The 72,089-nt window shown below is 34.5% G+C and overlaps 3 protein-coding genes across 3 annotated transcripts; 2 read left to right on the top strand and 1 right to left on the bottom strand.

Moving 5' to 3' along the window:
* Positions 1-16,625: 16,625 nt before the first annotated feature.
* Positions 16,626-18,577, top strand: LOC128216273 (uncharacterized). Its single transcript, XM_052922840.1, has 5 exons — positions 16,626-16,662; positions 17,114-17,403; positions 17,539-17,616; positions 17,677-17,814; positions 17,854-18,577. The coding sequence occupies exons 1-5, from the start codon at positions 16,626-16,628 to the stop codon at positions 18,277-18,279; spliced, it is 969 nt and encodes a 322-aa protein (XP_052778800.1). The 3' UTR covers positions 18,280-18,577.
* Positions 18,578-19,384: 807 nt separating this feature from the next.
* LOC128217348 (uncharacterized) lies at positions 19,385-41,817 on the bottom strand. Its single transcript, XM_052924451.1, has 10 exons — positions 41,621-41,817; positions 39,899-40,067; positions 38,152-38,297; positions 37,587-37,704; positions 29,717-29,775; positions 28,093-28,209; positions 27,203-27,289; positions 24,747-24,813; positions 24,257-24,343; positions 19,385-22,580 (listed from the first exon to the last, which is right to left on the bottom strand). Exons 1-10 carry the CDS (start codon positions 41,708-41,710, stop codon positions 22,525-22,527), a joined length of 996 nt encoding a protein of 331 aa, XP_052780411.1. The 5' UTR covers positions 41,711-41,817; the 3' UTR covers positions 19,385-22,524.
* Positions 41,818-41,847: 30 nt separating this feature from the next.
* Positions 41,848-56,616, top strand: LOC128217374 (uncharacterized). The gene is made up of 3 exons (XM_052924499.1): positions 41,848-41,889; positions 47,992-50,350; positions 50,785-56,616. Exons 2-3 carry the CDS (start codon positions 49,405-49,407, stop codon positions 50,943-50,945), a joined length of 1,107 nt encoding a protein of 368 aa, XP_052780459.1. The 5' UTR covers positions 41,848-41,889; positions 47,992-49,404; the 3' UTR covers positions 50,946-56,616.
* Positions 56,617-72,089: the final 15,473 nt, after the last annotated feature.

Raw genomic sequence — 72,089 nt, 5'->3', positions numbered from 1 at the left:
GGTTTCCAGATCTGTTTTACACTCCCTGGCAATATGTCCTTGTTGTCCGCATCTTCAAATTATAACACACATATTTCATGGCTCAATTTCTCACACCATCCTAAGTCTCTCATTATATATATACCGGGAACCCTGCCACAAAAAACAACCAATTTTCCATAATCAGTAACTTTTTAAAATCCACTAAATTCAAGTCAAAAACATAAAATATTGACCATTAGCTGCTGCATTATAGTTGTATACATACCCTGCTGTGTCAATCAATAAAATGGTCCAATGACCACATGGCTTCAACATATGAGCCGAATCGCACGATTTTGGGCCTTCGAACATATAATTGTTGTTATAATGTTTTAAGGTATTTAAATGAAATGATATTTCAGAAAGTAATTCTGAAAATTTCATGATGATATCACTTAAATTGCGCATAATACGTATTTACAAGTGAGACCATGTATTGCGCATTTCGAATTCTAAATTTCACGTCATGTTTGTCGTTACGAAAGCACAATCCTTCAAATGACGTATTAGTATTACAACTAGCTTAATATTTTAACTATTTCTTAACACATAATCTTTGAGGAACATGAATTAAGATAAAAATGATGAATAATTTTTGTATTTTTTAATTCATTCGGCTGTTTTAAGACAGTTATTAATGCAGTCAAAATAATTAGGGACGAAAGGATGAAATCCATGGTTGCTATGGAAACATAAGTGAACCAATGGTCATAAATCGTCGAGAAAATGATGCTTCAATAACAAACCTTTAAAAAAAAAGCCTGGAAGAAATTGATATACATAGAAAATTCATAATTTTTGGCATTTTTTATCAATGATTATTTCATTTGTAATAATTATGTCCGAAGGCCCAAAATCCCGCAATGCGGCTCGTATCGTATGCATAAAAACTTTAGGAACTCTATCGCGCTGTCATTGTTTACAATAGGGCAAGGTTTGATCATATATGCATGACATTAGAAGGCGCCCTGAGTCTGTTAGGGCATGCACGTTTAATAGCACATTGGCAGTATACATGTATGTCTGAAATTCATAATCTATCATAGTCTGGAGAGCTTTTTACAAGCACAGGGCCAGTTAACGTCTTAGTTAAAAGTTGATTTGCTTAAAAAAAAATGGTCAAATTTTAAGTGTTCTATCATAAATACTTGTACATAACATTAAATTAAAAAAAAAAGCAAATTCGTTGAATTGATATCCCCCGCCTGATTGGTCTAAGTCAAGGAATGGAAATCAATTGTTGGTGAAATATATATATATGAGTTTAAGTTTGATTGCAACTGTTTGAAATAAAAAAAATATTGTAAATAATGTAGCATTTAGAATTGATCAAGAAACCTAATTTATGACTCCATGTTACCCAGTTCCAAACTAATTTAAGATTTCATCAAGCCAAACATTCTAATCAAGTTTCATGTAGATTGGTCCAGATATATTGCAAAAAATATAGCCTCTTAAGTGTCCATAAGGATTTTTTGAAGATTTGACCCAGTGACCACATTTTTGACCCCACATGACCTATTAGTTTCAAACTTTTCCAAGATTTCATCGAGGCAAACAATCTGATTAAGTTTCATGGAAGTGAGAGCAGATGTATTGCCTCTATAGTGTTCCCAAGATTTCTGTAAGATATGACCTAGTGACCTAGTTTTTGACCCCATGTGACTCTTGTAAGATTAAGGCAAACATTCAGACCGAATTTGAACAAAACTGACTATTCAATACCAATGATTCGTTCGAGACACAATTTTTCAAAGATTTCATCTACTGACCTGGTTTCTGACCCCATGTGACCCAGTTTCGAACTATTCAACAACAATCAAGGAAAGCAGTCTGATTAAGTTTCATGAATATTAGATTGCCTCTAGTGAGTTCCCAATATTTTTTCTAAGATTTGACCTATTGACCTTGTTTTTGACCCATATGACCCACTTTTAAAAAGCAGTGGAAATTTAATCCAAGAGAACTTTCGGACCATGTTTGAACATAATCTGACCAATCACCACCATAAAATAGTTTCGGACAAGATTTTTGAAAGATGACTTAGTGACCTATTTTTCAACACATGTGACCCAGTTTAAAACATGTCCAAGAGTTCATCAAGGAAAACATTCTGATCAAGTTTCATGAATATTAGACCATACATTATGCCTCTAAAAGATTTTTCTAAGATTTGACCTAGTTTTTGACCCCATGTGCCACACAATTACAAGTGGTCCATATTTATTAAGGGGAACATCATGATTGAATTTGAACATAATCTGACCAATCATTTCCATTCCGGACAAATAATTTCTAAGATTTGACCTAGTGACCTAGTTTTTGACCCCATGTGACCCACTTCTATTGTGGTCCATATTTCCTCAAAGGGAACATTCTGACCAAGTTTGAACATTTTTTGATCAATGCCTACCAAGATATGGTACCGGACAGACGTACAGACAGACGAAATGATGGACAACGCCAAAACAATATCCCCCTCCCGAAACCTTCGATTCGACGGTGGATAATAAAGTATTCATGATATTATTAAGTTTTCATATCATATGATTGATCAGTGAGATACTCAACTTAGGAAAATGAAAAGGAATTTTATGAAAAACGGCCCAAGGGTAATCCTTCTTTCGACCACAATGAGTGAAATACATTTTGAGCTATGGTTCCTGTGCAATGCCTTTCTCTGCAAAATGATCTATTGAGCCAGATGTATAACAATTTCCTTTGTCATGTTAAAGAGTGGGTTTGTCTAGGATACAACCTACATTTTAAGCCAATGAAATTGCAGATAGGAAATCACAAAGTACTAAACTTAATCATTAACGATTTCATCCTTACAGGTGATTAAAGGGCCTCCTACTGCCACTCATCTTATACACAATCTCACGTCAGATTTTGCCTTGTCAATGTATCAGCCAATAGGTTGTATATATTCTAAGTCAGTTTAATGACCTGAAGTAATTTCTTAATGATTAAGAAGGACTTGTTAACTCTGCTCACTGTGCCCATTCTTCTTCATTAAAAATTTACTTCAGGTCAGCAAACTATTACTTAGAGGGCTTGTTTAAAATTGTTGTTTATTTAAAAAGACTATAACAGTTAAGAAAGATTAAAACAGCACAACTAAAAGCGCTCAGTATGCAAGCACTATTTTAATAGGATGTACATATTGAAGTATATAAAATGAAAATCCACTGCTAAACGTAATATTAGGTAGCACTAGATAATTAATATTAAGATTAAAACGTGAGTTTTTCATACCGCTTGCAGAGAACTGGTTCTTCACAATCTTTAGCAATATGTCCCTCTTGACCGCAGTTATAACACTTTTCTGAAATAATAGGTTGTCCACAGGTAATTCTTTGGTTTATTTATGGATGAAAATAATTTCATAGTCTATTAATCAATAGTAATTTCAGTAACACTGCATGAGGAAATATTCCGTGTTGTCAAAGACGTTACGTGTATAGGTAAATATTATCCAATCAGAAAATAACAAAACTTCATGCGCCTTAAAGGGGCTGTACTCCATATGATGAAATAGCGAAAAAAAAGAAAAAATTGTCGAAAACTGACATAAACTTGGTATCGATGTGTACAATGCATTGAAAGTTACTAACTGAAGTACCACATAGTTTACAATTAATTTATTTTTCGCAGTTTTTCCATTATTTTTTTTTACTAGGTATGTCTAGAATTCATTCCTTATGAGTGATTGGCTAGTCGATGTTATCACGTGATATTACCAAGTTAGGTATATAGCTTAAATATTCTAACTGTTTAGAGTAAGCCTTCATAGCTCAGTGGATACAACACTGGACTGCAATTTTGGCGACACCGCTTCGAACCTGGTCCTCGACTTGATTTTTTTTACACATTTGGTATTTTTTTTACAATTATGATATCAAAGAGTAAAACATTTTGTCCTGAGATTTGATACAGAAAAAACTTTTTTGGGTGCCAATATGGTGTACAGTCCATTTAACCATGGTTTAAGATTTAACTACACATCTGCAAAATATTGGTAAAGTGGACTATTTCATGTGAATTTGGTTGAAAGGTTTTAGTTATTTCAAAGACTGAAGTTCTTTCATGATGATTTGAACAACCACACTTAGGCTACGACTTCCTTTTCGATACAGACGCTGTCACTGAACATGACAAATGCCACCGATACAGACGCTGTCACTGAACATGACAAATGCCACCGATACAGACGCTGTCACTGAACATGACAAATGCCACCGATACAGACGCTGTCACTGAACATGACAAATGCCACCGATACAGACGCTGTCACTGAACATGACAAATGCCACCGATACAGACGCTGTCACTGAACATGACAGATACAGACGCTGTCACTGAACATGACAAATGCCACCGATACAGACGCTGTCACTGAACATGACAAATGCCACCGATACAGACGCTGTCACTGAACATGACAAATGCCACCGATACAGACGCTGTCACTGAACATGACAAATGCCACCGATAAGGTCTTGTCCGAATTAGTTGTCAAAAGAATAAGGAAAAAGATTAAGAATGATAAGAAGAATAAAATACAAATACGAATAAAATTAGAAAAATATGAATAAGAAGAATACAATTAAAAGAAAAAGAATATGAATCAGAAAAATACGAATTAAGAAGAATATGACTAAGAATATGAATAAGAAGAATATGAATAAAAATACAAATAAGAAGAATATGAATAAGAAGAATAGGAATAAGAAGAATATGAATAAGAAGAATAAAATAAGAATACAAATAAGAAGAATATAAATAAGAATATGAATTAGAAGAATATGAATAAGAATATAAATAAAAAGAATAAAATAAGAATACAAATAAGAAGAATATAAATAAGAAGTATATGAATAAGAAGATGAATGTGAATAAGAAGAAAAATAAGAAATGTTTTGTTTTGGATCTGTAAACTTGCTAAATCAGAGGATTACTTTTGTAATAAATAATTTCAAAAGGTTCAAGAGATATGGAGCAGACACAAACTGTAGTCATAATAATATGACCTTTTACCTCTAAGTGTGACCTTGACCTTACCCAAGCTGACTGAAACATTCGCTCCGCACATTGGTGTTTATTTGTGGTGAGTTATTTCAATATCCTTCCAGCGGTTCATGAACTATATTGAGCTGACACAATTGGTGACAGACAGACAGACGGACAACATGAGCAAAAACAATATGCCCCCCTATTAATGGAGAAGACATAATTCCCCTTTCTCAGGGCCATGGCCCCATTTCCTATTTGAAGAATGACAGCTCTGATGTAGTAAGAATCAATTTTTACATACTGTAACTATTTCTCCTAACATTCTGATCCAGTGTATTTCTGAGTCGACATGAAGTACTTAAAGACCCAACACGCACAAGCTGTGGTTGAACTGAAAAAGAAATATCATGTAATCAATCAGATAAATACTAGTCAATTGAGAAAAAAAACTGGGAGATATAACAATTATACAGCCCTGGTAAAATGCCTTCTGTGCTTGCTAAAAATCCCAGGGCTTGTTAAAAAATTTGATGCCCGGCAATAGTAAAGGTGTCCTATCATAATATTTCGTTTATATTCTGACTTTTTTGACTAATTCCATATTTCAATGCCCTTTTTGCGGTTTAAACCCAAGAAACTGCTAATGTGCTTGTTCAACGTTTCCTACAATTTCCATTCAAGAAATACATGTAACATCAAAAGTCAATCGCAAAAATAATTCAGTGAATTCTTTTTTTAAACACAATTCAGCACGCTCTTCCATTCAAAAACAGCTGTGGGTCATTTTCTTCTGTAATATCTGGGACCAATAACAAGAGCTGTCACAGAGACAGGGCGCTCGACTATTCCGCTGCTTTTCAGTGTAAGGATTGAAAAGTTTTGGCGAAACATGCATGGATCACTGTTAGATTTGATTTCAATGCAATTCATGATGTAGTGAGATCCTACATAAATGTGGTTACATGGTAAATTTCCACTAGAATTTTTAAGTCTAATAATAAAGGGCAATTATTTGCAAAATACAGTTATATATCTTGGTTATTAAATTACGTTGAGTGGTTGAATACCATTCTATAAAGTCTCGATGAAATACATCGAGTAGTTGCTGAGAATTTAACCTATGTGTGCTTACATGCAAAACCTTACCCAGAATTTCTATGTTGAATAATAAAGGGCAATTATTTGCATTAAATGAAACTAGAGTTATCTTACATGGTTAATTAAGTAGGTTGGATGGTTGAGTACCATTGTATCGAGTCTCAATGCAATACATCAAGTAGTTGCTTTGATATATAAATAATGTGTGCTTGCACACAAAACCTTAACCAGAATTTCAAAGTTGAATAATAAAGGGCCATTATTTGCATTAAATGCAAACTAGAGTTATCTAACTTGGTAAATTAAGTAGGTTGGATGGTTGAGTACCATTGTATCAAGTCTCAATGCAATACATCAAGTAGTTGCTGAGGTATTAACCTATGTGTGCTTACACGCAAAACCTTAACCAGAATTTCAAAGTAGAATAATAAAGTCCTATTATTTTAATCAAACCCAAACTAGAGTTATCAAACTTGGTCAATTAATTAGATTGAATGGTTGAGTACCATTGTATCAAGCCTCAATGCAATTACTCAAGTGGTTGCTGAGATATTAACCTATGTGTGCTTGCACGCAAAACCTTAACCAGAATTTCTAAGTCGAATAATAAAGTCCTATTAGTTGAATTAAATGCAAACTGGAGTTATCTAACTTGGTCAATTAAGTAGGTTGGATGGTTCAGTACCATTGTATCAAGTCTCAATGCAATACCTTAAGTAGTTGCTGAGATATTAACCTATGTGTGCTTGCACGCAAAACTTTAACCAGTATTTCTAAGTTGAATAATAAAGACCTATTATTTGCATTAAATGCAAAGTAGAGTTATCTAACTTGGTTAATTAAGTAGGTTGGATGGTTGAGTACCATTGTATAAAGTCTCAATGCAATACCTCAACTTGTAACTTGCACGCAAAACCTTAACAAAGGTGTCAGTGACGCCTACGCCAACGCTTGGGTGAGTAGGATAGCTCCCCATATTCTTCTAATATTCGAGCTAAAAATGCAATACCAGACAATATTTAAGAAATATAACACACCACTGCGGGTCATATGACAATATAAGGACCGGCCAGTCAGCCACAGAAGGTGTATATGGACTGAGGCGTTTGCCTTAAGTTGAGCTCTTTTGTCAGCTTTCTTATATTAATGGTTTCCAGACATTTACACAAAAGTTGGCTTATTCAAAGACAATAAAAAATCCAAAACAATAAATCCGTGAGAGTACACCACTGTTTCGAGCACTACCCTTTAAATGCCAAGCCCCAGGCAAGGGAGCTACTTGTACCAACTTTTAACGTCTTTTGGTATGACGCGGCCAGGGATCGAACCCACGACCTACCGCACTGTAGGCGGACGCTTATCCACTAGGCCACGGATATGGTATACATTATGTTTTTACTGAGATAATGACTTAAAGGTGCTTGCATGCAAAACCTTAACCAAGGTATGACACCGACCCTGCTACCGTTGCTTGGGTGAGTAGTATAGCTCTACTTATTCTTTAAATAGTCAAGCTAAAAAGGATCGATCAAATAATTGTTATCACAATATCATTGTTATTCGCCTCAAATAAATTATCAATTTGTTAAATTTTAACATATATTCAAACAGAACAGACCTGTCTTCAATACTGTTTTTAGCTGTGTACTTCCGCATCTTAGGACCATCAACCCTCTTTGGAGTAATATTCCGCTCATTTTACCTAAAATTATATTAATTATTTCAAAAACAAAATGAACACAATTAAAACAATTCATACTGAACCTTAGCGTAACTCATAACTTATAATTTCAATAACTCCACAAATGGCCTGAATTGGCCAAGAAACTTATAAATACTGTGATGATATTATTTTAGGCTTTAGATTGAGTTACTTCCCTTTTTTATTATATTGTCATTGCCAATAATCAGAATATTAAAACCATTGTTTCTTCATTACAAGGCAAGTAATCATTGATCTTATCTGGACTTGAGATAAATTAAAATAATAAATAAATTATTTAACTTGATCAAGTTAGGAGTTTTAGTATTATGATATTTGCTTAACAATACTGACACCATATGGGCTAAGATGGGAGGCAACCAAGAGATTTAGTTCCACAAACTTTATGTTAGAAAATGAAATGTTATCTACATGGTTGTTATCATTCAACTGATGTTTGAATACACAAAGATGGAAGATTCTTGCATACCGGACGTGTGTTTCTGGTCATGTGACCAGTGCTGGAAAAACTCATCTTATACCCCCAATGTAAGATGAGTCATGGGCAACAACGCGCCACTTCTTATTTCTTTTATGGTATAGTTTATGAAAAGTATATCATGCAATTTCAATAAAGCGCAAACAAAAATATAAGTATACAATACTTTTAATTCCAATTGAAAATAAATAATCGTTAAAGCCCGATTTTTAAAGGAACTATTTGACGTCGATAGTAATTTAAAATTACTGCGCTTTATGACGTCAGTACACAATGTCACACACTCCTTTAGGTGTAATGTACAAAAATGCGTTTTCAACATGATCTTTTTCCACAAATTCCTAATTTTCAGTATGCAAGAAAAAATATCAATCAAGTTATGCCGGTCCATATTAAAAAATCCGACCCTCTGGCACGCTGTGTGAAAGGTAACTCGGCAAGCCTTTTTACCAGGTTACGCGCGTGCCCTCAGGTCAGATTTTTCTATCCATACCAGAAACACATGATACATACTTATAATGTTATCTACATGGTTTCAACTAGTTACTCGTTTTCTGCGAAGGGTTTTATTATCAGTAGCCCTGGTGATGGCCAGACTGTATTATTTTATAAATATCGAAGCAGAACTTTGCTTTATATGCATTGCTACTCCATTGCTACTGTTATATTAAACAATTAAATGTGAAGTTATTTTGTGAATAAAATTTAAGTCAATCATTCTCACATTACATTTTCAATGTAAAAAAGAAAGAAAACATATTCCATAAAAGTTCATCTATATCTATATACCTTTGAGTAACGCGGCATTCATAAGTATCGGTCCACTGACAGGTACACAGTGGGTGTAATGCAAATAATTGGACATAATTTTTTATTGCTTATTTGTAAGAACCAGCTCATTTTGGCATCAGGCCTTTTGTTCTAACATCAGTCATATAAGATATCTCACAATAGAACAGATCTCAATTGTATGGCAAACTGCCGAAAATTTCAATTATCCTTTAGCTTAATGCACCAGTCAATTGTAGCCACGGCCCCCCCAGGTAAGGGGAATAGCGGGGACTTTAGGTCCAGCCAACCTTGGATAAAATCCACGCCCTGCACAGACAAACTGATGGTCAAATCCCCGCCGAATGCCCCCGCACCCCAGGGAGTCTAGATAAGGCCCATTCCCCGCTATATTTTGCGCAAAGACAAAAAGCACCACATACACCCGGCACTGCGGGGCCACCTGAAAGGTAAAAACACGGCCCATTTCCCCGGTATACCGGGGGGGGGGGGCGTGGTTACAATTGACTGGTGCATAAGTCACTCTAAACCATATTTACATTAATTTTCAAACGTAAATATGAAAATTGCGATCTGCTCTATTGTCAGCTTACTTATATTAATGATTTCCAGACATTAAAACAAAAGTTGGCTTATTCAAAGACAAAAAAAAATCCAAAACAATTAATCAGTGAGAATGCAGCTTTAACAATTGCTTTATTAAGCAAATAATAGGGATTAGAAGAATGCTCTGTTGATCATCTATTACATCAGACTAGCGTGGGTGAAAGTGAAAATGCAAAAGCTGATATTGTGAAATTTCATTTCATGTCTGTGATGCTGAAAAGCTGCGAGGAAAACAAAATGTGGAAGTTTTGTACTGTAGGAGTGAACTGTAGTTTTTGTTTTATCCTCTGACATCTATCCATCTGGACATTATACCAGAACACTACAAGCCAACATTATACCCAAATCCTACTAAGTTTTAGTTTATTTCTTGATGATTTCAGGGAGAGGGGGGAGGGTTCTTACCTTAAGTTTAGTTTTACATAACGTTTCAATTCTTAGCCGGTTGACAGATTCATTAGTACTAAGATCGATAATAAAAGCACTGGAAACAAGCCGTTATTGCTAAAAATGCTGTTCCACGCAAAACTCTAATCCCAGATCAGTATGATCATGTTAATAGTTAAAAACACTGCTGACCTTGTGACACAGGTGCTTGCCTGTGATAGCAGATGTGGTCGCGAAATTATATGACTTTTACAATTCTATTGATTTTCCTTCATGTTTTCGCATGACACACCAAATCAATATTTAATGTAACATGTCTCAATTGGTTAGAGAGCATTGTCTTGGCTTTTTACTTACGTTTGTGCTTTCCCTTCTTACTAAGACTTTAAAGTCGTGTTCGACAAGTTTTTCTTTTGATGAGTGATGGTTTAGTGTCCGGCATTCGGTTCACGGTGCAGCAGGGTTCCGCGAATATCGGTCCCTAGACTTACCGAAATACGATTATTTACCGAAAGACGCATGAAAGTTACCGAAAGACGCCTTCTAATGCATTTATTTTATTGTTTTTATATTAATATTATACAAATACATTATCAAACCAAATTTTAGAGAAAAATATTAAAATATAATGATGTAATAGGCAGTTGAAATTTCAGTGTTCGAGATCGAATTCCGCGTGCCGACTCGCCAACCGAAAGACAGATAAAAGCTTCCAAAATAATCAATTATTCCAATTAATGATGATCTCATAATATTCATATAACTAAAACACACTCATAAAAATGAAAAAGTTCATGAAAATATTTACTTATTGTTCAATAGAATAAAGACAATATGTCAGTGAAATAGTTGTCTCCCTTCGCCAACCGAAATACGATTTAACGCAGGTAAAAATAACTTATGAGTTGTTGTATTATGAAAATGATTATGAATTTGGATTCAAATAATAGCATTTACATTCTTATGGAAATGTTAGATCAATAAACAGCATTTGAAAGTATTTTGGAATATACTTGAAACATTGCCTTTGAAAAAGGTCGAAAATGTCGCTAAAATCATTTTCTTTTAAACTAACTTGGATCTACTGTACAGTATAATACAGGGCTTTCAAATTTTTGTTTATATAAAAATTGAAAAAAGAAGTTTTTAAACAGCGAAGTTCTCATCTTCAGATAAATTAGCTTACTTATGGACAATAATAACCAGACCACACCAAATACACAAAATCAGGGGATGTTTAAAACAACATAATTATCACCCGGTATATGACACCCCACAAAGTAGCGGCACGTTTTTTGGGGGACAGTTTGGTATTATTGAAAGTGTGTTAATTTGGGTAAACCCTTTTCGGCTCTGTGACACGTGTTGAGTAAATACCATAATAATTACGCATTACGTGTACATTTATAATTGCGGGTGATTTTCACACAAATTGACGGCTTTATTTGAAGGTTCATAAATAACAATCGCGAGTAAAAAGGTAAGTTATTGCTGTAAGTATTAAAGAAGTCCAAATTAATAGAACTTTACACTCTGAAATCATTAATGATGGATGAGTTTCCTTGTGCTATATGTGCTGTTGACTGTAGTAGTGATCAATGCATACATTGTTCTAATTGTAGGAATTGGGTTCATGCTAAATGTTCGGAATTGTCCGAGAAAGACCTCAAGTCATGGAGTGCCAAAAACCTCAATTTGTTTGTAAATCGTGTGCATATAGTGGATTATCATATGATGCCGGAGCTGCACTTGCAAGGTAAGTACCTGCTATATTGAAGGAGTAGACATATCTTATTCCTAATAGAAATATATCAAGGCCGAAATATGAACAGTGTTTTAACATGAAATAATTTGGAAATATTTCATGTAATTTTATTATGTGTATGGCTTAGTTTTATGAAGCCTCCCATGTTCGATGTTAATCAAATGTATATGTCATGTATGTAGAGAAATGATGAAAAATAAAAATTTAGTATTAAGTTAACTGTATATATTTGTCATGTTCTTACTTCACCTTAAACATATCAATAAATCGTATTTCGGTTGAGAACAGGGGAATACTCTTATTGGCAAAATAAAGGAAATTCTTTTGTCAAAAAACTCATTATTTCTAAATATTATTTTTGGCTACAATGTGTAAAATCATCAAATATATACGAATATTAAAAATAAATACAATAGCAAGCGTCTTTCGGTAAATTTCTATCATGTTTACTCCAGTTTAACCATATCCACAAATCGTATTTCGGTTGACGACGGGAGATAACTCTATTTGACTAAAAAAGGGAAATTCTTTTGTCAATAAAGTCATTATTTCTAAATATTTTTTTATAATTTTTCGCTACAATGCGTATAATCATTATATATACAAGATTATTTAAAAATAAATGCATTAGAATGCGTCTTTCGGTAACTTTCATGCGTATTTCGGTAATTTTATCCGTCTTTCGGTAAATAATCGTATTTCGGTAAGTCTAGGGACCCCGCGAATATTACTTTAAGATTGGGTCACATGTGTGTCTCGCTATTCGTTTAATACAGACATTTGTTTTTAATAATGGTACACAAAATACTTGTATTTTTATAAATAAAATAAACCACACAAACACGTAAAGTTTATTATCTTAAACGATTCGGCGTAACGCCTGAAGATAATATAAACAAACATTATAAACAGGCAGTTACGTCAACGTCATATACCTGCCGCACGTCGTTGGGCGGCAAAATAAGTGACGTTGCTAAATATATAATAATAATAGATTCTATATAAATCATGATAAAGAAACATACAAATAAAAATTATATTATTATGGATCACTTAATTAAGTGATACAATAGACTATTAGAAATAGTGTACTGTAGTACTTAAAAATCGCAATAATAGGCAAACATAATAAATTATGACAACCATGTAGTTTTGTTAAATTTAATATAGACGTTTATTACTTAGACCGATGGGAAATATCGTTTTAAGTTTATGAATCCAGAATTTTTCCTTATATACATGTAGTTGGTCTTGAAAATGGATAGTGCTCAACTTTTGAAATAGCGTTGATAAAACAATTTTTGATATCAAATCTATGTGAATTCATTCTGCGAGACACAAATTGATTTGTTTGTCCAGCATATTAAATATTACATTTTTTTACATGTTATAAGATATATTACATCGCTTGAAGTACAATTCGAATCAAAGTGTAAATCATTATTAAACCTGTGACGCTGCTATGAAATTGTGAACTAACATTGAAAGTGTTACAATGTGTACATCTACGTCTTAAACTTTTATTGGACGAACACGGTTTAGTATTTAGAGTACTATTTATGAGACAATATCCTGCATATTTTTAGGGCGTCTATAAGCCAAAATAGGCTTAAATTTGTGTAGAGATTTGACACTTTCTTTATCAGACAATTTCAAAAGGTCCCAATACTTATGTCTAATATCACCAATATTTGGTAAAGATGTATTCAAACATATTAGAAATGGTATGACTGATTCATCATTAGTTTTTGTTTGTGTACAGTATAACGCATCATCCTGTGTCGTATTTCTAACTAGCGTACATTTGTACATCCATCATCTATAACATCTTTAGGGCAATTTCTTTCTTCGAAATAGCTCTGCAAACTAGTTAAAGACCTACTGAACACATTATCATTTGAGATAATACGTCTGTAGCGTTTACCCTGGCTAAATCGAATGCCACGTTTGCATGACATAGGGTGAGAAGAGGAAAACTCTTAAGTATCAATGCATGCTAGTTAGTTTCATGTTGACTTTCGTCCACCTTTATATAGTTTGTATCGTTGTTCAGTTGCCGCTTGACTTCTTCTTTGTATTTGTGCATGTCCATGACATCGATGGTATTAGATTTATCAGCCTTTTTATAAAGATGCTTTTTTTGCCAAACTTTGAAGACATTGTATCTGTACTCTCGAAATGTTAGGACGAAAACGTTTTTGTAAATGTTGATGATGTCTTGTTAAAGAATTTTAATTTTATGTTTTCGTCAGTCTGCAGAGTTTTACCGTCACCATTTTTTTATATAAATCAGCGAAATATTCATTTAATCGTAGACCTCGTACGTATATATCGAAATACTTCTTCAGCAAGTTTTACTTTATCATGCGATTTAATTCTAGAACAGAAACCAAGCCCTTTGCCTAGTAATATGTATTCATTGTCTGTAAGTTTACGCCATGATAAATTTAGAACTGTTTTTTTACCTTGAAAAAATTGTTTTTGAAATGTCTTGTTTTGAATCGTTTGAAGCGCCTTAATTGCTTTTGCTTGGCTGAAAATGTTGTCAGATTCTCCACAGTTTTTTTCAATGTATCGAGCGTTTGTATCAGCGATGATTCTTTTTGTTGTTGATTTTGGGTACCCCGTTGATTAAGGCCTCCTTGTATGATTTCACGGTGCCCGGGGTTTGCCATTTTTTTTTTACTTCGTTTGAGTTTCTTCTAAAGAAGAGTTCTCTGAAATATTTCCGTTATATGCTGATTGTTTTGGGACGGCCGTTATTTTTTATTGTCTCGGTCTTTTAGTAACCCTATTTCAATCATCGTCATCATTCTTTGGCCTCGATTTATCTGTGTTTTTATTTGTAGTTTTGCTTTTCCCTTTGCACCGTTTCCTCCCCGTTGAAGCTGCTTTCGTCTTTTTGTGGGTCACGGACATTACGTACGGACCCTGGACAGGGTATGTATAAAATCCGGCCCTATTAGATCTCTACAGAGGTATTGCGTAGCTTATAAAGGTAGGAATTTTAAACCAAAAACATTTTCTGAAAGCTGGTTGTTCCTTCTTTACAATGGTACCAATGTTTTTTTTAAAGTATAAATAATTAAAAAAGTTAGACCCTACAGTAGGGTCGTGTTTTTTATACCTGTTTCTCTGTGTGAAAATACGCGACTTTCATCGATGACTTTAAGATAATATTAGCATAATTTTTTAAACTAGTAATTAAGAACCAAAACCATTTTCTGAAAGCTGGTTGTTTCTTCTTTTATGATCTTTTCGCAGCAATGTAAATTTCATTTCATGTCTGTCCATGACAATTAATGTTCTTCTTTTCTTCTGTTTCGTTGAATATATCATTTTCGAACGACGAGAAATCGGAGTATGACAGTTGATCTTTCAAAGCTGTACTCTCACAGATTGAACGTTTTGACAACTTTTTTATGTTTTGTCTTGGAAATAGCCAATTTTTGCGAAAATCCATGGAAATGAGTTATACAAGACTGCTGACAAAAATTAGATCGTAGACTTTTATATTTATGTTAAAAAAGAAAAATGTTTTATGCATTTTTCTTAAACCGTTAGTAACGGCACGGACCTATAACGGTTTAAAAGCCATATAACATGTTTTGTCTTGGAAATAGCCAATTTTTGCGAAAATCCATGGAAATGAGTTATACAAGACTGCTGACAAAAATTAGATCGTAGACTTTTATATTTATGTTAAAAAAGAAAAATGTTTTATGCATTTTTCTTAAACCGTTAGTAACGGCACGGACCTATAACGGTTTAAAAGCCATATAACATTAATTTTCGAACAAAAATATATAACATTAATTTTCGAACAAAAATATAAAAATCTGCGATCTGATCTTTAGTCAGCAGTCTTATATCAGTGGATTGCAGATATTTACGCAAACAATTGCTCATTCCAAGACAAAAAAATAAGAGTTGTCAAAACGGTATATTTGTGGGAGTGCAGCTTTCTATGTCTGTCTTGTTTCATCAATGATGCCGTGAAAGCGACGAATGTGGTCTGTCCGAATTCGTTCACATATTTCAATGCTTACTTCATGAAGTAAGCTATCGATGTCATTCTGAAGCTCCTTAGCGTCGGATTTTTTTTTGTATTTTTATAACATTCTTTTGGATGGAAATATACCAAGGAAAACAGCAAAAACAACAATTTCTTTTTGAAATGACAAAGTTTAAAATGCGGGCGTCAGGTACCCACAGGGGATAATGCATTAATTAACAAAGGCTGAATTGAGGTGTTTATTTACATTTAAAGGGGAACATCAATTTTGAGGCAACAATGGTAAAACATAAATGAAAAGGAATTTAAAATAATAATAACATTGATTATAATTATATTATCATACATGAATCTGTGTAAATATATAAAATAGTATTTTAAGTTTATACAAAATAAAACACAATAGTTATGACTGAAACTGACAATACCCTTACAGTGGATAATACCCTTACAGTGGCAGATGCAGGGATTTCATAAGGGGGGAGGGGGGCAACAGTCCCCCCCCCCCCCCTAAAAAATATTGTGGACATACAATGTATATAATTATATTGATCAGCGTTTTAATCAGCAGCATTATTTTTTTTAGGTGTTTCAGTATTATTTTCTGGTCAACAGGCTGGGCACGGGCTGTTGTGCCCACTTGCTGATGATCCGCTTGATCTGCCTTAGACACATTAAGGCCATGCAAAGGTTTTCAACCTTTAGGATGAAAGAAAAAAAAGTCAAAATGAAGCAAATACTAGAGCCATTAACTACAGGATGTGGTAAGAACCCCAAATGATAGCATCTTTGACCGAGGAAACAAATTGAAGGTAGGTTACAAGTCAACTGAGGTGTCTTTGCAGATATAAACCATTATTGCAATAAAAAAAAGTTGCTTATAGATTATAAATGTTTTCTTTAAAAAGGTTTTATTTAATATTATCCTTTTTAAATACAATAAAACTAAGCATTTCTGAATTTTATACAAGGGGATATGATCATAAACATACATTATGGTTAGAATTATGTGTCAAAGACATGATTGGCATTTTTTTTAGGCTCTTAAAAAATTGGTTCATACTGTACATATTCATTAAATAACTTGTAAATGTGAAAATATACAAAATTAATATTATGCATGAACAAGCAAATACAATGCAGAGACGACAATAAAAACAAATTAGACAAAAAATAACGCATAATAATACGCAAGTATTTCAGAGAGTTGAGAAGAAAGTGTTAAGCTTCTCATCTTCCTTCTGTTATATAAGGTTTCACTTCTAAACAAGGTCTCGCTTCTGTTATACAAGGTCTCACTTCTAAACAAGGTCTCGCTTCTGTTATTCAAGGTCTCACTTCTAAACAAGGTCTCACTTCTAAACAAGGTCTCGCTTCTGTTATACAAGGTCTCACTTCTAACCAAGGTCTCGCTTCTGTTATACAAGGTCTCACTTCTAACCAAGGTCTCGCTTCTGTTATTCAAGGTCTCACTTCTAAACAAGGTCTCGCTTCTGTTATACAAGGTCTCACTTCTAAACAAGGTCTCGCTTCTGTTATTCAAGGTCTCACTTCTAAACAAGGTCTCGCTTCTGTTATACAAGGTCTCACTTCTAAACAAGGTCTCGCTTCTGTTATACAAGGTCTCACTTCTAAACAAGGTCTCGCTTCTGTTATTCAAGGTCTCACTTCTAAACAAGGTCTCGCTTCTGTTATACAAGGTCTCACTTCTAACCAAGGTCTCGCTTCTGTTATACAAGGTCTCACTTCTAACCAAGGTCTCGCTTCTGTTATACAAGGTCTCGCTTCTGTTATTCAAGGTCTCACTTCTAAACAAGGTCTCGCTTCTGTTATACAAGGTCTCACTTCTAAACAAGGTCTCGCTTCTGTTATACAAGGTCTCACTTCTAAACAAGGTCTCGCTTCTGTTATACAAGGTCTCGCTTCTAACCAAGGTCTCGCTTCTGTTATACAAGGTCTCACTTCTAAACAAGGTCTCGCTTCTGTTATACAAGGTCTCACTTCTAACCAAGGTCTCGCTTCTGTTATACAAGGTCTCACTTCTAACCAAGGTCTCGCTTCTGTTATACAAGGTCTCGCTTCTGTTATTCAAGGTCTCACTTCTAACCAAGGTCTCGCTTCTGTTATACAAGGTCTCACTTCTAACCAAGGTCTCGCTTCTGTTATTCAAGGTCTCACTTCTAAACACGGTCTCGCTTCTGTTATACAAGGTCTCACTTCTAAACAAGGTCTCGCTTCTGTTATACAAGGTCTCACTTCTAACCAAGGTCTCGCTTCTGTTATACAAGGTCTCACTTCTAACCAAGGTCTCGCTTCTGTTATTCAAGGTCTCACTTCTAAACAAGGTCTCGCTTCTGTTATACAAGGTCTCGCTTTTGTAATACAAGGTCTCGCTTCTGTTAAACAAGGTCTCGCTTTTGTAATACAAGGTCTCGCTTCTGTTAAACAAGGTCTCGCTTCTGTTATACAAGGTCTAGTTTCTACAATTATAGAAAGGTCTTGCTTTTGTTATACAAGGTCTCACTATAAGGTCTCGCTTCTGTTAAAATAGGTCTCGCTTCTGAAAGTTCCTATCGTCTACTGTAACTCTTTCATGAATGGTTATGTGTTTATATTTTGTACATGTTTGTAAATGGCAAGGAAAAAAGCTGTGGTATGGGAATAAAGCTCATATATATGGTTCATATGAATGTAAAAAAATACTAAAATCATTATATACAACCCTCTGTTTAAGGTATCAGATATACAGCTATGTGAATGTTTGATTTTAAGGTATCAGATATACAGCTATGTGAATGTTTGATTTTAAGGTATCAGATATACAGCTATGTGAATGTTTGATGTCTGGTGACTTCATATTATTTTAGTATCATTTGCAATATTTGAAAGCTGCACTCTCACAGATTGACTGTTTTGACAACTTTTTTTATTTTTTTGTCTTGGAATGAGCAAATATTTGAGTAAATGTCTGGAATCCAGCAATATTAGAAGGCCGACTCAAGGTTAAATTGCAATTCTTATATATCTATGGTTGAAAATAGATGTTTTATGGCTAAAAGTGTTTTTAATGCTTTAAGAAAATTGATTTTTTTTCCAGAACATTACTTAAAATCAGTTCCAATGTGAGTTGTCTTATATGACTTAATTGAAACTGGGAGTAAGATTACATTGTATTATTGGTCCCAGATTTAAAGCATTGATGCCAAAATCAGCTGATTTTGTGACAAAAACAAATAATTAGTCAGAACTGACAATCTGAAAGAGAGCACATTTAAGTTATGGAGAAAGACATATGTATGTCAACAACGACCTGGATATCAGATAAAGAAATCCATATATGTTTTCCATGCTTCAAACAAATAATTTGTGAAATTAATATGCGCTGCGGCACGCAATTTTGGACCTACGGACATACATTTGGTATTACAAGGTTTTAAGGTATTTGAATGAAATGATATTTCAGAAATAAATTTTGAAAAATTCATGATGATATCACTTAAATTGCGTAAGATACATGTTTACAAGTGAGACCATGTATTCCGCATTTTGAATACTAAATGTGACGTCATTCACATGACGTCGTTGCGAAAGCCTATTATTGGAATGACGTGCAAAATTAACGTATAAATATGACATCTAGCTTACAATTTAATTAATTTCTTATCACAGAATCTTTAAGGAACATAAATTAAGATAAAAATAATGAATCAGTTTTGTATTTTTAAAACATTTGGCCGTTTTAAACACGGACTATTAATGCAAAAGAAAGAAGTCTGCAAGAAATTGATTTACTTAGAAAAAATAATTATTTTTGGCATTTTTTATCAATGATTATTTCATTTGTAATAATAATGTTCGAAGGCCTAAAATCGCGCGACGCGGTCCATATTATAAACAATTTTATTTTTTCTGTAGATTGCAAAATTTGTCATATAATTGTCAAGAATAAAAATCTAACTGCAATAACTGTATCAAAGTTGTAAATTTAGACAATACCCTAACAAATACTAACAAAATTACATTTTATTGAAATTATATGGGATCACCAATGCAGCCATCAAAATTTAAAAATATCGCCCAATCGCTCGATAAAATGACAAACACACTTTATATATTACAATGGTTAAATCTTCAAGGTCCTTGCACTGTCAGCATTAAATACAATTACTAAAATATACTAAAACAATAATACAATGAAAACTGCAGGGACAAGCCTGGTAGTCAGACATTCAAGAATAAACCCTGTTTAGGGGCACGAGGTAAGGGCCCAAATAACAATGAACTAGAAATATAAACATATACAAACATATTCATACATGTGAACTCTACCGGTAAAAGGTAAAATCTACCACTTTTGAGACCCCCTACCGCTCTCCCGACGAAAACTACTGCTTTTGAAAAAAATAATCCGTAAATTTGAAAATAGTTACAACCATCAAGTTTTTGTTTACAATGTATCCATCTTTGTTTTTAACAAAAAAAGGGATTTAAAAATCTACCGCTTTTGAACCGCAATCTACAGACTTGGAGACCCAAATCTACCTCTCTGCCATTGCCAGAGGTTCACATGTCTGAACATATTAAAACCACATACATGAATACAAACATCACAAACACTATCATTAAAATTGCTTGACAGTTAAATGAGGGCATTACCGCCTTGGAAAGGTCAGTAAAACAAGAGCTGTTCACTGGAATCCGAGTCGACTGGCCCCAATTTCTCAAAACATGTTTAAGTTAACAAGTTTAAGAAGCTTATTTCAAGCCAAAATAAATACTTTAATTTGATTTTGATAAATGAAAAATCGGTTATTGTAAATATCAATAATGATTATTATTATTTAAAGAAGTAAATATAACACAAATTAAAGAAAAACAAAAATAGTGAGATTAGCTTAATCCTGTCATAAGAGACTTAATAAGTTTCAGGAAATTGGGGCCTGGGGCTTAAACTATTAAGCATGGTTTTTTAGACTGGTTTAAAAGAAACAATATATACAAATTAAAATATCAAGTTAAATCACAGAGTTTATATCACATAGTAATTTAACATCTCAAAAATTACACAAAAATGTCACTGTCAACCTCTTGATAAATATTTCATGGAGATATAGGCAAAGTTATATGATGTACATAAATGCCATATTACTTGTTAGTATGTTTAAAGCTGCACTCTCACAGATTGACTGATTTGACAACTTTTTTTGTTTCAGAATCAGCAGATTTGGAATCATTGCTTTCAATGCAGTCATATAAGACAACTCACAATAGAACAAGCCTAAATTGTTTGGAATTTTGCTGAAAAAATCATTTTTCTGAAAGTGATAGTAACGCTTTTAGCCACAAAACATCAATTTTCGAACGTAAATATACATGAAAAACTGTGATCTGATATTTTGTCATCCGCAGTCTCATATCACCAGTTTTCAGACATTTTCAAATTTTGGCTCAATTCAAGACAAAAAAAAAAAAAAAGTTGTCAAAATGGTGAATCTGAGAGAGTGCAGCTTTAAACTTAGGATTAACATTTTTTAGTATTTTGAATCATCGCTGTATGGTATGAAATCATTACATCTGTGCATGAACAGTGAGGTCCAAAGGGCTTTATGATAATCCGTGCACTACACAGATGAGCCGCCATTCATAAATATTAAAGGGACTAGACACCAGGTGTTCCAAAAGTCAGCAAATACCATATTTCCTCAAAACAAGCCTTGAATTGTTAATGCTTGCTAGTGCTGGGTAGAAGGCCAAAAATAGATCATCTTACATGATTCAAGGAATAAACACAACAATCATGTTGCTGTCTCATCTAAAAATATAAGTTTCACTGTTTAAAAATAGCGCATAATGGTTTCCCAGTTTAAAATCATATCTGTTTATGAGTACAGATAAATATACTGACACTAATTTTAGACTTACTGGGATTTACTTGGTAGACAACACTAGTAAATTTTGAATTGGAAAAAAGCGCAAAAAACTGCAGTTAGTAAAATTCAGTGCGTTGTACACAACAATATCAACTTTATGTAAGTTTTTGACAATTATCTTTTATTCTTGCAATGGTATTATCTGTCGTCTTGTCCCTTTAAAGGAATAATAATGTTTACATTTACACTCATTATTTGCCAAAATTATCTAGGATTATTGAACTACAATGCTAAAAATAATGCTTCCGAGATGATTGACTTACATGTAGTCAAGCTTTGGCTATTTGAACAGCCGCACCAGCAAATGAGGTCACTAAGTAATGTTTCATCAATGTCACATACATTTTACCCAGATATAATGATGATTGACCAATCACAAGAATTTTCCTAAGATATTGCATTCATTGAATATGAATGCAATTGAAATGATATGAGTTCATCTTAGGAAAGGCAGTAGGAGTGTAAATAGTTTAATGAAAGACCATACGAAAAGCTGCATACAATGTTTGATACAAAAAGCAATAAACATAGTCTTTTTCAAAGATACCGCCCGTTGTCGCAGTTAATACTGCGTAGTTTTGATCTACATTAGCAAAGCTAATCCTGTTTCAGCATTACATGATTGTGTCAAGTCAACACATGTATCTTTGATGCTAAATCACTCTTGTCAATTTTTCTTTGCTCCCCTGGTAAGTTTTAGTTGGGAACTCCGAGAATTCTTGTGATAGAGAATCCCTGTAGAGTCACCTTTCCTGCAAAAAAACATAACAGGGTCACCTTTCCTGCAAAAAAACATAACAGGGTCACCTTTCCTGCAAAAAAAACATATAACAGGGTCACCTTTCCTGCAATTTAACATATTACCAGGTCACCTTTCTTGAAATTAAACATATAACCAGGTTACCAGGTCACCTTTCTTAAAATTAAACATATAACCAGGTTACCAGGTCACCTTCCTTAAAATTAAATATTTAACCAGGTCACCAGGTCACCTTTCTTGAAATTAAACATATAACCAGGTCACCAGGTCACCTTTCTTGAAATTAAACATATAACCAGGTTACCAGGTCACCTTTCTTGAAATTAAACATTTAACCAGGTTACCAGGTCACCTTTCTTAAAATTAAATATTTAACCAGGTCACCAGGTCACCTTTCTTGAAATTAAACATTTAACCAGGTTACCAGGTCACCTTTCTTAAAATTAAACATTTAACCAGGTTACCAGGTCACCTTTCTTAAATTAAACATTTAACCAGGTTACCAGGTCACCTTTCTTGAAATTAAACATTTAACCAGGTTACCAGGTCACCTTTCTTGAAATTAAACATATAACCTGGTTACCAGGTCACCTTTCTTGAAATTAAACATATAACCAGGTTACGAGGCCACCTTTCTTGAAATTAAACATATAACCTGGTTACCAGGTCACCTTTCTTGAAATTAAACATATAACCTGGTTACCAGGTCACCTTTCTTGAAATTAAACATATAACCAGCTTACGAGGCCACCTTTCTTGAAATTAAATTAAACATATAACCAGGTTACCAGATCACCTTTCTTGAAATTAAATTAAACATATAACCAGGTTACCAGGTCACCTTTCTTAAAATTAAACATATAACCAGGTTACCAGGTCACCTTTCTTGAAATTAAACATATAACCAGCTTACGAGGCCACCTTTCTTGAAATTAAATTAAACATATAACCAGGTTACCAGATCACCTTTCTTGAAATTAAACATATAACCTGGTTACCAGGTCACCTTTCTTGAAATTAATCATATAACCAGGTTACCAGGCCACCTTTCTTGAAATTAAACATATAACCAGGTTACCAGGTCACCTTTCTTGAAATTAAACATATAACCATGTTACCAGGTCACCTTTCTTAAAATTAAACATATAACCAGGTTACCTTTCTTAAAATTAAACATATAACCAGGTTACCAGGCCACCTTTCTTAAAATTAAACAAATAACCATGTTTCCAGGCCACCTTTCTTAAAATTAAACATATAACCAGGTCACCCGGTCACCTTTCTTGAGATCCAAAGAACCTTAGCTGCCATTTGATACAACATTTAATGAAACACATAGATGAAAGATTGTAAGGCTTGCCATAATCTTGCTTTATATCTTTTCCCAACCTTACGTATTTAAATGGCAACTCATGTAAGAACTCATTTATCACCCACAACGTTGTAAAACAGTCCTATAAATTAGGCAGATTTTCTGACCTGTTTTTCTGAAACATTCAGTCACAAAAATTTAGAAATAGCTTAATACATTGCGTATTGCCTTAAGGTGAAATAAAGATAATGGGCTGTTAGTTGCAAAAATTTCGAAAGTTATCAACATTGTTAAGTCATCATAGTTAAATTTAAATTTTCACTTCCATGGAAATAGCTTAACCACAATATACCTACCTCTTTCTTTCAAACCTTGTCCAAAGTTTCTGACAACGATGTACAGCTCAACCATCAAGAACACCCAAACAAGACTTGCTATGGCACCTAAAAAGCAATCAAAAAAAAGGGGGGTGCACTCTTACTCCCAAAAACGATTTACCACAATTGAGACAATTATTCTTATATACCATAATGGATGAATAAATGCCAGAAACAATAGTTCTTATGAAGAATACAGAGTTTATTTTGAAAGAAAGGTGCAGAAAACACAGTATTTCTACCTTATGAGACTATAGTAGATCACACTAAATCTTTTAACACTCACCAATCATTTAATATCTGTAGGTTTTCATCTATTAAATAGTCAGTGACAATCTTGTTATCAGTCATTAATATTTTCCATAAATACATTATTTAGTAAGAATTTAAAGGTTCATCACTTAAAATTAATGCTTGTTTTACATGTATTTTCATAAAAATCATAAGCAATAACAATATATAAACCTACCACAAACGAGAACACAGTAGGTCAGTACTGACGCTGAATCTGATGATTCTTTAATGTTGTCATACTCCTGAAATTTATTATTTAGCATGTAAGTTAGTTTAAACTTATTTGTTTTAAAACGACTGTGAAACAAGTTATTACAACATTATATCAATCACTCTGGTTGACACGATGTTACGTGAGAGTGTGGTCTTGAGTTCCCCAAGGAAAGCCACTTGTCCGGCTTGGTGAACGCTAAACCAAACTCACAAGCGCCCAGGCCGGGAATTGATACTTGGATTGCCTAGGTAAGAAGGGAGTGCATGTTGCATGTAAAATATTAATAATATTTTTTCTGGATTTTGAACAAAACTGGTCAGCAGAAACATTACTACACTTACCAAGTCTCAGCTGAACAAGGTATATTAATTGACAAATATTCAAGCCAAGTTGAAAAAGATATTTCTTGCCAAATATTCAAGCCAAGTTGAAAAAGATATTTCTTGCCAAATATTCAAGCCAAGTTGAAAAAGATATTTCTTGCCAAATAGTCAAGCCAAGTTGAAAAAGATATTTCTTGCCAAATATTCAAGCCAAGTTGAACAAGGTATATTTCTTTACAAATATTCAAGCCAAGTTGAACAAGGTATATTTCTTTACAAATATTCAAGCCAAGTTGAACAAGGTATATTTCTTACCAAATATTCAAGCCAAGTTGAACAAGGTATATTTCTTGACAAATATTCAAGCCAAGTTGAACAGGGTATATTGCTTTACAAATAATTAAGTCAAGTTGAACAAGGTATATTTCTTGACAAAGATTCAAGCCGAATTGACCAATGTATACTTCTTTACAAATATTCAAGCCAAGTTGACCAAGGTTTATTTCTTGCCAAATATTCAAGTCAAGTTGAACAAGGTATATTTCTTGCCAAATATTCAAGCCAAGTTGACCAAGGTATATTTCTTGACAAAAAATCAAGTCAAGTTGACCAAAATATATTTCTTGACAAATATTCAAGTCAAGTTGAACAAGATATATTTCTTGACAAATATTCAAGCCAAGTTGAACAAGGTATATTATTGACAAATATTCAAGCCAACTAGAGCACTAAGGTATACTTCTTGACAAATATTCAAGCCAAGTTGAACAGGGTATATTTCTTGACAAATATTCAAGCATAGTTGAGCAAGGTATATTTCTTGACAAATATTCAAGCCAAGTTGAGCAAGGTATATTTCTTGCCAAATATTCAAGCCAAGTTGAACAGGGTATATTTCTTGACAAATATTCAAGTCAAGTTGAACAGGGTTTATTTCTTGACAAACATTCAAGCAAAGTTGAATTTGGTATAATTCTTGACAAATATTCAAGTCAAGTTGAACAGGGTTTATTTCTTAACAAACATTCAAGGAAAGTTGAATAAGGTATAATTCTTGGCAAATATTCGAACCAAGTTAAACAAGGTGTACTTCTTGACAAATATTCAAGCGAAGTTGAACAGGGTATATTTCTTGCCAAACATGCCAGCAAATGTAATGGGACTTCCCCTAAATAAGCATATTGCCATTGTAAAAATTTCTACCAAGTTGAATTTAAAGTTTAATGTTGAATAAAACAATGAAAACTACAAGGACAAGCCTAGACCCCCATACCTCAAAAGTTCTTAAGTGTAACAAGCTTAAGTAGCTTATTTTATTATGCAATTTTCTTATTTTATCTTGATTTTACTGAATAAAAATCAGGTTATCATAACAATCATAAAAGAATGTTTAAAAGTCCAAGACCTCTTATGAATGTTTACATAACACAAATTACACCAAAACAAAAATAGTAAGCTTACAAGTAGCTCCTGTAATAAGGCCCTGAATATGTTTTTTTTTTTTAAATTGGGACCCATTGCCTAAAATCTTACCAATATCGTGTTTAAAGTCACAAGGATTGAGGCTAGACAAACACCAAAGAAGAGACATATAATGCTACCCTACAAGTCCCATAGCATAAAATGTAACCAAGATCATGTTTAGAGACACACGGGTTGAACCCAAACAAACACTGAAAAAAAGATACATAATGCTACCCTACAAGCCCCATAGCATAAAATGTAACCAAGATCATGTTTAGAGACACACGGGTCAAACCCAAACAAACACCGAACAAAAGATAGATAATGCTACAATACAGGCCCCATAGCATAAAATATAACCAAGATCATGTTTAAACATACAAGCATCAACACCAAACAATTACAACACGAGTCAAAAAGCTACCAGATGGCAAATAATACTGGGAAATTAAAATAATGTTACTGGTAAATGGAAAGTTTTTGAATGTCAATGACAGCAAAGCTACAACATCTTACGAACAACTTCTCAAAACTTGGTACTCGATCTTTCATGCCATTTTAAGATAAAAACATATAGACATATCTTAAATCCCTATGAATATTTGAATCTACAGGTAAAACATTACTTACTGTGATAAACTTGAAAATATAGTACGCTGGTTTTCCGAGACCCAATACAACAAAGATTGGTACTGCCCACTTCAGCTCCAACCGCAGCTAAAACATAGAAATACAAAATTTAACTGCAGAGGACTGGGATCTAGGAGAGATAAACTTCTTAAGAGGGTTTGGTCCAATTTGAAAGTGCCTTAGTGCGTTTGAGTTTAATGGATGGAATGGAAAAAAAAATTCTTTTATAAATAATATGTCATATTTTTCAAAGCTGGTTTCTTTAAACTAGACATCAAATGACGGCGACATGTTGAGCATGCTTAAAGAGCGCTTACAACATTCAAAAAACAGTTCCATACAGAGTGCATGCAGTTATCATGTTTCAAAATAACAATTTTAATAAAAATGTTTTAATAGATGTTTAGAGCTGAAATATCCTTGAAACTGCAACATGCTGCCTCATCATGCTGAACATTCATGGCAAGTTTTTTTCAAAATCCTATCATGCAAGCTCAGAATACAACTGTGATAAGTGTTAAGGAAATCTAGTAATGCTTGGTTAAGAGGTTGCCCAGACCTATCAGCAGTACTCATATCAACTTTTGACCTCTAAAGTGTGACATTGACCTTTGAGGTACAGACCTAGATCTAACTGCCCAGACAAGGTTCAGTCAGTCTGGCAGACATATTGACACACTTACGCATGTGGACACATACACAGAACCACGAATGTGACAGCTACACATGTATTTTGAGCTCACTGCAAGCGCTTATTATGACGTTATTTCACAATCAATTTTTGCTGTACAAAATAATCCTTGCATAATAAAAAAGAAATGGAAAATAAATTTTCACAAAGGTCTGGAGACAAAGCATTGAACATAAATTATAAATATCAAAGCTTTTACCATGAACCATCCAAATATGCCCCAGAACAACGTAAACGGTATGCCGACACCCAGTGTGACTTTTTGTAGCATGCCAATGCTAGTACCGTCTTGTAATGCCAATATCACCAGGCTAATCTGCCGATGACAAACATATATAATAAAATAAGATGAACCACAATTACAACAATTGTTTTATTTTACCAAAAAGGATAAATTAATATCGAAAACAGTGGTTCTTATGATGGAAACTGTGTTGAATTTGAAAAAAAAGTTATAGGAAACACGTTATTTTTACCTTATGAGACAATAGTTGATCACTGTAAATCTTTAAGCTCTCACCAGTCATTTAATAGTTGTGCGCTTTCGGCTATTGGAAACATGGTTACAATCTTGTAACCAGTAATTGATATTTTCCATAAATGCATTATTTAGTATTAAAGTAGTTTAAGATTTAATACTCAAAATTTATGTTTGTCAGACACGTGTTTGTATTGATTTCAAATAAGAGTGTCACTTGAAATATCATCATGGATTTCATATGATTAATTGCTGATAACAAGAGCGTTAATTCGTAATTACCAAAGCCTGTCTATAGTTTGTTCCCAGTCAAATAGCAGCGCAAGTCAACAATTATTCAAGGCAGAGATATTGGTCATTTTTATTGTCATGGGTAACAAGTGTACCTAGTTTCATTTGAATATCATTAACAGTTTACAATAAAATGTACATGCATCATCGGTATGTCAATTAGAGACACATCATCAGGTACTTATAATAACAGTCATTAAGGATTTAAATAATCGGCCTTCACACTGGTCTCTTGCCTGCCGATAAAGCTGTGCAATATTGCTCAAATCACCGTGATGATAAAACATACCAGTACTGATTAAAGTTTCTACAACCTCTAGAATATTCATTTTGGAAATCAAATATTTGATTGAAAAAAATACTGAATATCAATTTTGCCATTCGTTTACATGAAGTCTTAAAGCTGCACTCTCACGGATATACCATTTTTACAACTTTTTAATATTTTGTCTTGGAAAGAGCAAAATTTTGCGTAAATATCTGCAAACCAATGATGTAAGATTGCTGACAAAAAATCAGATCGTAGATTTTCATATTTACGCTCGAAAATTAATGTTTTATTGCTTAAACCGTTACTAACGGTTTAGGAAAAATGCATAAAACATCATTTTTTGAACTTGAATATAAAAATCTGCAATCTAATTTTTTGTCAGCAGTCTTATATAACTGGTTTCCATGGATTTTGCAAAAATTGGCTCGTTCCAAGACAAAAATAAAAAAAATGTCAAAACCTCCAATCTGTGAGAGTGCAGCTTTAAATCAAAGATAACCTTTCTTTTTCTACACCAGTGTTTTAAGAAACTTAAGCCTCAATCAAACCCTGGTTAAAGACTGAAGGCGGGGCTCCGTAAGTGGTGTAGACTGTGCTATATTTCATTTATAATGGTGGAGAAATAGTGATGTTATCTTTGTTTGAAGTCTTCATTTGAAGCAAAATTTGCCTTCAAACATAGCATTTATGATGCAATTTATCACGTGGGATACACACACTGTTACTTCATATTTAGGGGTTTTCAAACCATAAATATATCATTGAAATCATTTTTTTACTTACTGTAACTTGCAAATCAAACTTTAACCAACAGGAGAAAATTGCAGCATCCTTGTAGATTTCTGCAAAAAAATGGAACGCTTAATAAGCTGTCGTGTAATTAAATTATATAATTGTCACGATTAACAGTTATTTTTGCCACCAATTTTGGAAGGGGATCTGTCTGATTGAGGGCCAAACTGATTGAAAAAATGCAACAAATGACTCAATTTGCGAAATTTCAACTCATCCTAGAAATAAACAACAAGAGGGCCAAATGGCCCTGAATCGCTCACCTGTCAATTTTGACCCCAAGGCCATAATTTGAACAATCTTTGTAGAGGTCCACTAGACGATGAATCATGCCAAATATCTAAGCTCTACTCCAAGTAAGTTCAGAGTAGAAGATTTTTGAAGTTTTTACTATAAACATATAGAGAATACCCTAACCCCCCGGGGCGGGGCCAATTTTGACCCCAAGGCCATAATTTGAACAATCTTTGTAGAGGTCCACTTGACGATGAATCATGCCAAATATCTAAGCTCTAGTCCAAGTAAGTTCAAAGGAGAAGATTTTTGAAGTTTTCACTATAAACATATAGAGAATACCCTAACCCCCCGGGGCGGGGCCAATTTTGACCCCAAGGCCATAATTTGAACAATCTTTGTAGAGGTCCACTAGACGATGAATCATGCCAAATATCTAAGCTCTAAGCAACGTAAGTTCAGAGGAGATTTTTGATTTTTTTTACTATAAACATATAGAGAAAACCCATGACCACCCAGGGGCGGGGCCAATTTTGACCCCAGGGCCATAATTTGAACAATCTTTGTAGAGGTCCACTAGACGATGAATCATGCCAAAAATCTAAGCTCTAGTCCAAGTAAGTTAAGAGGAGAAGATTTTTGAAGTTTTAACTATAAACATATCAAGTATACCCATGACCCCAAGGGGCGGGGCCAATTTTGACCCCAAGGCCATAATTTGAACAATCTTTGTAGAGGTCCACTAGACGATGAATCATGCCAAATATCTAAGCTCTAAGCAACGTAAGTTCAGAGGAGATTTTTGATTTTTTTTACTATAAACATATAGAGAAAACCCATGACCACCCAGGGACGGGGCCAATTTTGACCCCAGGGCCATAATTTGAACAATCTTTGTAGAGGTCCACTAGACGATGAATCATGCCAACTATCTAAGCTCTAGTCCAAGTAAGTTCAGAGGAGAAGATTTTTGAAGTTTTCACTATAAACATATAGAGAAAACCCATGACCCCCCGGGGCAGGGCCAATTTTGACCCAAGGGCCATAATTTGAACAATCTTGGTAGAGGACCATTTGGTGATCCTACCTACCATATATCAACGGCCTAAGCCTTGTGGTTTGGGAGAAGAAGATTTTTAAAGTTTTTCCTTTTGGTTGCCATGGCAACCAGAGTTCTGCATGGAATTGAATTCTTTGAACAACTTTGATAGAAGACCACCCAAGGAACATCCCTATGAAGTTTTATTAATATTGGCCCAGCGGTTAAGGAGGAGATGTCTTTTAAGTAAATTGTTGACGGACGACGCACGATGCACGCCGGACAAAAGGCGATCACAAAAGCTCACCTTGTCACAAAGTGACAGGTGAGCTAAAAATAAATTAAAATGTTAAATGCAATAGACAGAGAAAGTAAGACTATGGTAAGCCTTGCTCCAGCTACATTTAGGCCAAAATAGCAGGGGGGAGCTGTATTTTTACTATGCCTAGCTGTGGCCTTTCATTTGAAAGAGCTCTCTTTGCTGAAAATGTACAAAATTTGATTATTGGACATATTGTCAAGTCAATATAAAGTACCAATACATACACAATATGAATTGAACATTGACCCTTGTCAACTTAAGTACATTGTATTTGGAACATTTAATTGTAATACAATGGATGTCATATTGTTCTTAAGATAAAATTAAATTGTAAGGAAGAAAAATAATTTGTTTAAAGTGACACTCTTATTCAAAATCAATACATACACATGTATAACCAATATCAATTTTGATTGACAAACCTTCAAATACTTACTTAATAATGCATTTACAGAAAATATAAGTTACTGATAACAAGTTTGTAACCGTGTATTTAATAACAGAAAACGCAAAAATATTAAATGATTGGTGAATTGTAAAAGATTTACTGTGATATAATAAAGTCTCATAAGGTAGAAATACCATGTTTTATGCATATTTCTTTCAAATTAAACTCGATATCCTTCATAAGAACCATTGTTTTCGACATTTATTCATCCTTTTTGGAATATTAAAATAATAGTATTACTTGTGGTAAATCTTATTTGGGAGTAAGAGTGCACCTTTAAGCTTTCTTCATTCTTTATTCAAGATTAGAATACAATCTATATTTTCAGCCAATGAAATTGCAGATAGGCAATCATTAAGTCCTAGGCTTAAGATTTTCAACTTTCGCAGTTATTTAAAGGTCCAGACACTACCACCAATCAAATACAGCCTTCCTGCATTATTGCTAATGAGGAGGTATTCTTACTCACTCTGCCCATTCTTAATCATTAAGATTTTACTGTATGTCGTCTAAATATTACGGTACTGTGAGTGAATAAGAGTATACTTTATGAGAGTCACCAAAGACACCTGGCATAGAAGTATCATTTATATCTGCTTTGAAAAAAAAGAGTGCCGCTGAGCAAATACAAAGCCTCGTCTATTCTTTTGGTCAAAAGTGCATACCCGGTAATTCAACAATTGTTAAAGCCAGATTTATCAGCCTTGTTGTAAAACAGCATATTGTCTCTGGGAACATATGTACCAAGTTTTAATTGAGTATCTTGAGTGGTGTATTGTCTCTCGTAACACATGCACCAAGTTTCATATGAATATCTTAAATGGTGTATTGTCTCTCGTAACACATGCACCAAGTTTCATATGAATATCTTAAATGGTGTATTGTCTCTGGCCACATGCGCACCAAGTTTCATATGAATATCTTAAATGGTGTATTGTCTCTGGTAACACATGCACCAAGTTTCATACGAATATCTTAAATGGTGTATTGTCTCTGGCCAAATATGTACCAAGTTTCATATGAATATCTTAAATGGTGTATTCTCTCTGGTAACACATGTGCACCAAGTTTCATCTGAATATCTTAAATGGTGTATTGTCTCTGGCCAAATATGTACCAAGTTTCATATGAATATCTTAAATGGTGTATTGTCTCTGGTAACACATGCACCAAGTTTCATATGAATATCTTAAATGGTGTATTGTCTCTGGTAACACATGCACCAAGTTTCATATGAATATCTTAAATGGTGTATTGTCTCTGGTAACACATGTGCACCAAGTTTCATATGAATATCTTAAATGGTGTATTGTCTCTGGTAACACATGTGCACCAAGTTTCATATGAATATCTTAAATGGTGTATTGTCTCTCGTAACACATGCACCAAGTTACATATGAATATCTTAAATGGTGTATTGTCTCTGGTAACACATGTGCACCAAGTTTCATATGAATATCTTAAATGGTGTATTGTCTCTGGTAACACATGTGCACCAAGTTTCATATGAATATCTTAAATGGTGTATTGTCTCTGGTAACACATGCACCAAGTTTCATATGAATATCTTAAATGGTGTATTGTCTCTGGCCACATGTGCACCAAGTTTCATATGAATATCTTAAATGGTGTATTGTCTCTGGTAACACATGTGCACCAAGTTTCATCTGAATATCTTAAATGGTGTATTGTCTCTGGCCAAATATGTACCAAGTTTCATATGAATATCTTAAATGGTGTATTGTCTCTGGTAACACATGTGCACCAAGTTTCATATGAATATCTTAAATGGTGTAATGTCTCTCGTAACACATGCACCAAGTTACATATGAATATCTTAAATGGTGTATTGTCTCTGGTAACACATGTGCACCAAGTTTCATATGAATATCTTAAATGGTGTATTGTCTCTGGTAACACATGCACCAAGTTTCATATGAATATCTTAAATGGTGTATTGTCTCTGGCCACATGTGCACCAAGTTTCATATGAATATCTTAAATGGTGTATTGTCTCTGGTAACACATGTGCACCAAGTTTCATCTGAATATCTTAAATGGTGTATTGTCTCTGGCCAAATATGTACCAAGTTTCATATGAATACCTTAAATGGTGTATTGTCTCTGGTAACACATGCACAAAGTTTCATATGAATATCTTAAATGGTGTATTGTCTCTGGTAACACATGCACCAAGTTTCATATGAATATCTTAAATGGTGTATTGTCTCTGGTAACACATGTGCACCAAGTTTCATATGAATATCTTAAATGGTGTATTGTCTCTTGTAACACATGTGCACCAAGTTTCATATGAATATCTTAAATGGTGTATTGTCTCTCGTAACACATGCACCAAGTTACATATGAATACTTAAATGGTGTATTGTCTCTGGTAACACATGTGCACCAAGTTTCATATGAATATCTTAAATGGTGTATTGTCTCTGGTAACACATGTGCACCAAGTTTCATATGAATATCTTTAATGGTGTATTGTCTCTCGTAACACATGCACCAAGTTACATATGAATATCTTAAATGGTGTATTGTCTCTGGTAACACATGTGCACCAAGTTTCATATGAATATCTTAAATGGTGTATTGTCTCTGGTAACACATTTGCACCAAGTTTCATATGAATATCTTAAATGGTGTATTGTCTCTGGTAACACATGCACCAAGTTTCATATGAATATCTTAAATGGTGTATTGTCTCTGGCCACATGTGCACCAAGTTTCATATGAATATCTTAAATGGTGTATTGTCTCTGGTAACACATGTGCACCAAGTTTCATCTGAATATCTTAAATGGTGTATTGTCTCTGGCCAAATATGTACCAAGTTTCATATGAATATCTTAAATGGTGTATTGTCTCTGGTAACACATGTGCACCAAGTTTCATATGAATATCTTAAATGGTGTATTGTCTCTCGTTACACATGCACCAAGTTACATATGAATATCTTAAATGGTGTATTGTCTCTGGTAACACATGTGCACCAAGTTTCATATGAATATCTTAAATGGTGTATTGTCTCTGGTAACACATGTGCACCAAGTTTCATATGAATATCTTAAATGGTGTATTGTCTCTGGTAACACATGCACCAAGTTTCATATGAATATCTTAAATGGTGTATTGTCTCTGGCCACATGTGCACCAAGTTTCATATGAATATCTTAAATGGTGTATTGTCTCTGGTAACACATGTGCACCAAGTTTCATCTGAATATCTTAAATGGTGTATTGTCTCTGGCCAAATATGTACCAAGTTTCATATGAATATCTTAAATGGTGTATTGTCTCTGGTAACACATGCACAAAGTTTCATATGAATATCTTAAATGGTGTATTGTCTCTGGTAACACATGCACCAAGTTTCATATGAATATCTTAAATGGTGTATTGTCTCTGGTAACACATGCACCAAGTTTCATATGAATATCTTAAATGGTGTATTGTCTCTGGTAACACATGTGCACCAAGTTTCATATGAATATCTTAAATGGTGTATTGTCTCTGGTAACACATGTGCACCAAGTTTCATATGAATATCTTAAATGGTGTATTGTCTCTCGTAACACATGCACCAAGTTACATATGAATACTTAAATGGTGTATTGTCTCTGGTAACACATGTGCACCAAGTTTCATATGAATATCTTAAATGGTGTATTGTCTCTGGTAACACATGTGCACCAAGTTTCATATGAATATCTTAAATGGTGTATTGTCTCTGGTAACACATGTGCACCAAGTTTCATATGAATATCTTAAGTGGTGTATTGTCTCTGGTAACACATGCACCAAGTTTCATATGAATATCTTAAATGGTGTATTGTCTCTGGCCACATGTGCACCAAGTTTCATATGAATATCTTAAATGGTGTATTGTCTCTGGTAACACATGTGCACCAAGTTTCATATGAATATCTTAAATGGTGTATTGTCTCTGGTAACACATGCACCAAGTTTCATATGAATATCTTAAATGGTGTATTGTCTCTGGTAACACATGCACCAAGTTTCATATGAATATCTTAAATGGTGTATTGTCTCTGGTAACACATGTGCACCAAGTTTCATATGAATATCTTAAATGGTGTATTGTCTCTGGTAACACATGTGCACCAAGTTTCATATGAATATCTTAAATGGTGTATTGTCTCTGGTAACACATGCACCAAGTTTCATATGAATATCTTAAATGGTGCATTGTCTCTGGCCACATGTGCACCAAGTTTCATATGAATATCTTAAATGGTGTATTGTCCCTGGTAACACATGCACCAAGTTTCATATGAATATCTTAAATGGTGTATTGTCTCTGGCCACATGTGCACCAAGTTTCATATGAATATCTTAAATGGTGTATTGTCTCTGGCCACATGTGCACCAAGTTTCATATGAATATCTTAAATGGTGTATTGTCTCTGGTAACACATGCACCAAGTTTCATATGAATATCTTAAATGGTGTAATGTCTCTGGTAACACGTGCACCAAGTTTCATATGAATATCTTAAATGGTGTATTGTCTCTGGTAACACATGTGCACCAAGTTTCAAATGAATATCTTAAATGGTGTATTGTCTCTGGTAACACATGTGCACCAAGTTTCCTATGAATATCTTAAATGGTGTAATGTCTCTGGTAACACATGTACACCAAGTTTCATATGAATATCTTAAATGGTGTCTTGTCTCTGGTAACACATGCACCAAGTTTCATATGAATATCTTAAATGGTGTCTTGTCTCTGGCCACATGTGCACCAAGTTTCATATGAATATCTTAAATGGTGTATTGTCTCTGGCCACATGTGTACCAAGTTTCATATGAATATCTTAAATGGTGTATTGTCTCTGGCCACATGTGTACCAAGTTTCATATGAATATCTTAAATGGTGTATTGTCTCTGGCCACATGTGTACCAAGTTTCATATGAATATCTTAAATGGTGTATTGTCCCTGGCCACATGTGCACCAAGTTTCATATGAATATCTTAAATGGTGTATTGTCTCTGGCCACATGTGTACCAAGTTTCATCGGAATATCTTAAATGGTGTATTGTCTCTGGCCACATTAGTACCAAGTTTCATATGAATATCTTAAATGGTGTCTTGTCTCTGGCCACATGTGCACCAAGTTTCATATGAATATCTTAAATGGTGTATTGTCTCTGGCCACATGTGTACCAAGTTTCATCGGAATATCTTAAATGGTGTATTGTCTCTGACCACATGTGCACCAAGTTTCATATGAATATCTTAAATGGTGTATTGTCTCTGGCCACATGTGTACCAAGTTTCATATGAATATCTTAAATGGTGTATTGTCTCTGGCCACATGGGCACCAAGTTCCATCGGAATATCTTAAATGGTGTATTGTCACTGGCCACATGTGTACCAAGTTTCATCGGAATATCTTAAATGGTGTATTGTCTCTGACCACATGTGTACCAAGTTTCATTTGAATATCTTAAATGGTGTATTGTCTCTGACCACATGTGTACCAAGTTTCATTTGAATATCTTAAATGGTGTATTGTCTCTGACCACATGTGTACCAAGTTTCATTTGAATATCTTAAATGGTGTATTGTCTCTGGCCACATATGTACCAAGTTTCATTTGAATATCTTAAATGGTGTATTGTCCCTGGCCACATGTGTGCCAAGCTCCAATTGAATATCTTACAAGATTTAAGAGTTATGACCAGAAGTTTTTGCACAATGATGCCCATGATATAAACATCACCATAAGATAATACTTACAACTTATTGTGTCAAAAAAGAAAAAAAATATGGCTTACTCTGTAGGTTTTCAGAAGCCCCTGCTATCCTGAATTCCAGTTCTCCGAAGTCTCGAGCAACAAGTAAGGCCAGCACAATATTGGGAGGTGCAGCCACACACGCAATTATTAACCTTACCTGTAACACAATATCAATAATTAATAGGAGGATTATTGTTTGTTTAAGTTCAAGATCGCAATATATTTCACTGGGAGAGCATCAAAAGTTATATTTAACATGTGGCGTAAAATGACATTTATTTGTAGCTTTTAGGAAAACTGGAAACTTTTTATCCGAGAACATTTACATTTTTCATGGCACTTTGGGCATGCTTAGTATTATATGCAAAAATAAATATTTTTTGTGCTAAACATTCAGAATTTCCTTCAGCACAAAATATAGCAGCAATGGATCTTATTGCCACAGTACCGCTACCTATATAGGAGTAGTGGCCAGGTAGCTCAGTTGGACGAGCACTCTCCCGGTCAGCAAGGAGTACAGGGTTCGAGTCCCGGTCTGGTTGCACATTTTTTCTCTCGCGAATCAAATCCCTGACAATACAAGTAAATGTAATAATGATCTGACCAGCTTGACGGTATTCCTGTTTTCCGTGTTGACGACATATTCCACAATGCAGTACACCAGGATCAACAGTATAGCTAGGGCTTGCACATAGAGTTCATATTTCCTCTCCCGAAGAACCCCATGGAATGTGTAGAAACCCACAAACACTGCAATTATAAACAAAGATAAAACAAGAGGTCCACGATGGCCTATACTCCACTGGCATGACTGTTTTAGTATATTTTTTTTATCCAAAGCATGCACATACTAGTAATAGGCAATATACTGAACCCACATTCAAAGGGAAGCAATCAGTGAGCCATATGTTTAAGGTTACACACCACCATTGTTATTCCCTATGTAATTCAATGTAAAATTATAATTTTCAGACAACATTTAAAGGCATTTCGAGCGAATGCAGGCTATGATAACCACATATATTCTTAAAGTACAAGCTTTAAATTACCTTTTAAGCCAATAAAAAAGGGGGGTCAAGTTATTCCTAAGAAAAATCACTCCACTTGAAAAACAAACTCTAAAAATTGCACCGTCCGCCATGACAGATCTTCCAAAATGACCATTCAACTAAAGGGCAGCGGTTTATGCTTTAATCTCTACTCTAAATGATAAATCAAGCAAGAATAGATACTTAAGGTATAAAAGTTTCAGGAATAATGATAGTTTTGATTTAAAGTGTATTGAGCATGTGAAAACATGTCTATCAATCATAAGAACATTTTTTTTTATATTGAGAATTTTCCACACAACGGAAGTACACATGTACATATGACGTAATGGTGACGTCATTCCTTAACAAAGGGCAAAGGGAGAGAACCATTACAATTACTATATATATATACACAACTCCCTGTATAAGTTGTCTCCCTTAGAGTATAAATTTGCTAGGGCTGCGGCATTTCAAGGGCAATAATCGAGTCATTCCTCAGCAGATCTGGCTGGTTTAAAAAAGGAATCAAGCTCTTATGGATATCTAACTACTGTAAAGCTTTGATTGAAATCAAAGCTGAAGATTGTATCGCGTTCACAAGCAGTTGTTTATGGACACACCGACGACAGACACCATGCCATGGCCAGTAGAGCTATTTAAAAAACTGTTGAAAAGAAAATGTAATGGAAATCTAATATGCTCAATGAGCTAACTTGAATCCAGTTATCAAAATTAGACTGTTTTGTCCAACAAGCCCCAATCTTCACATTATTTATTGGCTTATAAGAAAAGGTTAAGTGGTTGTTACCAACTATATATCCAAGAGATCTCGAAGGGACACCAAAAACTGAAATCAAGTGTCCCATTCTAAGTTCATTTTGTCAATATGGCCTTGTTTTAGAATATTGATATTTTTCACTGTTTTAAAAATTTAGCTCGCTCTCAGTTCCAAATCAAAAAAGTCGGCGCGCACAGGGCTGGGACACAATTTCGATGATGTCATTTCGAAAAACGACATGCGCATACAAATTGGTGCATTTTTCTAGAAAGTGTAATTAAATGACTTTTTAACTCTAATTTTAAGCATAATATAAAAAGTAAAATTGTTTGTCGCATTGATCGTAATATATATTACCAAGTGGACACCAAAAGTGAATATTTCACTCATCGCTACGCCACTCATGAAATATATCTTTCGGTGCTCACTCAGTGAAATATATTTCGATCTTACACTGAAACAAACAATTATCTTTTATGTATTGCTAGGATACTTCAGGTACTTTAGAAAAGGTTTCTGTAATCTGAATTTATGTAAGGCACCTGCATTGACAATGATAAGGATGGTGAAAGTGAAGTCTTTGTTGTTGGTGTCTGTCCTTGCAACATCTACCAGTCTATATGTTGTAAGGCCGATGGCGGCGAGAATATTGACCAGACTGAAGACCAAAAACAGTTTCTCTTTCCACTGTAAGCCTGCCCACGTTCTTGTCTGAAACAAAAATTTGTTTCGCTTACTATGAATAATGCATTTAGATACTTATGCATGATTCATATTATACACTGAAAACATACCAGGGATGGTATCTATAAAACATCTTAAGTTATTTAATTTTCATAGTCCAAAAACAAGAATTGTATACATGTAAATGTTTTTCACATAAATTTTTGTATTATGTATAAAAGCAATGAAAATGAAGTATATTAGATATTAGGCGATCATATCATATCACAAGTGAGAAAATGACTTCAGTAAGGAAATGATTTAAAATGTTTTATGAATACTGGCCCAGGGTGTAAGTTAGGCGTAATTTTTTTTATATATATATGAGTTTAGAGCATTGGTCACAAAAATGCTATGTACATGTTATGTAAGAGACAAAGTCTTTTTAAGTACAGAGAAAACAGCCAAGCAAGTTGCAAATGCTTACCATGTCATTTCATTATATTGACTTGTGTATTTATTAAATACCCGGTAATACAAAATCTTCGCCCTTAAAACTATTTTGTAAGCAAGCAATTCAGACAATAATAATTAATTTATTACAGCCTTAATTATTGAATAAACCTCGCTTCAATACAATTTTCGAAGAAAAATTATAAAATTGGCATATATTTTTAGGGGGCGACAACTGTTTTATGTGATGTCAATTTTTGCTGACTTCACCATTGATTGATGATATAAGATATTATATTTAAAGTCAGCAAGGCAAGATACAACTATCATAAACCTGATCCTAAAAGAGGTAAAATATGTGTATACAAAATACTAGGACCATAATTATCATCCAATTTTCAGGCTTTTGAAAAGCTACAATTTCTGAAGCTGCAAATTAATGCAGATTCTAAAGGGTGAGGAGACGTAGGTACAGTACCAAAATGTCCGGTCCAAAAAGGCCTTAACATAAAAGAGGCCTATAAATTGTGTTGGAGTGGGTTTAACTTAGATATGATAATACTAATAGTCATAATGTTCAAGAACTGGTTGCATTTTTTACGGTTATTTTCCTGTAAGGGAAAAGAGGTTTTACATAAAGGTCTATTTATATTTCGAATTAGTTTCATCTTCATGATATACAATTGAGTATTTATGAAAACAACACTGTGAGGAACAGTTATTAGAATTGGGCCTTTCTTGTTCTTCACCTTTTTGTAGCCACAATGAGTGATAGGGGAACTTATTTGACAATCATTATGTTCCCCTAAGATTCGCTCCAAAAGATCGACAAAGACTCTGAAGCCACTGTTTACATTTTTATGGTCTGTTATGTTTCTCTAGATGGTCTGTAATGTCCCAAAATATGGTACGTAATGTTTTTGCGATTTGGATTCGTAATGTCCCAAAATATGGTCCGTTATGTCTGGTCCGTACTGTCAATGGTCCGCAATTCTCTGGTACTTGGGGCCTTTTTGAAAGTGGGCCTTTTGCTAGACAGTGAAAATCAGATGTCTGGCATAGGGCCTAATTCATAGTGTTTTTTCATCTTTAGTGACTTGAAATTAATCATTTTAGTCAAGACATAATTTATAAATAAATAAAAAAACCTTTCCAATGACTGTTGTCACAGTGGACCTGGGTGTGTCCGGGATACCAAACCGCGTGTAATCACCAGACTCATTGTCTTCCTCTGCCATGATGAACTCCTGGTTTAAACAAAACTCAAATTGACAATATATCCATAATCTTACAGTTCGTTTACATTAATTTTACTTCCGTGCATTAGCAGAAGAGTCATGTGATGTTTAGCCATTTGCCAATTTTACGGTGATGAAAATTATTAAGGACCGGAAAAATGACAGCTGCTAAGAATTTGGTAAAAATCAATTATGTTTTTGCGATTATTTAGAAGCATTGTTTGTGTTACCTAGTTATTTATTTCAATTTTGCATTACCATATATATATTTTTAAGCATGGTCAAGATCACTATATTCGGACAGTGCATTTATTCAATAATTATAATAAGTAAACATGTTCAAAACAGACGACATTTGCAAAACGTTTAAACGTACATTGTGTATTGTTGAAAAATTGAAATTAATTAAACAAAAAGCATACGATTTTAAATGTGGAAAATACGTTCCTAAGTCAGTTTTCCCCATAGCCTAGAGCTTCTTTTTGTTTTTTGGAAAGGTGACCTGTGCAGTAATATAAATCATACATGTGATAACGTCCGGGATTGTCCTGGAAATCATATCTCTGTCACGGAGTCACAGAGGGTGCATGTTTGTCCCGGAAAGTTTAAAAAAAAAACGGAAAAAAAAAATCTTGGAATCGTTTATCTTAATTTTACCAATGTAAGTCAGCTATTTTGCCTGTCGGGACACTGGCCGTTAAACACAGGACATGTTGACACTTATCCGTTAATTTGTATGTGTGTCGTCAAGGTCATCGTCAATCACCCAATAATTGATCTATTGGCCTATTGTTGTGCTTAACGAGTCGAGTTGGGAAGGGATCTTGTATACAAATTCATTGTTTTCATATGGATTTGTTAGGTCTTATGAATGATAGCTTTTAATTGATGAATTGATATTTTTCACACATTTTACCGACAAACGAGCATGAAGGTAAGTTCAAAGAAAGTGACAAAATGAGTAAAAAAACAAAATTAAAACAAGGAAAACATCCAATATTCCATTCAAATTTCAAAGTCGATACGTCGTTATACTTTAAACAACTTTAAACAACTTACGCGTCCATAAGGAATTTTAGTGTTTTGAACTTTTTTTCGAACTATCGTTGTGTATTTTTTTACATGGTAAGTCACATGATCGCTTTATACAGCCGATTGTTGACACGTCTCTATCAAAATTATATGCATCTCCAAACGGAAAAAAGCTCATCGACTGGAAAATCTTCTTGATCGTCTGGAAAATATTGTGTGTCATAAATTGCAAACATTTTAAATGTGATGAAAAAATAAATATTTTGTCATGTTCTCAAAAGCGCGGGAAAACAGGTGCCCGTATAAATGTTTATTTCCTGTTTTGATGAAACCGAAAGTAGACTGCATATCCTCCTGGTTAACACTTCATTTAAAGCCTGGGAAAATATCTGGTGTTTTTATTTTTTCAAGAAAATGCAGAAAAAAACAACCTATGTCAAGTAAAAAATACGTCTTGGCAGTCAAAATAGGTACATTTTCCCGACGTTGAAAACGACTAAAATAGCCCCAGATATGCTCTAGAATGCACCACAGACGTTCCCCATTTAAAAAAAAACCCGGACCCCCCTAGTGTGCGTTGACATTACGACAAGTGTCCCGGAATCGACCCAAGAAATTATCACATGTACAGTCGAAACTCGTTGGCTCGATATCTCATGGCTCGATATCCTCGTTGGCTCGAACCAAATTAAAAGGACCGAATTTTATTTACTCTTTGTTCATATGAATTTCGATCGGATGGCTCGATATCTTGAGGGTCGATATTTCTCCACGCTCGAAGTCGTTTTCAAACAAGAATTTCACACTTTGATTTGTTTGCTTCGGTTGATGTAATTTTCGCGGGTTCAGTTAAGAATTCCACACCTTGATTTATTTGATTGGCTTCATTGAGCACAAGGCGCTAATCGATGAAAATTGCTTGACTGATATTATAATTATTATCGAATTTAAATGTTTTAACAGTTGAATAAACATGCCATCACTTTAAGTTCTGTCTCTAATTGTTATCCATCCCTAAATTACTATGCATTTTGATATAACTTTTAAGCTATGTTTGTGTTACCCACTGTTTATAGTTGCTTGTTTTCGCATAAATGTATTTTTATCATAAATAAAATAATAAAATGATATTTTCTAATAATCGAATAAGTCATATTACGAAATTTAGGGTGCGTAACTATGCCCAATAAATACTCTTCCTTCTCTTGTGGAGATAGCGTAGCCAATAACAAAAGAGGTAAATAAGACTTTATGTAACAAATGAAAAAATGACATTCTGTAAGCAATCCCGCTTGGCTCGATATTCTGGAGGCTCGAAGTACTTTGGCCGGTCCCTAGAATATCGAGCCATCGAGTTTCGACTGTATGTACAGTACACTCAACGAGTTAGACCCACTTTCTGTTTCCCTCCGCGGATTTCTGCTATCGCGGCCAACACAATGATTTTATCGACTGTCCGCGTTCCTCGGAGTTTGAATTTAAGGCCCTCGGAGGGTGAACAGTCGACCGAAGAATAACGAACTCGGCGTTCCGCGGAGGGGTTAACTCCGCGAAACTCTGCGGGCACTAGATAAGAATCTATGCTAAAGTTATATTTATTTTATTAAAATGTTCAACCGATTATGACAGCTCCAGTAAATTGCTATTATTCTTTTTCCTCTGCCCTTTTTGCATGAAATTAGCTTACCACAAGAATGCAGTCGTATTTCACTAGTTGCACATACATCTTATAAACGTGGTTTTGCTAATGACTGATAAACACATTTCTTCCGAGAAATTCTAGGTTACACATTTTCGGAAAATCAGGAGGTCAAACACGCATTCAAAGTTCACAGCGCATGGTTTTGAAGGCCTTCTTTGCCTCGTTTTCTGTGGAAAATTCCATGAAACGTCCAATAATAAATAGTATATTCTACATTGTATTGATCACGCGCTTGACGTCAGAGGTCATGGTTCAGAATCGTGTAAATAGTCGGCTGCTTTATGATGCAATAACTTAGTGGATATACTTTAATGATTCAATGTTTATAATTCAAGACAATATTCAATTGGCGTTTACGGACATAAATACAAATTAAACGTTGGAATGATTTCTTGCTTATCTGATTAGACTCGGAGTTCCGCCGCGGGATCATAAAATTGGACGATTCTCAACGCTATCGTTCATATTAAACTCGGCGGTAAGCCAGCCACTCGGAGGAACTCGGGGGGATTTTAGAGAGGGAAACAGTTATACCCTCGGAGGAAACCCGTGATAATTGACTTTATCCCTCGGAGTGAGTGAGGAAAGTGGGTCTAACTCATTGAGTGTACTGTATAAATTGAATTTATTTTCATGATCATTATAGATACCAGTATACAGTACAGAAACAGACTCAAAAAAAATACAGGAAGTAAAAGGTGTAATATCTTTTGTTCACATCAAGTCTAGTAATACTTATGCACCAGTCAATTGTAACCATGGCCCCCCAGGTCTGGGGGTATACCAGGGAAATGGGCCGTGTTTTTACCTTTCAGGTGGCCCCGCAGTGCCGGGTGAATGCGGTGGTTTTGTCTTCGCTTATAATATAGCGGGGAATGGGCCTTACCTAGGGTCCCTGGGGTGCGGGGGCATTTGGCGGTGATTTTACCATCTGTTCGTCCCCGCTGGGCGGGGATTTAAGCCGGGGCTGGTTGGACCAAAAGTCAAAGTCCCTGCTATTCCCCGAACCTTGGGGGCCGTGGTTTCAATTGACTGGCGCATTATTTATGAAGTAGGGTTTACAACTTATAGAACACAAGCTCCGAAACTTTTAAAGCCGACTTGACTTCAGATAAATGCCCTGTGTATTGATGCCTGGCTACGTCACTTTTTTAAATTAAAAATATATTTATATGTCTGAAATAATTATCTTATCATAAAGATACTTTGATTGTACTAGCATTCAAATCTGTATTCTTAGGATAAATGTTGAGGTTTTTGCCATATTTTTTTGTTGTGGTTGTTGTCATATTTAAAAAAAAAATAACCATGTCCTAAAAGCTAAAAACAAGTAAAGATATTTAGATGAAATTTGATACACAAATAGTACAAGTGACCAAAGAATATACATGTACAGCAAGGTCCATAAATATAGATTTAAATAATTGCTGAGTTATGCCCCTTGTTCATCTCCACAAAAAACAACTGATGTGTGTGTTGTCCTTTTCTATCACTCTTGTCTAAAACAGAAGGCTTCAAGAATAGGGATGAGGAATGTTGTATTAGTGAGTGATCCCTGATCATCATGTCAGTCCAGGGCTTTTTTATGCACATTTTGAGAAAAAGACCCTAGACATTTTGAGAAAATTTGTGTCACGAATATGCCGAAATTGGGAAATTTTACAGGTAAAAGAATGAGCATTTCTGTCTTCTGCGAATGAGGAAATTATTAAATTTTAGTTTCCTTTCCCTTTGAAGTGACCCAAAAGATTTCTAAAGATTGGGAAAAATATCATAAATTGTGCTTTGGGAATGTGTCAGATAGTCTGACCCGTTGGTACTATAGAAAAAGCCCTGCAGTCTGTTCCGTTTTTTTTTCTTTCAAATTATATCTTGCCCCATATTTGGTTTCAATGATGACACATCAACATATTAATCTGGAATCTTCATTTCTGAAGTCCTGATATTTATGTTGTCATGGTTATTTATTTACTATATTGATAGAATAGATAAAAGTCATTAGTAGATGTACATTTGTGTAAAGATTTCTAGTCGTTTATACACGAATTGTCACTACTTTCATTTATATAATTATTTGTTTTCCAAATTTTAAACCAATGAAAAGATGCATGTAATTTCATTATGTCTCCCCCTCTCTGGGGGAGACATATTGTTTTTGCCCTGTCCGGTAGTCCGTCCGTACGTCACACTTCGTTTCCGATCGATAACTGGAAAACCGCATGACCTAGGATCACCAAACTTGGTAGGGAGGTTGGTCGTGAGGTGTAGAGGATCCCTATTGTTTTTGGGGTCACTAGGTCAAAGGTCAAGGTCGCGGCGACCCCCAATATAAAAAACATTTCTGCTCAAAATCTTGAGAACGGTTTGACCTAGGTTCACCAAACTTGGTAGGGAGGTTGGTCATGAGGTGTAGAAGATCCCTATTGTTTTTGGGGTCACTAGGTCAAAGGTCAAGGTCGCGGCGACCCCCAATATAAAAAACATTTCTGCTCAAAATCTTGAGAACAGTTTGACCTAGGTTCACCAAACTTGGTAGGGAGGTTGGTCATGAGGTGTAGAAGATCCCTATTGTTTTTGGGGTCACTAGGTCAAAGGTCAAGGTCGCGGCGACCCCCAATATAAAAAACATTTCTGCTCAAAATCTTGAGAACGGTTTGACCTAGGTTCACCAAACTTGGTAGGGAGGTTGGTCATGAGGTGTAGAAGATCCCTATTGTTTTTGGGGTCACTAGGTCAAAGGTCAAGGTCGCGGCGATCCCCAATATAAAAAACATTTCTGCTCAAAATCTTGAGAACGGTTTGACCTAGGTTCACCAAACTTGGTAGGGAGGTTGGTCATGAGGTGTAGAAGATCCCTATTGTTTTTGGGGTCACTAGGTCAAAGGTCAAGGTCACGGCGACCCCCAATGTAAAAAACATTTCCGCTCAATATCTTGAGAATGGTTTGACCTAGGTTCACCAAACTTGGTAGGGAGGTTGATCATGAGGTTTAGAAAACTCCTATATTTTTTTTCTCACCTACGACCACACAATAGGGGAGACAAGCGCTTTTTCAAAAAAGCAATCTCTAGTTAAATTTATTCATGCACTTGCATTTAGTAGGATGAAAGTCTCGAAGCTTTATGTTTCTAATCTTAAACCACATTAGAAATTTAAATAAACGTTCAGGTTTTTTTTCCGGCATTTTTATAGCTAACATTTGGTTATTTGCCATTGGCAAAAAACTGATTGTTCCGAAGTTTATATCAGACATTTTGAATTATATACGTTACCTGAATGTTTATTTAAATAAAATCGCAATACATCAAAAAAGAAACCAAGATACCCCCAAATATCAGAAAAAAATCTTATTAACTTTAAGCGTGTTTTTTGCTTCTTGTTCAATGGACAATACTAAATTTGAAATAAGTGCATTAAAAAACAACAGAATTGTTCCTGTCCATCTATGTGTGCATCAGCTGAGTCTAGATCCTGTTCTTACTCATGCTCTTTTAGATTAATATTTCACACTTCAAAAGTCATACATGTATCTTTCTTTTCTTTTCAGGCAAAGAAGAGGGCACCGAGTTTTACTGAGAAAGGAAGGAATTTAGTGATCTGAACACTCAGTAGCAGCAGTAACTCTGGTTACATGTAAATAAAAAAGGGTGTAAAATAGAGGACTGCAGATAATGAATCTTATCTACATTTTGAAAGTCCAAACAAATGTTTGTAATTTTGGACTGAGTAAGAATCTGGTCCTCAGTGTTCTTAGATTTGGACATGTGGCTGTTCTCTCTTTGATGATTGGTTAAAATTGTTCATGTGGCTGTTCTTTATAATGATTGGTTAGATTTGGTCATATGGCTGTTCTCTGCTTTATGATTGGTTAGATTTTGTCATGTGGCCATATTTTCTGATGATTGGTACCTTGCCTTGGTATTAATTACACATAAAGGGATACATCAGTGAAATATGTGATCGGGAACAATTAGGATAAAAAACATGATACATACAATATTGGACGTGAAAAGTTTTAAGAAAATGGTTTGTTAGTAGAAAAGATTTGTTGATGAATGTACGTCTATCCAGCAAAGGAAGTGAACAATAAACAGCAAAAACAACAAGAACAGATTGTATAGTATAAAACTGGCAAATCAAAATGTAATTTTATGGCATAATGTTATATTTTATCTTTGATGAGTACCATTTATTGCCCTTGAACAAACAGCTTGTGTGGAATAAAAGAACTGACACTTAAAACACTTGAAAAGCAGAGAATCAATTTATGTCACCATGAAGGGCAATGAAGAAAAGGAAAGGTTAACAGGTCAACATCTTTAAAGCGTGTTAAATGAGGATAACTCCTAAATCACTAGTGGAAGATACACATAACATGAAAGCGACATTATGCAGAAAGCTTGTCAAAGGCAGTAATATTAAACTCTATAATCTTATTCACAAGATATAAGTGGATGCTTTTTTTTTATTGTAATACTCGTAAAGGAAAATACTCACTCGCATTAACATTTATTCTGATTTGTGTTGCTGAATAATGTGGAATTGAATTTAATGTGGAAAATTTAAATATTGCAACAAATGGAGGCTTAGTTTAAGCTTATCATAGGGGAAACTTGTAATATGAAACTATTGGCTTGAGAAAAAATAGTGGTTTGTTTTAATTGGTTTAAGTTGTTTTAAACTGCTTTGAATTTGTAAATAGTTTCTTCACGTGTTACTTACAAGTGTAGGATTGAAAAATATTGGTGTGTTGAAAGAAAATACAATTACTTACAGTTTCGGCAAGAGTTCTGAGCAGTAAATGAGACTGGAATTGATACACGTAATAAAAATGGTGCATTTTACAGATTGATCGAGATATATTTTTATTCCAAAACTTGAGATTAGACATTGTTGAAATTATATCCATGTGTTCTGCGTTCTATCATTGCTTCAAGCACCCACAGATTAATTAGAGATTATGGTAAATACCGGCAATTTGAAAACAAAAATGATGAGGGGAAAAATCAGTCTTATCGTAAAAGTATGCTTGATTGTGTTTGGGTTTTCTCTAATCCTGGGCTACACCCAGTGGAACCCTTCCATAGATACAGATAACAAGAAGAGGCAAGAGTATAAAATTATCCAAAATCAGGGCATGTCAAAAATGATACCGGTGAACGCATCATCATCTTCTATGACTACTCTTTCACCGATAGCTCAGTATGACTTAAGGATACTGTTAATCGTGTACAACCGTGCTAAATCCATGTTACGTCTGCTTAATTCTATCAACGAAGCCAGCTTTGATGGTGATAAAGTTAAAGTTGAGGTGTGGATCGATAGATCGAAGGAAGGGGTTGTGGATCCATTAACTGTTGAAACTGCTGAAGGATTTGTATTCAAACATGGGGATTATGAGGTCATAAAACATTCGCAGCATGTCGGAATTTACGGACAATGGCTCGGGACGTGGAAACCAAGGGTGAACAGTTCTGAAATTGCCGTGATTCTTGAGGATGACCTCACAGTATCTCCTCATTTTTACAAATATTTGAAATTAGTGCATAATAAATATGACAGCATACCTGAAATTAATGGGTTCGCATTACAAGGAATATCAATAAAACATGCAATAGGCCATTCACACAAAATGGTAGAAGCTCCTGAAGACTGTTTAGTATACTTATACCCCGTCCTAGGAACGTGGGGTTTTTCGCCAAGTAGAGACAACTGGATTCACTTTCTGGAGTGGTTTTCGCAAGTGAATCAAGACAAGACATTCCAGCCATACATTCCTGGTAATGTGATGACTGAGTGGTTTAAGACGTTCCAGTCCCAGGGGAAAGCAGGTGGGGTGTGGTCCATATGGCACATCTATCATTCCTGGAAATTCAAGGAATATACGCTGTATCCAAATTTTAAAGGTAACATAAAATTGTCTATTTTTCAAAAAGAAATGCTGAAGTACCTGTACATTATTTTTACATTTGAAGTGTCTTTTTTTTTTGGTAGTTGAAATTTATTGAAATTGCATGTTTTGCCAAGCCAAGGTAATGCATTTCTTGTTCTTATTTATGTGTCGGGGGTACATAAACATGTATATTAACTGTGATTTAAGTTTTTTCCAAGAGCACCTCTAAGGCCTTTAATCACTCGCCTATTCTCCAACCACTGAGCGAAATGAGCCAAACTTTAAAAACTATGACTGATACCAAAGCGATATTTTACTGTTTTGAAACAACACTGATACTTTAAACCCCTTCTTCATTTGGAAGAAAACAGCCCACAAGTCAATCAGAAAACAACACAAAAATCATGTAAGCATACAAATAACAAATCTCCGTTATAATATTTACAGGACACAAAGGTTTGACCACAAACTGGAAGGAGCCTGGGTTACACTATACTAAATCGGCAAGCAAGCCATCCAATGAACTTCTTATGGAATGGAAACCTGATTACGAAAACCTTCCAGATCAACAAAAACACCTTGATTTAAAGGGAGTTGTTCAGGATTGACTGCTGTAAAATCTCTTTGTAAATAATATATTATGAACTGCATGTTCCGTAAATGGAATAAGGTCTTTTAGCTGATAAGCCTATGCCTTGGGAAATATGATGTTATAAATTCCTGAGTTTAAAATGGATGAATAAACTAGGTCATTTTGTGACCAGTTTTAAAGGTAGTCTATGCACCAGTCAATTGTAACCACGGCCCCACCAGGTCCGGGGAACAGCGGGGACAAACTGATAGTAAAATCCCTGCCGAATGCCCCCGCAACCCAAATGCCCCAAAACCACTGCATTCACCCAGCACCGCGGGGCCACCTGGTATACTTCCGAACCTGGGGGGCCGTGTGTTAAAAAGACACTATGTTTTTGTAGTGCTACCCATATACATGTAAACGGCATTTTGAAGCTGTTGAATCTCAATGCATTCATGAATTAAAATGTATCTGTATATTTAATGCTACATGTGTAGCCTTTATAAAAGGTGTGGGTGCTTACCACTGCGCTTACTGAACAACCAGTTTGTATATACATGTATGCCACTATGTTTTTGTAGTTCTATCCATATTAACAGTATTGTGGACCTGTTGAATCTCAATACATTGATATATATACATGTATATGAAAATGTATCTGTATACCTTATATATCTAGTTAGTCTTTGTGAAAAAAACGAGTGCGCTTACTTGATAACAGTTTGTATATAAAATGCTGTATTTAAAAAAGCACTATGCTTTTGGAATGCTATCCATATTTAGGGCATTATGAAGCTGTTGAATCTGGGTGCATTCCTTAATTAAGGTCATTTCCTAACTAAGTCATTTTCTTAAATTTAAAATTCATAGTTAAATTGAAAGAAATGCATCAGTGTTTTTTAACATTAAAATATGTTTTTTTCAATATGGTCAATGAAAATCATGTATTTACGAAATTCTTTATTTTTTTATTTCATAATTATCCATCTAAATCAATAGATACGAAAATTAGGAATGTGACTTAAGTTAAGAAATGATTTAAGAAGTTTTATGAATACCGCCACTCTCATATTGATTATATGATAATTATTATTGAATTGTTAGGTATTGTTTTCCATGTTGCTCTTTTGACAACTGTATAATGCTCTGCCTACTGGCACTCTAATCGAGGGATTAGCACAAGATAGATTAAGCTGCACTCTCAAAAATTGGCACTTTTGACTTTTTTTAGTTTTTGTCTCAGCATCAGCTTATTGCGGTATCAATGCCTTCATTTAAGTCATATAAGATAACTCACACAAGAACATACCTATCTCAATTGTTTGGAAGTCTGCCTTAAATTTCTTAAAGTGTTAGTTATGCTTTTAGCCATAGAACGTCAATTTTTTAACGTAAATATGTATAACTGGTATCTGATCTTTTGTCTATAGTCTTGTATCACTAGTTTCCAGACATTTACACAAAAATTGGCTCATTTCAAGACAAAAAATATAAAAAGTTGTCAAAACAGTCAAATTGTCAGTGTGCAGCCTTAACTCCTTTTTATAATGAGTTGGGTCAATATTGCATATCGAGAGCCCTCGTCTCATTAATATTTACAATACCAAGATTATAGCGGTATACTCAGAGATGTTGGATTTTGGCAGGAACTGATTGCGATATTTCGTTCTTCGAAATTTTTTGTTATGTGTGTGGACTTGATTATTGTTTTTGATGCAAATAATTTTAGTTTGTTTTGCAAAAGCTCTTTATTTTCATGCATAATACCTATTCATGTAAAGTTAACCATACTCGCACAGTATTACGCATATAATTATATTTGATGTTACTCTATCAATATATTATTAGTCCTTTTATATTGTTAAAGTGTTCAATACACAAGAATATGAATTTTTGATGCCAGGTTACCTGATAATATTTTAGCGCATTTGTAAAGTGTTATGTGCAGAAAGAGAATATTCATCATGTACAAACATACATGTATCTTTATATACCAATAATATAACAGGCCTTTTTCCATAGTTAATAAATAAATCAAAGAATATGAAAGTCTTCTTACCTGTAATGGTTTATTCAACATCTGAATTAATTTAGTGATGTCAAGTTTTTTGGATTATTGAATAAAGAAATTGTTTACATCACATTCAGAGATTAGAATGCAATATTAACTGTCATGATTTATTGTAATTGATATTTATATTCAAATGGATTGATTATTTCAGTTATTTCAGGTGTTTTGAAAGGGTAAATAAACTTATATTTTGATTATTCCCATTTGCAGGAGACAGAAAAGTCAATTTTTTATGTAAAGGTATTATTTTTCCTCAAAATGACATACTTTGCAATATGAATTTTCCCAAAATGGGCAGAAAAAGGCCTGTTTTATATCACATAAGTTTTTTTACATTGTAAGTGGCAATGTCTGATTTCAATTGAAACAAAGATCAAATAAGATATAATATAATTATATACACACTGTATTAATGTTATAATGTATAATGATTCTTTGGAAAATATCTTTCAAATGATACCTAAACAAAGTTTAATATAAGCTTAATTTTTAAAGGAAGGGTGTTGTACCTTTTCATCTTTTGGTAGCTGTAACACTTCTGCCTTCACGGAGATCAAAATGTGCACCCTCTTCTATTCATGGAATTAAATGCTTTAGAACATGAAAAATTTCTTTTTGTTTTAATGAAAACATAAAACGTGACATGAATTTATACAAACTGGACATATTTGGCAGTTAACACCTAATATTACTTCAATTAAGCACAATTCCTTTAATATGTAAAAAAATCATATTGAGTGTTCAAATTCATCACAGCCAGACACAACTTGTCCTTTTTCTGAACTCTCACAGAATGACCTTTTTGACAAATTTTAATCTTTGACTTAGAATGTCTGGACATAATGATAGATGTATATGACTGTTCACAAAATATCAGATTGCAGGTTTCCATATTAACGTCGTTTTTTTTTAACATAAATATAAAAACCTGCGTTCTGATCTTTTGTCAGCAATCTTATCACACTGGATTCCAGACATTTATGCAATCTTTGAGAGTGCAGCTCTAAGCACCCTGTCTTTTTTCTGCCACACCCTGTCCTTTTTAAAACTTGCCTAAAATTGTACCAAAACTTCATAGGGGGTAACCTGGCATCAAAATTTTACGTTATTGTTAATTATCCAGCTCATATTTGTTTGGTTACCTTAACAATTAGGTCAGTATTAAGCTAGAAATCCACAAAACTTGTACTGTGTACCGGTAAGTGCAATGCATACATTTTATACTAAAAACAATTATTTTATTTTAAATCTGCTAGCTCGTAGTTTGACCGTTTTTACTTTTATTTAGTTTTTGTCTTGGAATCAGCTTATTTTGATCTCAGTGCCTTCAATTCATTCATATAAGATGATTCACAATAGGACAGATCTCAATTGTTTGGAAAACTGTTGAAAAACTCATTTTTCTTAAAGTGTTAGTAACGCTTTTAGTCGTAAATATCAACTTTCGAAACGTAAATATGAAAAACTGCGATCTGATTTTTTGTCAGCAGTCTTATATCACTGGTTTCCAGACATATACTCAAAAAATGGCTAATTCCAAGACAAAAAATAAAAAAAAGTTGACAAAATGGTCAATCTGCAAGAGTGCAGCTTTAAGAATGACAGTGAAATCCTTTTGCAAATAGACGTAGGTCATGTTTGAATCATTATTATCACAGGAGAGCAACAGAACAAATGTATCAGGATTGTGAATTAAATGCCAAAATGAAATTATATTTTAAAGGGGCTAGACACCAGATGATTCAATTGCAAGAAAAAAGTAAATTGTCAAAAACTTACATACAATTGATATTGTTGTGAACAATGCATTGAATTTTACTTACAACACATTGCTTATGACTCATGCATTTTTCGAAGTCAGTATATTTATCTGTACTCATAAGCAGATATGATTTAAACTTGGAACCCATTATGCCCTATTTAAAACGGGATGGGACAGCAACGTGATTGCTGCTTGTTGCGTTAATCATTGTTTATCATGTTTAGTGATGTATTATCAGTATTTTACTAGCTTGCACTGACAATTCTATGCTTGTTTTGAGGAAATACGGTATTTGCCGAATTTTGGACCATCTGGTGTCTAGTCCCTTTAAAACAACAGAGAAATCCATTTTGAACACAGTTTGAATAATTTGTATACAATTATGTTTGTTACACAAGCTGTTCATTAGAAAACATATTCCTTAATCTGAATGTATTTGTGGATGTATTTAATACACACAATTAAATGTGACATCAGATGAAATTATTGTCTATTTCCAATCAAACTTGTAAAAGTATTTACATACTGCATTTTGTTTTTGTTTTTTTAATGAACAAATGTTTAAGAACCATTTGAATGTGATGGAAAAAAATACTGTTTGAATGCATTAGAAAAAATAACAACACTATTTGAATGCATTAGAATGAATAAAAACACTATTTGAATGCAATAGAATGAATAACAACACTATTTGAATGCATTAGAATGAATAACAACACTATTTGAATAAATAACATCACTATCTAAATGCGTCAGAATATATTATTACACTTATTATTACACTTTTTAAATGCATGATAATAATTAACAAACTATTTGAAAGCATGAGAATAACTATTTATTTTAAAACTGCACTTTGACAATAATCAGAATTTCGTATATTTTGCAATATTTACTCATTAATATTATTACATTTGGTTTTAAATAAAAAAAGTGTGCAATAGATGATTTATTTTAATAAATAATAATGCTGGAATATTTTATATTTTTAACTTATAAATTGATTATTTTGAAAATGAATCAGTTAAAAGAAATATTTGAATTCCTTCATTAGATTGTGTTAAATTATGAACGTTTCTTTTGTATTTAAGAATATTGGTAGTTTGAGTATATTGTATAATAATTAAATAACATGTATTTGTTCAATATATAAATTGAATCATTAAAAATGAATCACAGTCTGTAATTGTTAGTTAATTTTAACTGCTTTCTAAAGTAAAAATAAGAGTAGTTGTCATAGCCTTGACGTTGTCATGTATTAACCTTGGCCATTACCCATTTTTACAAGATATTCACATGAAAATTGGTACGTACGTTGCCATTGTCAATACACACATACACAGCCATGCAAATAATTCTGGCTGTAACACCTTTTGAGTTATGCCTATTTTTACTGTAAAACAACAAGCATTTTCGTTTTCCTCAGAGCACTCTTAAAGGCCTAGTTTTAGGAATGTTTGGCATCTAATCCTCTGCCGTGCATCTCCTGCTTATTGCCCTGGTATCAATAAGAGGCAAATTTCCTGTATATTTGTTTATTGGCTAAGGCCATTTAGGGTCCATTTCTATAATAAAACCTCCAAAACTACACAGCAGAATACTCAGATCGGAGATCTGATAAGACGGCACAAGGCAATTAGATTAAGATCAATACACAGAGGTTGTGTACTGTTCACAGATTTTAAATTAGGCCATTTAAGCATGTACTTTCATTTTTTTTCAATTATTAATAACTAGCGTATGATATAAATATTTTGAGCTGTTTACCTAACATTCACCCGTTACCACCAGACCAGTTACAATGTTCTTGTTATAATATGTTTCTGCCAAAACTCATTTGATGTTAGATGAATAATAAATTATGCAGTGAGACTTGAGTTTTTCCGTTTATATCGTTAAAAGGTCAACTGCGAAAGGCATATATGACGTCAAAGTTTCTGTTACTGAATGACGCCATCTCAGATGTGACATGGTTTAAAGATCATAGATAAAGATATAATTTATGAGATAATTCATAAAGGAAATATATATTGATTTGTAAAAAAAATCTTCAATATTTTAATTCCCACAACTGCATGCAGAAAGGGGTTGATCATCGTGGTGTATGTTCTCATTTCAAATAGTTTGTGTACCATAATCTGTTTACACCCGAAGCGTGGCGAAGTTGCACAGTATGTCTGCAATATCCAAGCCCACGCAGAGGATGAACCAACATCGCTGTCGAATATTTTTCAATTGTGCACTTTGATGTGGACGATCGGGTTCAGAACACCGCGTACCAGATCAGTGTTGAACAACGGCAGTCGATAATAAGTAGCCCAATAGAGAACTCGGACACTATTCAAAAGCTAGTTTCCAGGCAGTATTATTATAGTTTCTTTTTCCCTGCAGGGCAAGTGTTTAAATGACAAATATGTTGCTAATATATTCTATAATAAATTATATTATCCACTAAACATGGTGTGATACTCAATTATGATGTTTGTATTCAAGATGTTGGGTAAATATGCAAACCAAAACTTTGTGCAGATGTACATCTTACTTGAATACAAAATGTTATTGTTTTGGCATTGGTTGTGTTACTATTTCCAATAGTTATTATGTTAGAGATAAATATTTTGGGCATTGTTTGTGTTTCAAATCTTGTATAGTAAGGTATGGATTATCGGGCATTGGTTGTGTGCATATTTCCAATCCTTGTAAACTTTTGGTCGGATTTTCTGGCATTGGTTGTGTGTCTATTTCCAATCCCTGTATAGTTTGCGATGGATATTTCGGGCATTGGTTGTGTGTCTATTTCCAATCCCTTTACAGTTTGCGATGGATATTTCGGGCATTGGATGTGTGTCTCTTATCAATCCTGTACAGTTTGCGATGGATATTTCGGGCATTGGATGTGTGTCTATGATCAATCCCTGTACAGTTTGCGATGGATATTTCTGGCATTGGATGTGTGTCTATGATCAATCCCTGTACAGTTTGCGATGGATATTTCGGGCATTGGTTGTGTGTCTATTTCCAATCCATACACAGTTTGCGATTGATATTTCGGGCATTGGTTGTGTGTCTATTTCCAATCCATGTACAGTTTGCGATGAATATTTCGGGAATTGGCTGTGTTTCTATTTTCAATCCCTGTACAGTTTGCGATGGATATTTCGGGCATTGGATGTGTGTCTATTTCCAATCACTGTACAGTTTGCGATGGATATTTCGGGCATTGGATGTGTGCCTTTTTCCAATTATTGTACATTTATTGATGGATTTTGTGCACGGTTGTGTTTCTACTTTCAATCATTGTGTATTGTAAGTGGATCTTTGGGCATTAGGCATTGTTTGTGTACTTATTTCCAACACTTATATACCACCATATATTAAATGGGCATATGTTTATACCGCTCTCTGGTATTTCTCTTTGATAGTTTTAACATCATTCGCTCTCTTGTTTTTCTCTTTTTGATAGTTTTAGCATCATTCCAAAGAAGAACCCCAAATCTGCCAAGTCGGGGACCCGGATGGAAGCCCCTGTTGCTGATGCGATCTTCAAGGGCAGACGATTAAATTCTTCAGGAAATCGGAGAGTTGATCGACAGTGCTGGGTTCAGAAACAGATCAGAAACTTACTGACAAAAAAATTGAATGGGGAATATGTTTTGCACCTTCCATCCACAAGGACCACCGTGATGAAACAAGACATATCAGGAAAACAAACAATTCCTTGTTACATCAATACAAACACCATCTGCTAAACACATTATTGAAATCGACCAGTGGAACAAGGCTATTCAAATCTACTCGGACATATACTCGGCCAAATATCATTCTCAAGCACCAAAACTTTTCCGGTATACATGACCATCAGCCAATCTCTCTACCACATCTGGCGACAATGGCTAGTCTATGATGAGAAATTTAGGCGTCTGCGTGCAGTCCCTCCATCCGTTCCTTGGGGAAACTATCCATACGGAAAGATACATCTTTTTCTGTATGGTGAATAATTCCTCTAATGACCCCTCAAAGCTCAATTCTAGATCACACGCAAAACATAATCCCTTTACACGTCCTCTACAAGAATGATACTGTTGGAAATTTCAAGAATCTTGACCTACAGCATTCTCAAATGCACAGTTATGTAGACGTTACTCCAACATTGAAACATATGATATTGAAGAAGCTTTTTGTTTATCCTGATGCCACCATTTCATTAGACTACCATACACTATGGTTTCACTTGTGATAACAAATATTATTTAGTTTAAACGTGATATATTTTACAACCAGTGTGAATAAAGCTATGATAGCTTATTCTAAGTCACTCTCGTTGGCACGATGTTGCGCGAGAGTGTGGTCTTGTGTTGTGGGGGAAACCTGAGTACCCGCAGAAAACCCACTTGTCCGGCTTGGTGACCACTAACCAAACTCACATGCGCCCATGCCGGGAATCGAACCCGGGTCGCCTTGGCGAGAAATATTATTTCGACACTGTTTTACCAATAGGAGCTTTATCATCAGTAGCCATCTTCGAAGTTTTTTTCTTCACTATTCAATGGGTCTTACAACATAAACTCAAGGTCAACTTTGTATCTCATAATTGACGACTTCATTTGAGTGGGTCTGGCAGGTACTCCGGTTTGCTCAAGTTCTCTAAAAACTCTGTCATGGAATTCTTGTAGATACTGCTTTAATTCATGCAAGGCTGCCTGCGAGCAAAGTCAGTTTGATCCGTGCTCTCTAAAAAAGCTTCAAACGGCGTAAACAGATTGCACTGAAAGAATTGCAATCCATTTAGGTCACCTCAATTTTGAATGCAAGATTATAAAACCAGGTCGCTTTTTTTACGGCGCCTTTATGACCTATTACAAAACCCTTAAGGCTCGCGTAAGGACGTGTCAAACTATATCCTATAAATTAATGTTACACTTCATGTCAACATGATTCAAAGGTTGGCTGAAATATGTTTTATGTTCCAAAGCGATAACCAAACAGTATGACATAGTTGAGCTCTTGAAGGCTAAAACTGAAATGATACGATCCCGTGTGGTATATTTTATCAAGGTAAGTAAAACTTGTAACATGATAAGGGAGGAGTATAAAACATAAATTAGTTTTAATATCTGTGACGCATCCTGGTGCAGTTCTAAAAACATCCAGCACCTTACTCTTTGATATCAACATGAAATAAATCCATTGAACATGTGGCGATTGTTTGTTAACACTCGTGATCTTGACTCATGACATGTGTGGCCTGCGACTAATGGAATAATAGTTACACGAATAGTAACTATAAATGACTTTAACAAGAAAATTTCATCCATTGTACAATATTTACTTTTAAACTCGAATTGAACCTAGGTAAGTCCGTTTCCTTAACACATCGTTTCAGCCTTTCATTTATTAACACAGTAAATAACTCCGCAAAACAGCAAGTTAATGTAATGCCTCGATAATTATTAGGATCTGAATAATTCTCTTTTTAAATATGGGTAAAACTACTGCATTTTAATCACTAGCTGGGAAAGCATTGCTTTTCTAAAATGTAATTAAACATCATCTCCAAAGGAGTGTCCAATATGTTTATCCCATCGAATTTGGCCCCTGATCGACTTCAGAAATTCTGATTCAGAAACCATTTGATAAAATAAGTTGAAAAATCATTTCCAAGTCTTCTAAGAAAACTGTAACTTAGTTTCCTTTAATAATAATGAGTATATTGAAGAATGAATTGTGTGTGCAGTTTGATAAAATATTTGTTTCGACAAAAAAACAGGTTTTGACTCATTTGCGAGACATTCTGTTTTAACTTTAATTTTGTGCGAAATCGAACCCTCTCCATTTTATAGCATTGCCTTGGGTGATAACAAGTTTGTTTTTTAATTCGACCATGTTACTAAGCCTTTAACCATGCACACCAAATGTGTAAAAAAGCTTTCCGTTCGATTTGAACAGATGACCTACAATGCTACCAAGTTTCGCACAACGCCTATGACGACACTTGCATTTTAAAAGTTTGTATCCAATATAATATATTCTAAATGCCCCTCTTAAGTGAGGAACATTGTATTACTCCTCTTGTATGCACGGGAACGTCACCACGTGCCGTACATGATGGGGTGGCGAGGGGCCGGGCCCCCTGAAATTTTACAAGCCCTTCTTTAAATATGTCCCCCTCCCCTCATATATGAATCGGACCCCTTTCGATAATATGGAAGCTTCCCTTATTGGACGCATTTGAGACCATACATCCGCGGTAAAACACTATATTGTTCTCTGGTTCATAAATAATTGAGAAAGAAACACTTTTGGTTGTAAATATTTCAGGATGAGTTTGACCCCCGGCATTGTAGTCTGGAACCGCGCATGCTTAACGTTGTATACTAATGTTGTTGTCATAGCTTTTATTGAATTGCTTGCAATTTAAGAACGCCTCTATGCGTACGTATATTTTTTCCACTTGTTAAAAAATGACCCCATTTGTTATCAAAATTTAACGAGTTTCAGAAAAAGGTTTTCAAACAAGAATTAAGTACAATCTGTCATAATTCAAATAATTGCAAGGTTAAAAGGCAGTTTAACAATCAATACATTATTATTTATTTTTAATTCATGACGACAGTAATTTACATTATGCAGGTTTAAGAAAAAATCCTCAGTTGCAGTGTAATTCACTTTTTTATAATTCTATGTTGTGGTTATAGTAAGTATTTAGAAGAATAACCGCAACACTGCATTGTGGCGATTTTGAAACAAACAACTCTTCATGATTTAAGATGAAGAGTAGATCTTTATCACTTACATGTTTTTTTACCTTAAATAAAACGCCTTTGTAATGGCATTTGATTTTAGGTATGTTTAGTTTGTATAAGGACATTTGTACGTGCAATACTACATTTCAATAGTGTTACTATGGCAACATATATGTAATTTGATAAAAAACGGAGGTGTTTTGAACACAAATTGCCTCTGAAACATAAATTCAAAAAGCATGCTATTTATGTTTAAATAGAATATGTATGCTAGAACATTACAACAATGCGAAAAACAACATTCACTTCAAATCATTTATGATCATAAGAACATGGCGATCTTTATGAATATCTTGAACATTTTGTAGCAATTCGTGTATATACCAAACAATTAAGCGTTTGAAATAGTATTTACTTGTAATGAATAACAGTTATAAACATGTTGCTTACGATTATATTTGTTTTCCTAGGTTTTGTAATTATCAAGGGAATTCATTCGGTTTTGTAAAACGGTATTGTTGTAAAAGTTTTAAGTTTATGTAGGGTATACAAAACATTTTGTTGATACAGTGTTTAATACTTTTTTTTATCGTAGATGCAGTTTTTAAATATATGATCGATGTACTACATAACACTATTTTATCTGCATCTGTTTTGCAACCGCTTTAAGTTTATTCAGAATGGTTTTATAAATTATTGTGACATAGGAACCTTATTTTTGCCATGACATACTTTTTGTGATTGTGTTTTTTAAATTATTTTTCATAAAATATAAAACATCATTTTATGTTTTGTTTATAAATCAATATTGCAAGCCATTTCAGTTAATTTTCATTTATCTTAGTTAAGCAAGAATTGCCAAAGCAACGCCAATAGCTGAGATATTCTGATTTTGTTTCCAATGAAATGTGACCAAGATAGTATTGCAAAACTTAAATTGCGATCTTTCTACCTTTCGTCCTTTTTTATGAGCATTGAAACAATTACTTAAATAAAACTTTGTACACATGTATACCAGATAATATATGCACATGTATGGCAATGCCCATTACTCTTATTTAAATAATTGTTGAGCTATGCCCCTTGCTCAACTGAAACAAAAACAACAGACGGGCGTTTGCGCTCGTTCGTGACGCTTTTGATAAAGCTTCTTGTATAAAATCAGATGGTTAAGGGATGAGGTATGTCGCATCACTAAGCCAGTCTCTATATCCACGTCTCAATTGTTTTCCCTTTTTCAAATCAGGCTCACGGGATTATGTTTAGTTAACCCTGTACCATTAATTGGGGTTAATGTTTAAACTTTCGACTACTGAGCTTGTTTCTGTAGTTTTTCATATTAATATTGACCCTTTATCTGGTTTCGTTGATGACCCTAAAAAATAATTAGAACCTTTATATTTATCTATCATAAACTTTACCTTGTTTTCGGTCAACATTTTTAAAAAGACAGAAAAAAAATCGATGAACGAGTTATGGGTTGCTGTAGAATTGTGAATTAAATTTTAGGTCGAAAACATAAATATTGAAATAAATCGAAGCTTAAGTAGGGCTAGAATGAGACAAAAACGGTTATAATTTGAATGATTTCCCTGAACTGGACAAAGTTGTTATAAGGCTGCTTTAAATTATGTGATTTTTTATTTTCATGAGCTACATGAGTGCTGTTGTAAATATCGACATGTTGACTGATGATATAACCATGTTAAAGATAATGGCAAAACTTAAAACGACAGTAATACACTATCGACATTACTCTTTTGGACAGAATTTTTTTCGCTCTGCCAGTAGACACAATTTAATTCATGCATGCAATTACAAACATGCAAATGCATTAAGCAGCACACTGATGATGTTGGTTAAGATTAATTGTTATTTAATGGTAATTACAAATGATAAAAACCACAAAACATTTGATCTAACCTTTCCCCAAAAATTAGGTGAATGATACTCCTGCCTAGATAGCTGGAGAAACACAACCTTTCATTATTTGGCAAAGTGACTGTGTTACGACATACGCGTTGCCATTTTATCCATTGACTGTTCTTCAAAATCCTTAATGGTCTTATATATATATAATACCTGCGAAGCTGGGGTCTTCATGCAGGTAGGGGCGAAAGACCCATTTTACTAGTGCGTGTTCGGCATAATAAAATAAATATCGCATGGCTCCAAGTATTACAGTACATGTTGTCAACATTAGTTTAAATACTGTTACCGTCGGTCTCGCCTCTGTTAACAACCAAACACGGACAGGGTGCAGCACTTTCCAATTGAGATTTAAAACCCATACGTTATACGCACTCAACTAACATTAACATTAACTGCAGTTAAAGGTGAATTTAAGTTTAGGCTAAAACAAAATATAAGTTAGAAAGCTCTAGTCAAGCATATTCAATCATGATTTTTTTACATTACGTTCTTTCTTGCAAAACCATCAAAATGCAGTGTTGTGGTTGCTAAGTTTAAGATTCTTTATAACCACAAAATAGGATAATGAAACTGTTTACTGCATGACAACTGATGGAATCGTTTTAATTGCACGTTCATAATGTAAGTAACTGTCATCATTAATAATAACTACCAGAAAAATCAAGTTCAATTTGAATGTATTTAAACATGAAATAAACGACAGTTATGTTTAAAGATATTCATTTAAAGATAAAAAATATCGAAACCAGACGAACGGTGATGCCGTTAGACACAATCCAAATAATGTCTTTTATGGAGAAATGTGCATTTAATACACATTCTTGAGGAAATATCTGTGCAAAATTACTTCATTTTTTTAGATTAAATTTAGTATATTTTTTCTCATATTACAATTATTTTTACAAAGCACAGATTCCTATTCCGTCTGAAACAGGGAGCTGGTACAGAATTTCACGTACACTTACTACAAATGCTCATTTGTGTAGGTACAGTTTAATAAATATTTAAATACATTTGTAAAATCAATGCACTTAGTTGCAGCAAACCTTTCAAGCAGTTGCCATTGGACCAAAAACCGTTATAAATGTCAAATTCACAGATGACCTCTAACCTTGTTAGTTAGCGAGCCTTGCGAGCCTTTGGCGGGCTAACTAACATAAATCCTGGACGAGCTCAAAACCATTGTGTATTATAAGAGGAAATATAACGTTTTCCTTTTTTAAATATTGACCGAAAATAAGGTAAAGTATATGGAAAAAAACAACAGGTTATGTATACTTCAAAATGTCTAAATGAAACCTTTGAAATAATTAAGTTTTTAGCATTTGAAAATAATCGAAAGTGAGCTAAAAATGCCGGAAATAAGAAAAAAGTGAATTTAGATTAAAAACTTAAATGCATGCCTTTAATAAAGTTATATGCATAAATGATCGCTTTCTTTAACAGTTTGAAAAATGCATTATTATATTAATAAAAGTTACGACAAAACTTGTATGAAGCACAAAAATAAACAATCATGCATATGCAATCTTCCTATCAAAACAGTATTGAACGTAAGACCAAAGAAATTAAGATTCTGATTAATTTGATGAGAGTCATCAATGAAACCAGATATAGGGTCAATATTTATACGAAAAACTACAGAAACAAGCTCAGTAGTCGAAATTTTAAACATAAACCCCAATTAATGGCACAGGATTAACTAAACCTAATCCCTGGAGCATGATTTGAAAGAGGGAAAACAATTGAGACGTGGATATAGAGGCTGACTCAGTGATGCGACATACCTCATCCCTTAACCATCTGATTTTATATAAGAAGCTTTATCAAAAGCGTCACGAACGAACGCAAACGCCCGTCTTTTATATTTTGTTCAGTTGAGTAAGGGGCACTACTCAACAATTATTTAAGTCAGAGTAATGGATATTGCCATACATGTGCATATAATCTCTGGTACACAAGTTTTATTTGAATAATTATTATATTTGTTACGACGCCTGTAAAAATAGTCGAAAAGTAGAAATATCGCAATTTAAGTTTAGCGGTACTACCTTGGGAAAATTTCATTGGAAAGAAAATCAGAATATCTCAATTATTGGCATTGCTTTGGCAATTTTTGCTTAACTAAGATACATGAAATATAACTAAAATTGCTTGCAATAACGATGTATTAATGATCAAAGCATGAAATAATGTTTCATATTTTATAACGAATAATTTAAAAACACATTCACAAAAGTTACGTCATGACACAAAAATTGTTTCTATGGCAAATAATTTCTAAAACTTTTTTGAATTAACTGATTTAAAAGCGTTTTGGTTGCAAAAAGATGCAGATAAAATAGTGTTATGTCAATCATATATTTAAAGACAGCTTCTTCAACTTAAAGTACGAAAAACTTTATCAACCAAATGATATATACTTAAACTTACTTTTTTACAGCAATACCATTTTACCAAACCGAATTAATTCCTTTGATAAATAAAAAAAACCTAGGCCTTGAAAATATATGATATAATCGTTAGCAAAATTACTTATAACGGGTATTCATTACAAGTAATTAATATTCAAAACGATTTATTGTTTTATCTATACACGAATTGCTACAAAATGTTCAAGATATTCATAAAGATCGCCATGGTTTCATGTTCGATTTTAAGTGAAAGCTGTTTGTCGCATTGTTTTAAGAAACACCTCCATTTTTTATCAAATTCTATATATGTTGTCAAAGTTGCAATATTGAAATGTAATATTGCACGTACAAATGTCCTTATACAAACTAAGCATACCTAAAAATCAAATGCAGTATCCCAGGCGTTTTATTAAAGGTAAAAAATATAAGTAATAACGATCTACTCTGTCATCTTAAATTATGAAGAGTTGTTTGTTTCAAAATCACCACAATGCAATTTTGCGGTTATACTTTTAAATATTTTATATAACCACAACATAGGATTATAAAAAAGTGAATTGCACTGCTACTGAGTGTTTTCGTAAACCTGCATAATGTAAATTACTGTTGTCATAAATTGAAAATCCCAGCAAAATATGTATTGATTGTTAAACAACTTCTTTTGATCAAGCTTGCAATTAATTGAAATATGACAGATGAGAAATTGTTCTTGTTTGAATTCGATTTTTTTTCTGAAACTCGTCCATGGTGTCTAGAATATTTTTGTAAGGTTCCTTACAATTGAGTTCACTTGCAAGAATAAGGACTGGTAACCCTTCAAACTTTATATTATGTCAGATGACAGAAAATATACTTTAAAACATTTATTAAAACTTTTTGACGACTGCTGTTGATGGTACTTTATGGTGAATTGATTTGATGTTGATCGAATTAATGATGCTGCTCGTAACGAATCATAAAAATAAGTTACGGAACTTAACGATATTTTTATTAAGCCAGTTTTGACAATGGGATTCATACGTTCCAATGATGATCGGTGATGATCATACTCAGCTTTTGCTCCCCATCTTAAGCCTACGTATGTTGAGCCGTCAGTCTCGGTGCACATTTTATAAGGATCGCCTTATGTCGCATTCATATTGTAGCGCCATGTCGGGACTGTGCGATATTCCTTGATTGTTTCGCTGAAGTCCCTAATGATAGAATTCCAAACACAGTTTTTATATATATATATATATATATATATATATATATATATATATATATATATATATATATATATATATATATATATATATATATATATATACAATCATACACACACAGACATAAACATAAGGTATAACTTTATTTGCGATGTAAGAAAATCCTCTTATTCACACTTATATAATGCCACTTGTTAATATTTACATCAATTCAAACATCCGGCATTTCAATAACATCGGGGGCTTAAAGTTCTGTATCAAACCATAGAAAGGAATGTCAAGCATACGCTCAGAGAAATTGTTTTTCGAGATAATGCCTGTGGCTGCACACTTCATTAATATACAGATCGGAGCGATCTTGAACACGTGCTTAATGTATCGGTTACACATACTGTGACCTTCGAAGTTGAGGATGGCAGCCACGAGCAGGTCGACGATGGTGAACGCCCGCCCGGAGGCACGTGCTATCCTTTGACCAAAACTCAATCGGATTCAAGTCGGGCGATTCTTAAATTCCTATGGAAAAAGAAATTAAGCTATAGTCAATTATAAATAAGATTAATGGGTTCAATTGAATACAGACATATGACCAAACTAATATAATCGTCTTCAGGTAACATTCAGGTGAACAGTCCTCTTGCACCAGTGACATGTATAACATATCGAGGCCCAATCATAACCGTCGTGAGATGTACATGACCTGTATGCCATTAGTTGAAATTTATGCACAAAAGAGGGATTTGTTATTACTTACATACATACACAGTAATTTAATTGGTTATTTCACCTGATGAAAGTCGTCCATCCAATGAATGCCATTGTCCCACATAAAGTCCCGAACCAGATAGGGCGGATGCTTCGGATAGTTGTCCTGCTCAAAACATTGGCCGTCTGGATAGGAGTCTCAAATAAGCGAATGCACACAGTTCGCCAAGATCAGGCTGCTAAAGATCATCTTCATAATTCGCTGAAAGATGGCGACATGGGTTGAACCCTGGCGGCTGAATCCACCAACACATGGGATTTTGAAGGGTGCTTTGCATTTGGAATTTGGAATGACGAAGTTGATGGTGCTCCGTCGGTGGTATGAGGCAGGTTTGCTCTGCTCAAGTCAGAGAGATGGATCATCGGTGAATATGACATGTTCCTGGATTACCCACTGGCAAAACTGCAACCATATCCCTTTGCTCACTCCTTGTACCATATGGCCGTATCAGGGAGATGACTTGGTGAACCCCAATGACTTGATGACACGTTAAGTTGTTGATATTGAGTACGCAGCGACTATTTTACGTGGTCGTTGTAAACGGACCGACAGAATTGAAGCTAATTCATGAGCATATTCATTTACTACCGGATCTTATAGAACAGAACATACCAGAATAGACTTTTAATACACGTCTAAGCTTTACTTAATATATATATAACTTTTCATAGAAAAACAACAAGCAAATTGCTTTTACCAGACGTGTAATTGTAGAAAATAAAAAGAACGGGCTGGGTGCGTTTATGATATAAGATTTACAAGTCCAAAGATCGAGACACTTTCAGTCTCTTCTCAACAGAATCGGCAATATATCCATCTTTACTAGACTCGTATTTCCAGCGACCATGTCTCATCAGACAACGATCAGAGACTCCAGAATTTGCTGCCATTGTGGCACCACCTGAACGTAATGAATGCAAATCAAGCTCTAAGTTTCCTGCAACTTCTTTAAGCCTACTGACTAAACATTCTCGAGCTCTAGTGTAACTGAGCGGTTTGTCTTTGTATATCAATTTACAACTAGAATGAGATCGAAAACATGGTCGAAACAAATATTTATCGTAACAAATGGACAAGCAACAGAGCTTCCTTTTGATATCAAAACTTCTTTACCAAATCTATATTGGTCTGTTTTACTCTTTCTCAAACTCAAAGAAAAATATGAAACAAAAAACTTAACATCGTTACATCGGAAACTTACTTATTATTACTTTATTACTTACTTAATTCATCATAACGTAAAAATCCAGCAAAAGACAAAACAATCATACACAAATCTCTTACAACAAGCAAATCATTGTCGTTCAAACGGTTGTTGCACAATTGTATCAACATTTCTGACGTAACTGGCTCTTTTTTAACTGTAGGTTTTGAACAGCAACGTTTAGCAGTCTCTAAAAGTGTTTTATTTAAAAAAACATATTATCCGTAGGATCTGAATAGTTGCACAAATTATGCGCCCACTTAATAGCGTATACTGTTGCGGAAATTACACTGGCGGAAAGTCTTCTGTCAATTAAATCAGTCACATATAAAGCTACATATATTGGAGATGCTGGTAAAGCCGAACCGCCCTTCGGCATGATAAATTGTTCCCACTTTTTAAATATGAATTTTCACATTGGTATTGTCACTTTTACTCCCCGTAATCATGGTGGCCATCTTCTTCGGTAATTCCCCAAACTGGCTGCTGTCTACGTCACCACCGACAATTTCCGCCTCTATGGCCTGCTCGATGCGCAGCCCTGGAGATAGAACACATAAATCAAAATCTGCACTTTAATGCTACAAAACCGAACTTAAGCGGTCTGCCATCAAATATACCGTTCTTGCCCCGACCTGGCTTCGTAAGTATTCCTGGCTCAAAAAAATCTAATATCATTCACAAAGTGAACGCGATCCTGGTCACCTGCAAAAATCATTGGCTAAAAAGGCGCGCTACGCCATGTGGGCATAATTAATATACATGTACATTTCTCTTTTTCAATCTGTCGAATACATTTACATATCAATGCGGGTGGCGGAACAACCAGCTATATTCAATGGACCAATCCTGTACAAACGCATCAACACCGGACGTACCTGGGCACCAATTTCTGAAATTAAAACATGCGCACTTTGCGTAGCTGTAGCGAACCTATCGCATGTGTGTGGACCCCAGGAAGCGTCCAATGACCTGAAAATCAAATCACAAACTGACCAATCGTCGTAATCGCCATTTCTGCTCAATTCGTCTGCCTCAACATTATCAGAACGTGGTATCCACATGGACATAATATTGATATCATTTTCTAAACAAAAATCATTTAGTGACAAAGCAACTTCTTGCAAGTAAGGCTTCTTACTACCGTTAGAAATGATCTGAACAACATTTTTATTGTCTGTGTTTACCATTACAGTGTTGCCTTCCAGCAAAGTGGATTCACTACGTACCACTCGGTGAATTGCCTCCAGCTCACGCCATGTAGAGCTCAAAAGAGCTTCCTCTACTGACCACGAACCCATTACCGTACTATCATCACAACCCTCAAGGTAACCACCGTAATCGGTAGAGCTAGCATCACAGTATACCTGAACACAGTCAGCTACTTTTGCTACTGCTAAACTAGAGCAATTTTCGGTTCTCAAATATTTCTTCCAGAATACAAGCTCATCTAGAGCTTTACTCGTCACTATGACAGGAGCATACCAGCTCGCCCTAGACAATATACAGTCATACAAGGACCTTGTCCGCAGCATAACCGCTGAGCCAACAGCGCTTTTCATCGACAATATCTGTGCTAATCTACGGGCCGGAACCAAAACGCCTCCAGCGACAACCCTACTTATAATTTCGCTCAGGCTCCTTAGAGCTCGTTCGATTCTATCCTCAGTAACATAAATCTCACCTGATCTCATATTCCAGCTATAACCCAGCCAAACAAGCGACAAGCATGGATCCCAGTGGGAGTTTTCGTGAGCAATCAAAAACCCAAACTTTTCTAAATCTGATTATTCAAACTCACTAAGGGCTTTAGACCTGATGTAGTCTTGATCCCCTCCGAGCCCATCGTCTAGGAACATGATTACTCTGTAGCCTGCAGCTCTCCATTTGCATACAACTGCCCTCAGACATTTCAAAAATATATAACCTGCAGTGCTAAGCCCAAAAGCTAAAACATTGTAAACAAAGTAACGGACTTTTCCATTGAAGTACCATGAAAACCCCAAAAACTTTTTGTGGTCCTCAAAAATTTGAATATGATGGTATGCTGATTTTAAATCAAATGTAAAAATAAAATCTCCCTTTCGAAACATTGTCTTTGCAATTTCTTGGTTTTCAAAACAAAATTTGAATTTGTATAAATGCTTATTGATATGTCTGCAGTCCAATACAAGACGTGCCTTACCAGCTCTGCCAAACGCTACCGTCAGCGGGTTCACCACGTGCGGGACGTAAGTCACCTCACTAATGCACTGTTTAGCTAAAAGCTTACCTATCTCCTCATTGACAAAAGGCACGTTATCACGTGCGGACCTATTATTTTTCAGTACTACTGTTTCTGGCATTTCCTTAAAAGGTATCTTATAACCATTTTTGACGACGTCTAAAATGTGAGAATTTGCCCCAGCTTCAACCCAATGTGAATAACACAATTTTAACCTACCAACTGGGCTTTCAGCACTTACTTGTACAATTTCCTTGTCGTCTCCTTTACTCAAATTCGAACTACCAAAACTGTTATTTGATCTATCGACATCGCCTACAGCGTTTAGAGAGCATAACGAATGGCTACTTATCTGTTTGTTGTTATCCGGTACCGCTGCCTGCGCCACCCCGGGACGGGCCGCCACGTGGTCGCATCGCCAATGGCCGGGTTTGCCGCACTGGAAACAAGAGCCTGGGCGCCTGGTCGGGAACGGGACTGGATACGCTGATGACGCAGTAGAAGATACTGTATACGGCGCGAACCGCCTAAACTTCGCGCGACGCTCATCTTTGAACTTCCGGTCGGCCTTCAGCTGAGCTTTGTATATCTTCTTCTCATCGTCAGAGTCTTCGGCGAGAGGATGCGCCTCGTACTCTTGTACAACCTTCCAACCATGCTCAGAACTGTCTGCTAACTTTATCAACTTTTGTCTATGTTTAAGCAAGTCCATACCTTCCACAATTTTTCCGCGTGCCTTCGTGATAGCGTCATCCGGTTGAGCTGCGGTAACGTCCTGTAGACTGGAGCCCGCTTCCTGCAGCTTTTCCTGCGCGTTGGCCTTGAGCTGTGCTTCATTGCCTTTCCTCTTGAATACA

Source organism: Mya arenaria, chromosome 14 (assembly GCF_026914265.1).
Source record: "Mya arenaria isolate MELC-2E11 chromosome 14, ASM2691426v1".
NCBI classification, from domain to species: domain Eukaryota; kingdom Metazoa; phylum Mollusca; class Bivalvia; order Myida; family Myidae; genus Mya; species Mya arenaria.
The sequence above is the reverse complement of the archived record's forward strand: the minus strand, read 5'-3'. Positions and strand labels throughout refer to the sequence as shown.

Excerpts from the sequence above, each read along its gene's own strand:
- LOC128217374 (XM_052924499.1), top strand. The coding sequence starts at position 49,405 with ATGGTAAATACCGGCAATTTGAAAACAAAAATGATGAGGGGAAAAATC. Across the intron at positions 50,351-50,784 it reads GCTGTATCCAAATTTTAAAG|GACACAAAGGTTTGACCACA; the intron begins GTAACATAAAAT and ends TAATATTTACAG.
- LOC128217348 (XM_052924451.1), bottom strand. The coding sequence starts at position 41,710 with ATGGCAGAGGAAGACAATGAGTCTGGTGATTACACGCGGTTTGGTATC. Across the intron at positions 24,814-27,202 it reads ATATTTTCAAGTTTATCACA|GAGTATGACAACATTAAAGA; the intron begins GTAAGTAATGTT and ends AATAAATTTCAG. Across the intron at positions 24,344-24,746 it reads CTACTGTGTTCTCGTTTGTG|GTGCCATAGCAAGTCTTGTT; the intron begins GTAGGTTTATAT and ends ATTGCTTTTTAG.
- LOC128216273 (XM_052922840.1), top strand. The coding sequence starts at position 16,626 with ATGAAGCAAATACTAGAGCCATTAACTACAGGATGTG. Across the intron at positions 17,617-17,676 it reads AGGTCTCACTTCTAACCAAG|GTCTCGCTTCTGTTATTCAA; the intron begins GTCTCGCTTCTG and ends CTGTTATACAAG. Across the intron at positions 17,815-17,853 it reads TCTCGCTTCTGTTATACAAG|GTCTCACTTCTAAACAAGGT; the intron begins GTCTCGCTTCTA and ends CTGTTATACAAG.